Source organism: Microtus pennsylvanicus, chromosome 13 (assembly GCF_037038515.1).
Source record: "Microtus pennsylvanicus isolate mMicPen1 chromosome 13, mMicPen1.hap1, whole genome shotgun sequence".
NCBI lineage: Eukaryota > Metazoa > Chordata > Mammalia > Rodentia > Cricetidae > Microtus > Microtus pennsylvanicus.
In genome coordinates, this window is record NC_134591.1 from 61513531 (window position 1) to 61584494 (window position 70964).

The 70964-nt window shown below is 44.0% G+C and overlaps 1 protein-coding gene and 1 long non-coding RNA gene across 4 annotated transcripts; one reads left to right on the plus strand and one right to left on the minus strand.

Moving 5' to 3' along the window:
• Positions 1-9641: 9641 nt before the first annotated feature.
• Ptp4a2 (protein tyrosine phosphatase 4A2) lies at positions 9642-42719 on the plus strand. 3 transcript variants are annotated; one of them, XM_075945980.1, is made up of 7 exons: positions 9646-9784; positions 22416-22505; positions 26453-27149; positions 29561-29653; positions 36639-36769; positions 38228-38302; positions 40423-42719. In XM_075945980.1, exons 3-7 carry the CDS (start codon positions 27054-27056, stop codon positions 40529-40531), a joined length of 504 nt encoding a protein of 167 aa, XP_075802095.1. In that variant the 5' UTR covers positions 9646-9784; positions 22416-22505; positions 26453-27053; the 3' UTR covers positions 40532-42719. The 3 variants fall into 3 exon arrangements, with proteins under 3 accessions (XP_075802094.1, XP_075802095.1, XP_075802096.1); XM_075945979.1 differs by lacking the exon at positions 22416-22505 and having other exon boundaries at positions 9642-9784; XM_075945981.1 differs by lacking the exons at positions 9646-9784; positions 22416-22505 and adding an exon at positions 9911-9973.
• An 8517-nt stretch (positions 42720-51236) lies between these two features.
• Positions 51237-54884, minus strand: LOC142833578 (uncharacterized). The gene is made up of 3 exons (XR_012907425.1): positions 54836-54884; positions 54203-54267; positions 51237-51273 (listed from the first exon to the last, which is right to left on the minus strand). It is a non-coding gene; the product is annotated as an uncharacterized LOC142833578 (long non-coding RNA).
• Between the last annotated feature and the right edge of the window lie 16080 nt (positions 54885-70964).

Below are 70964 nucleotides of genomic sequence, written 5' to 3' on the forward strand. Positions count from 1 at the left end.
AACTGCTTTTGAATTTTTGGCTCAGGTATCATATAGCTCAGGCTAGCCTCAAACTCACTGTAGTGATAATTCATTTGCATTTTAATAAATAAAGCTTGCCTGAAGTTTAGAGAGTAAAACAGCCACACTGATCAGTCTTACAGATCAGGCAGTGGAGGCTCACACCTTTAATCCCAACAGCCACACTAGTTTGCCATAGAAACCGGGTGGCAGTGGTATACACCTTTAATCCCAGCACTAGAGTGGATTATAAAATGGAAGGAAACAGCTCTCACACACAGACTCATTCTGAGATTCCTGGAGGCAACATTGCCATTTTGGACTGAGATTGAGGTAAGAGCCAGTAGCTTGCTCTTTTGCTTTTTTGACCTTAAGGTTGAATGCCATTTTTTTTTTTTCGAGACAGGGTTTCTCTGTGGCTTTGGAGCCTGTCCTGGAACTAGCTCTTATAGACCAGGCTGGTCTCAAACTCACAGAGATCTGCCTGTCTCTGCCTCCCGAGTGCTGGGATTAAAGGTATGTGCCACCACCGCCCGGTTTAGAACCCCAATTTTTGTCACTAGGCTTTTATTAATCATGCTACAACCCACTTTGTAGTTCCTAATTCTGCCTCTACCTCCAGAGTGTTAGATCCAGGTGTGTTCCTCCACACCCATTTTCAGGTGGTGCTGGAGATCAAACCCAGGGCTTTGTGGACGTGGACGTCACATAAGTCTCTATCAATGGTGTTAGACCCTCATCACGTGAAATAGCTTCCTTATGATTTACTTTCAGTAAGTATTTAATGGGTGTGTCTATTTTATGCTTATTTTGTTTTGTTTGTTTCTTGAGACAGGGTTTCCCTGTGTCGACCAAATTGGCCTCGAACTCAGATTTGGTCTGCCTCTGTCTCCTAAGGATGGCGATTAAAGGCATGTGCCACCGTACCCTGTTGCTGTTCCATACACCTGTGTACCTAGCTATGGTTGTGTGGGAAATTCTAGGCAAAGGGGAGTCACCAGTGGAAACTTAAGAAACGCTGCTGGGTGCTATGTGTGCTTACGTGATTTTGACAAGGACTGGCTTCCAGGGCCAGAAGAAGATGAAAATGATTGTGGATGAAATATTTTATTCGAAAAGGATGTTTCTCTGGGTAGTTTCAAGATGTTTGTGCAAAAATGTGTAGCATTACTGCTAGTGATAGCAAAAAATTGGCACTAACCCCAATACCAATCAATAGGGAACCTGTTCACAGCAGTTCAGTCATGTTCCGTAGACAGCCTCTACAAAGAACAAAGTAGACCTGGATGCACTGGTGTGGAAAACTGCTAGAGACACGCTGTTAAGGAAAACGGTTCTATTTCTGTTCTGTACACACAGAGAAAGGGGAAGGGGGCGGGGAGAAATGTGCAGAAAATCCGGAAGGGTAATATAACCCGAATTGTTGATAGTGGCTCTTTCTCTGGAACAGAGCAGAGTTTCAGGGATCTTTCCCATTTTGAAGCATTCATCTTTCAGTCACGATGCTAGTAATTAAAAAAAAAATGAAGCCCAGCAGTGGTGGCGCATGCCTTTGATCCCATCTCTTGGGAGGCAGAGGCAGGCAGATCTCTGTGAGTTCGAGGCCAGCCTGGTCTACAGAGCAAGTTCCAGGACAGGGTTCAAAGCTACAGAGAAACCTTGTCGAGAGAGAGAGAGAGAGAGAGAGAGAGAGAGAGAGAGAGAGAGAGAGAGAAGAGAGAGAGAGAGAGAGAATGGCTGAGGAGACCCAGATTTTCTCTCTAGTGGTGTTTGCATTGGAAGGAAAGCTAGCTTCCAGCTTTGGTTTTAAACCAAAGAAAGACTCCTACTAGTGTGCAGTTTCTATGCATGTAAGCTGAGGACAGGGTAAGGGACACATTGTGGGGGACAGAGGGAGGGGTGCACTGACAGTTTCTACAGCATCTTTGGAAACGCAACAGGAGATAAGTGATCTCTGATGTGGGTAGCAATGGGTGCTGGAGATTAAAGCCGAGCACTGTGGGGAAGGGATAGATCGTCTCAGTTTCGAAGGCTGACCTTGATTGCCTTGCTTAACCTGGCGCTTTGAGTTCTCAGGGTGTAAGAACAAGAACATGATCTGGAGGGGTGCACATATTAAAGATTTACACAAGCACCGATAATCTTGTTGCTCCAGGGAGGAGGTTTAGCCATTTAAAGTTGCAGTCCAGAGCACAGGGAGAGGCTCACTACGGCGGCCAACATGTGGGCCTGTGGAAAAGTATACACTGTGCTTGACTTCCCTGGGAAAATACTTGTGGAGTTCAAATCCTCCTGTCCCTATCATGTATTAGTTGATTAAAATGTAAGAATGGGGGGACCCCAAGACTGCTCAGTAATGATGGCACTTAGGGCCAAGCCTGGTGACCTGTGTTTGATGCCAGGGTCCTGCAGGTTGGAAGGAGAGAATGACTCCCGATGGTATCTACTGACCTCCAATGCCCTCTGTAGCACTCCACCCAGCTCTCCTAACAAAATAAATAAATGTTCAGTTTTGAAAGGTAAGAATAAGATAATGGGCTGGAGACAATTAGTGGTTAAGAGTACCCACTGTTCTTCCAGAAGATCTGAGTTAAATTCCTAGCACCCATGATCAGGAGGCTCACAATAGCCTCTAACTCCAACTCCAGGGGCATCTGAGCCAGGGGTTTTCTAGAACACCTACGCATTCAAAAATAAAAACAAATCTTTAAAAAAAGAATAGGAGGCTGGGCGGTGGGGGTGCACGCCTTTAATCCCAGCACTCGGGAAGCAGAGGCAGGCGAATCTCTGTGAGTTCGAGGTCAGCCTGGTCTACAAGAGCTAGTTCCAGGACAGGCTCCAAAACCACAGAGAAACCATGTCTTGAAAAACAAACAAACAAACAAATAAACAAAAAAAGAATAGGAGGAGCTGGAGAGATGGCTAAGGGATAAGAACACTGACTGTGACCAGGCACACCTTTAATACCAGCACTGGGGAGGCAGAGAGGCAGGCGGATCTACGTGAGTTCCAGGCCAGCCTGTTGTACAAGAGGTAGTTCCAGGGCAGGCTCCAAAGTTACAGAAAAACCCTGTTTTGAAAAAACAAAAAAGAAAAAAGATAAAAAAGAACAATGACTGCTCTTCCAGAGGACCTGGGTTAAATTCCCAGCACCCACATGGCAGCTCACAACTGTCTGTAACTCCAGTTCCAGGGGATCTGATACCTAAGGCAAAACACAAATGCACATAATATAAAAAGTAAATAAAGAAAGAATAGGAATAATAGTGCAAAATGATAACACTACCCATTCTCTGGGGTTACTAAAATTAAAATATCTAGCTGGGCGGTGATAGTGCCCACCTTTAATCCCAGCACTTGGGAGTCAGAGGCAGGAGGATCTCCAAGTTCGAGGCCATCCTGGTCTACAAGCCTTAGGACAGCTAAGACTGTTACACAGAAAACCCTGTCTTGAAAAACAAAACAATCAAAAAGAAAGAAAGAAAAAAGCCAAACCAAGCTGGGCACAGTGGTGCTCTCCTTTAATACCCGTATCTGGGGGCAGAAGAAGGCAAACTCTGTAGGTTCGAGTCCAGTCTGGTTCACATAGTGAATTCCAGGACAGCCAGAGCTACATGGTGAGACCCTGTCTCAAAACAAACAAAAGCCCCCAAATTAATGCTTATGTAAAATGTTTAGACTTACAGGGTCTTGGCACTTAGGAAGTACTTAATAAGGGTTAGCGCGAACTACTATTTCCGAATCCCTTGTGGGTGTAGGGAGACTTGCTGAGCCTAACAGTTTTAGCTTCAGTTATTAATAAATCTTTGACATTTTCCTGTTGCCAAACAGGGAAAGCGAGTCGCGAAGCATAAGGGAATGCTGTGAGTTGAACCCGAGGGGGCAGATACCAGCGCAGGGTCTATGTTTGGTTCTCAGGACCTTCTTGGGTAGATAGACACCCTCTAAGCCTCAGTTGCTCCATCTGGAAGACAAAACGATGCCCGAGCCTCATTTCTCAAGTTTCCCTCTCTTCTGACAGTTCTTAAAGCCGTTTTTTCCTTCTATACCGGAAATCCAGTTTCACCTGACTCGAAGACGGGCACCTGGATTGCTGACTACTCAGGGAAAGAAGCTCGCCTTGTGACTGCCCATTGGGTGCAAAGTAGGCTCTAGCCGAAGCTTTCCTGTTCCAACTGGCACCAACACCACGAACTCTGTCTTCCAGAATCCACAGCTCCTTCCACTCCCCTCTAGGCTCCCCCAAACCCGAGCGCGCTGGGGAGGATGCTGCGAGCACGCCACCGGGTGTGCGTCTGACACCCCGGCCCCCGGGCTTCCTGTACCCGAGGACCTGCGGGCGCGGGTGGGGGAGAGATGGTTCCGCTGAGGACTGGAACCAGCACCCTGTCCCCTCCACTTCACCCCAGTGAAAGAGAGCAGTAAAATTCCGGAAGAGAGATTAGAGGCAGGGGATGGGTGGGGCGGTGAATCAGTACATTCCTTCCTCCCCCTGCCTCCTCCTCTAGGGTTATCACTCTTGGGAGGGTTGGGCAGCTTCTCACAGCTTTCCCTCTTGCTTCACTGGCAGGATCCGGACAAACTGAGCAATGCTAGGCGGGGATTTCCCATGTTCATCTGAACTTTGTAGAGCCTGGTTGACTTAATTTGCAGCTCATGACCCATTTGGTTTCGGGCCGAAGGGTTTTAGCTGGGACTTCTAACTTGGCCCTGTGTGCGCATTCATCAGGAGCCCCTAGCACGGTGTCAATTGCTCTTAAGAGCTTATAAACTTATATTTAGTATCAGAGGCAGGGAAATCTGGGCTCAGAAAGGCTAGGTAACTTCCGCCTGGTCACACAGTGGCTGAGCCTTGAACAGCTTCAGTTTTGTTAGTTGTCTGTATTTCTCACCACACCCAATTACTTCCTTTACTTGAGGTCATTGAAAGGCAAGGCTTATTTGTAAAAGGGGCAGGGAAGTAAAAAGGATGGACCACTGCCACTGTGCCAGATACTTTAAAATATGGTGTCCTTAATTTCTAGGTTACCACAGCTAGGATGAAAAAGATGTGACCACCATGTTCTGGTCTAGATGAGGAAGCTTTAGCAGTCAAGAATTTTGAGTTTCAAGAGCTAAAATCTCTGTATGTAGAGTTATAGTATGAAGTCTCTGCTCTTTTAGAAGCCATAGGGGTAAGACAGAGACTCATGCTATTGCCCAGGCTGCCCTGAAACTCACTATTAGCCTAGGCTGGCTTCAAACTTGTGGCAATCTTTTAAAATATTTTTTAACCTTTTCTCTATGTTGCTGGAAGCTGAACTCAGGGCCTTGTGCATGCTAGGCAATTGCTCTACTACTAAGCTATATCCCCAACCCTGCTTTTTTTTTTTTAAGGATTTTTTAAAATTTAAAATTTATTTATTTGTATTTTTTTGTACGTTGATGTTTTGGCTGCTTGTATGTCTGTGTGAGGGTGTCAGATTCCCTGGAACAGGAGTTATGTATGAACAGTTGTGAGCTGCCATGTGGGTGCTGGGAACTGAATCCGGGCCCTCTGGAAGAGCAGCCAGTGCTCTTAATCACTGAGCTATCTCTCTAGGCCACCTCCCATTCCTGCTTAATTTTTTTAGTGATGGCATGTCACTTAATGAAAAAGTTAATCTTTTTATTTATGTGTGCTGGTGAGCATGGAGGCCAGAAGGCAACCCTGGGTGTCCTTTTGTAGGAGCCACCTACCTTGTCTTTTTTGTGGGGGAAGGAGTATACAAGACAGGGTCTCACTATGTAGCTCTGGCAGTCTTAGAACTCACTATGTAGAACAGACTGCCCTCAAACTCAGAGACCTCCCTCCATGCTTCTGCCTCCCAAGTGCTGGCATTAAAGGTGTGCACCACTATGCCTGGCCATATTGTCTTTTATGAGGCAGGGTCTCTCACGGGCCTGGTACTCTCTAATAGGCTAGGCAGGCTAGTCAGTGAGCCCCAGGGATACAGCTGTCTCCACTTCCTCAGTGCTGGGGTTTCAAGTGCTTATCACCACTTGAATCACCGGTTTTTTTTTTTTTTTCCCTGTGAGTTCTGGGGCTTGAACACAGGTCCTCAAGCTTGAGACAAGTACTTTACTAAGACTTGCTTCTTAGCCCTACCCCTTCATTTTACAGAAGGGGAAACGGAGACTTTGAAACGTGAAATAAGGCTCTAAGAGGTCTTAGTTTGCCTGCTAGTGCTGCGATAAACACCATGATCAAAAGAAGGCTGGGAGCAAAGGGTTTATTTCACCTCACAGTTCACAGCCCATCTTGAAGGGAAGTCAGGGCAGGAACTCAAGCAGGCATGGAGGAGTGCTACTCACTGACTTGTTCTTCACAGTTTGCTCAGCTTCTATCTTATATATACCCTAGGACCTTCTGTCCAGGGATTGGCATCACCCACAGTGGGCCAGGCCCTCCCACATCGATCATTAATAAGAAAATACTACAGACTTGCCCATGGGCCATTCCAATGTGACATTTTCTCAACGGAAGTTTTCTCTTCCTGAATGACTCTGGCTTGTCCCAAGTTGTCACAAACAAACCAACCAACAAACCAACACCTAATCAGGACCCGAGGTTACATAGCAACTTTGTGACCACGTAAGGATGCCAGGTGAAAGGGTATAGACCCACAGAATGGGAACCAGGTACCTGGGCTGTCTCCCAACCTCAGCACCTCAGTTTCTCTGCCATACCCTCCTTACTTCTTTGGTACTGTGTGTATGACAGGCCCACACACAGCTTCTGCCTCCAAAGAGATCATGAGCCAGGAATACCGCCAGCTTAACTTCACAGGGGTGCTGGGAGGATTAATAAGGTAATGGCACTTGGACCTGCTTCAGCAATGGCCCTGGATAAATTCGGAGTACTTATGTGTGAAACTCGCTGCCAAGGGTGGTGTTTAATAAGGCACCTGCAGCCTGGTTTCCAGTCTGTTTATGGCAAGGAGGCAGTAAAGCCGCGTTACAACCTTCTCTGGGAATACATCTAGATTGGAGAGACTAGCACACCTCCTTGCTGGCCTGTGGGTGAGGGTAAAGTTTTGATGACCCCGTGGTCTCTTAAGAGGCAGGTCTCCGAAGACTTGAAAGCTTTCCAGCTTAATCCAAGGGACACCAATTATTGACGGAAGTCAGAAACTAACACGATCATTTGAACCCCTGAGGCAGACAAACCTGGGCCAAGTCCTGCTTCTGTCATTTCGTTTCTCCAAGCCTCTGTACTCCTTTAAAATGAGTTAATAATACCTTCCTCATAAGGTTATTTAGAAGCATAAATTTGGTAATTTATTTAAAAGCACCTTGCCCAGAGCATGGAGTAGAGTAAATGCTTTAAAAATGGCTATTAGTGTAGCTATTATTGTTATCCTCATGTTGTTACGTTACTTATTTTTATTTTAGGGCCAGGCTGACAGCCAGATGGAGGGAAGATTGTTCGCTTGGCTATCTACTAGTTTGCCCTAAGTAGACCCGCCAAGCAGAGGAGAATCATGGACGCAGGCATTTCTAGTATGTTGTACTTGCTATGATAGAGTGTGCATAATAAGGTGTTTTGAGACCATAAAGGGAGCATCAGTAACCAGGAAATGCAGCAAACGTTCTGCAGGGGAGTTAGCTCTTCCTTTGCATGCTGTCCTTTGAGAAAACACTGCCTGACTGAGGCTGGTAGAATAATGCAGCTAGCCTCTGAGCTTCCTTCCACACCGCCAACCAGGGGCCTTGATTCTAATCTGCAGTCTCTCGTGCTCCTCAAGGCCTTTTAACTCCTACGCAGCAAGGACGGCCAGTATTGCCCTAAAATACCCCAACCCGGGCCACCTGCTGGCGGTAAACAAGCTGAGTTCTGTGCTGTGGCTCCATGAGGCGGTCTTTAAGACCTTCCCTTTTACCCCCCCCCCCCAAAATAAAATCTTTCCTTTCCTTTTAAATCTAAGTTGTGATGGAAGGCTCTGGTCTGCCTTGTGGGGAGGGCTACTGGACACCAACCACGACTTTGCCTCACAGTGCAAGGGCAGGGTTGCTGTGCTGGGGATAGACAGCCCAAGCGGCATTTATTTTTATTTATTTTTGTTTCGGAGACAGGGTTTCTCTGTAGCTTTGGAGCCTGTCCTGGAACTTGCTCTGTAGACCAGGCTGGTCTCGAACTCACATAGATAGACCCACCTGCCTCTGCCTCCCAAGTGAAAGTGTAGGCCACCACCGCTGGGCTTCAAGGGGCATTTTCATTTTCTTGTAAATAGGTGTCAATTCTGGCCAGGTTAGACTTCCCAGGATGGATAGTAAGCAATGACTTTTCTCCTCCCTCCCATCTCTCTGGGGGAAGTCTTCCCACTTCTCAAACCAGCCTCTAGGGCCTTTTGCTGCTCCATCTGGCAACAGCCCAAACCAGTCTCCCAACTCACAGGGAACTACATTTTCCTATCCAGAACTCAGGACACATGAACTGGCAAAGAATTTCTGGCCAGGTTCCAAATGCAAAAGGCAAAAATGTTCCCGATGGAGAATCTCTAAAATTATCTTCAACTTGTTAAAAGGGGCATGGATTAGATCGGCAATCTTGACACCCAACCCAACTTTCCCTTTTTTTTCTTGAGGGGCCAAGAGTCAATTTAGGGAGCTATAGAACCATTTCCACAGGTTTTTTTCTTTTTTTCCCACAGTTTTTTAAATCACGCTTATTCTTCATAATTTATATTGGTACTGAAGAGCATCTGTGAAGATGGGATTATTTCCGTTTAATACTTGAGAATACTTAGGAAAAAACTTGTTCCTTAAGACTGTATTTCCGTCTGCCAAGGAAGAGGTCTGTGTTTTGCTAGCGGGGGAGTGGGCTGGAGAGGCGGACAGAAAGAGCCTTTGCGAAGTACACGCCATTCGAGGCCTCCAGGAAGGGCAGCCAAGTACTGAGCTACTCGGTTCCGCACTTCTGAGCAGGAAATCCCCACGCTCAGGCCTCAGTCGCCGCCCAGCCCCAGTCCCAGCGGGATCTGGCCCGAGGACGCGTCGCCCGGGAACAGGAATCCGCCTGCGACCTTGCGGGTCACTGGGCGGCCAGAGGCTCTAACTTACACCAAGGTGTGGATGAGGCGGTCGCGGCGTAGGCGGGCGCTTCCCTCGGCCACGTTTGTCACCCCGCTCCCCCCACCCCGCGCCGGTCACATGGACGCCTCTTCCGTCGCCCCCAGTGTCGAGCGGAGCAAACCACGAAGAGGCGGAGCGCGGCAGGCGCCCAGGGCAGTGGGTCAGCGCCCCGTAGGCAGGGTGGGCAGGGCCAACCGCCGCGAGCCGCCGGTAGCCAATCACCGGTCCAGGGGCGTGGCCATGGCCGCGCGCACCGCGCCCCGCAGCGCCCCCTGAGGGGCGGCGGCGGGAGCTGGTCCGGCTGCGCGCGCAGCGGTGGTGGCGGCGGCGCGATCGGCCAGGCTGTAACCGTCGTCCGTCCGGGAGCGGCTGGAGCGGCAGCGGCGGCCGGGAACGGCGCGAGGCGACGCCAGCAGGCAGCGGCGGTAGCGGGGGCAGCGGCGGCAGCGGGGGACGCAGCGGCAGCAGCGGCAGCAGCAGCAGCAGCAGCAAGACGGACTCGTGGACACGCGCCGCCGCCGCCGCCGCCGCCGGGCCGGGCCGGGTGTCGCGCGCCGAGGCTGGGGGGGAGTCGTCGCCGCCGCCGCCGCCGCTCCCGCCGCCGCCGCCGCCGCCGAGGTGACTGAGGAGAGAGGCGCCTCCTCGCTCCTGCCTCCGCCGGCCTTCAATGCCCAGTCCCCAGCTCGCCAGCGTGAGTGCGCCCCTCCCGGGCGGCCCCGCGCGGCGCCCGGGCCTCGGGCAGGGGAGGGCGGGAGGCGCCGCTGCCATTAGAGCAGGCCCGAGACACGTCCCCGGAAGGAGGGCCGGGCCGGGCAAGGGGCGGGGAGCGCGGCTCGAGGTGGGGGAGCGAGCGGGCGAGCGTGAAAGAATGCGGGAGAAGGTGCGTGTGCGGGCAGCATGTGTCCTTGTGGGGGCGAAGGTGTGGCGAGAGCGAGCCGGGGTGAGGAGGGAGCGTGGCGGGCGAGGAGGTGTGCAGGGGTGCGCCTGCGTTTGTCCGGCGCGTGAGCACAGGCATCCTGGAGGCCCCTTGGTCTTTGTGTTGCTAGTGAACCTCCGTGTCCAGGGTCTAACTCGCTCAGAAGCGTGGGATCCGTGAGTTGCGGTCAAGTAAGAGAAAAGGGTTTGAGTCTCCCATGACGCTGATCTTTGGCGCTTTTTTCCCTCCTTTCGTAAAAATGTATGTAAATTTCTGAATTTCTAGAGATGTCTTTGCCATCTCCCCACCCCCAATTTCCCAGCGCTCACTAATCGAGCTTGACTCCTGCCCAGGATCCCGAGTTTTTGCCGGTAGCGTATTGGGAAGCGTAAACTTTTTTTTTGGTAGGTAAATGCTTAGTGTCCAGGTCAAAGATATTTAGTGAGGTAAACTGCAGTGCCTTTGAGGCTGTGACTCTTACGCTTCTGCAGGAAAGCGCCTAAGAAACAGTCGTAGTATACAATGTCGATAAGTGCCATAGTCGAGTTTCTGTCTCTGGATTTGTCACGAAATATAAAGTGACTAATGTAGTGTCATTGTAGGCATTTAGCAAATGCGTCGCTACAGCTGGATTAGTATATATATTTACTTGTTTCCGCGCTCTGTGTTCCCGAGCAGTTTCAGACAGGAAGTGAGAGAAGTTAAGCCTTGTTAGGGTGCAAACGGAAACTAAGGCTATAGAAGAACACATTATCAGGGCTTTGTTTTCTGATCCGGACATTTTTAGTTTCGGATTGAATGATCCGACTTTATTGTTATTGGATTTTTCTCTGTTTGCGCTTGAAGAAGGAATTACTTCGTTTCATTTGTTTTATTTTACTACTTTTAGATATTCCAAATAGGATCCTTCTTGTAGTTCAGTATGGTCTCAAAGTCTTTGTAACACAGTTTGGCTTTGAACTCTGATCTTGGTCTTCCAAATATTAAGATTATAGGTGTATAAGTAGACTGAATTGGGTATTGGAGATGAAGAATTGTTGAATTTTATACCTTAATGATGTAATCATAGATAGTAATTGGAAATATGTAAGCAAAGTTGAAGTGAAGTTGGTGCTATAGCTCTGTAATCTCCCCTACTTTGGGGTCAGAGGTCAGAGGATGGCCGAATCAAGGGCAGTTTGTGAAACTTTGAGAGCTTATCTGAAAATAGTAAAAGGGAGTCTGGGGAAATAGCTCAGTGGTAAAGCACTTTCCTTGATAGAGAAATCCTAGGTTTAATTCCCAGTGTTACTACTACCAAAAAATATTGGGAATAAGGAAAGTTTAAAAAAGGTGGTTCTTTTTGATAATGAGTATAGACTTACAGACAAAAATCAGTATATTACTTGAAGTTAGAAATTTTACGTGTTTGTAATATCTGCTAAAATATTTTTAAGAGTGAAAAGTTTGCTTCTGTAGCCTGATCTGAAACTTATTCTGCAGCTCATGCTTGGCCTGGCATTTGTGGTAGTGCTCTTGAAGCTTCCCCTGTGCTGGGATGGCAGGCATTACCCATCAAGCTTAGGGAGAAATTAATGGTTTTCTTAGTGTCCCTTTTCTTATACTGAGCTTGAGAAGTGGTTTTGTCATTCCCTGGAAGATGGGGGTGATTAGTAGTAATAAGTGCCATTGTGCTACAGGTGTTTTTAATACTCATTCCCTGCTCATAGCCACAATAAAGTTGGAGGATATCCTCATTGGATACCTTGGCACATTTGTGAGATGCTTGTTTGCCGGTCGCTAGGGAATTGGTGACGTGCCCCCTGGACTGTATAGTGATGGCATGAAATATATGAGGAGCAGTTACTTCAGTAACTCAAGAACTGGATTAAAAATTAAGATCATCTAAAGCCCCTGATTTTTTTCCAGGACACCAAACCATTCTCTCAGCATCGTGTCTGACTTTGAAATTTCTCGTTGTTAAGAGTCATTCAGCCGCTTGCACACACAGGAGCTGTGGAAGCTAAAGGAGAAGACTAAGTGTCTTTGAGGCAAGAGAATCATTGTAGGAGATGCTGACTTGAGGCTTTTGGGGGCCTAAGCTAGGCTTTCATGTGGGAGGAGATTCTGCCTTGAAGCTGTCTTGGGGCCCCAGGGTGTGTGCTTTGAGACAGTTTTTATGAGGCACCTGGGGTATGTCTGGAAGAAAGTCTGATTAAAGAAATGTAGCAGACTTTCTGTTTGTTGATTTTGTGTGTTGTATGGGTGTGTTTATTGGAGCTGAGGAGTCCACTGAAGTTGCCACTTTGAAAGTTTGTCTCTTGGGATGTGCAAATAATTAAGAGATTGCAAATCAGTTGTAAGAGAATAAATACACTTGAAAGTACTCTGTTAATTATAAGTTGGACTCCAGATGCAGAGTATTACTAAGACAACAGCTTGTTACATTTAGCATCTACAAAAACTGGCCTTTCAGAACACCTTCACCAGTGAAAAATAGTTCAGAACTGCTGAACTGGGTATTTTCTGACTCAGAACAGAAGTCAGACCACTCCCTCTATGAGTCAGTCAAGTAATATTTAATTTGATTGAACCAAGTTTATAGGCAGAAACCATTTACAACATCACTGAACTTTGGTGGCATTAGGGAAGGAAGAGTAAATGAATTATTTTGCTGTTTGTTTCTTTGTTTTTGTTTTTGTTTTTTGTTTTCAAAACAGGGTTTCTTTAGGTAAGAGCTCTGGCTGTCTGTCCTGGAGTTCTCCCCCGTAGTCCTGGAGTTCTCCCCCGTAGACTAGGCTGACCTTGAACTCCTGGAGATCCGCCTGCTGGGATTAAAGGGCGTGCTACCTTTGCCCAGCCTGTGTGTTTTTTAAAGTCAAAGTTTCATATGTGTATTTATATACTTGCTGAAAATTGTGAGCAGAGTAAATTGTAATTCTTTTTCTTGAGTTAGCCCCCCGTTACACCTAGGGCCTATACTCAACTGCACTTTCAACCCTCTAAGTGAACTTTTTCTGTCCTTCACAGATAGTTTTCCATTATGTAGTAATTGCAGACTACAGTTTTGACACAAAGTTGAAATTCAGTAGGGATTTACATTACAGTTCTACCGTTTATTGGAATTTGTGGTTGGATATCAGTAAAGCCTCGGGAGAAAGCATTGATAGAACGCTCTGACACACAGCTTTCAGACTTTGTCTCTGGAGATGGAAATTCAGTTAGAGCCAAACCTAAGTAATGCATAGGTAGAAGTTGGGGATCATTAAATAAAATTTTGAGTAGAAGTCAGGACTCCGTTTAATGTGGTAGAGCAAATAAACTGTAAGGAGGATAGTGGTAGAATGTGGTTTAGATGCTTGTAAAGTCCATTAACCTTCAGTGCTCTGGGTTCCAGCAGTCCCGTCTTTAGAGGCCTTTTTATGTCTGATCACAAACCATCACCTTTATGTCCACCCAGGTGACGGTTCATCAGGTAAGGGTGCTTGTTGCCAACTGACAACCTGAGCTTCCTCCTTAGAGCTCACATGATAGGAGAGACAAACTGCAGGCTATTCTTTGACCTCCACACATATGCCGTGGCCCTCACAAACACACAATGGGCAAAATAAATGTAAAAAAATCATAAGTCATCACATTCTAAATTTATTAATCTTTATAGTGCTAGTCTTTCATCTTTACTAGTGAGGAGATTGGTTTATAGAGTAAATGTTGGATTCCAAATTGGTTTATAGAGTAGATGTTGGATACCTAGTTTTGGAATCTAAGCTAACAGAACAAGGTGGTGAGTAAAAAATTGTTTTCCTTTTGGAATTAAAGCTCTTACACTCCTGCTGAAGCAGTGGATGCTACTAATTTACTTTGGGAAATGGCCATTTGAATTTAATTTGTTGGATAAAGAAAGAGTTTTCCCCCTTTTTTCAACTTCAAAACTATTATACACAGAAGTGTCTGGTATCTTCCTGAACTGCTTTGGGCCTTGATGCCTTATCCAAAGGATTGTCTGGTGTAGAGCTGAAGTGGGTGTTGTATATAAAGCTCCTGCTCTTGGAGTTGTAGAGGTCTGGGCCATTGTTAAAATAGCCATTTGCCTGCACCTCCATGAAGAAAAACTGCTTACAGCTGTAGGCTCTCTGTCTTCTTCCCACAGTCCTCAGGAAGTGGCCAGAACTTGGTGAGAAAAATAACCTTTCTGTACATTCTACACCTTTTGATGGCATTTTCCCTCTACCTTATTCTCTTTCTCTCCTCTCCCACCACCTCTTTTACCCCCTCCTTCCTGCCTCCTCCTTTCATTTTCTTTCTGAGACAGGGTCTCTCTAACTATCTGGCTGTCCTGGAATTCACTATGTAGTCCAGGCTGGTCTGGAACTCTTAGAGATCACCTGCCACTACCTCCTAGTGCTGGAATTGAAAGTGTTTACTATCACATCTGGGGACTCTTATACTATGTTTTCAATTATTGTAGATTTTTAAAGCATCAAAATCTTTCCAAGAAAAATTATTTTGAAAAGTTGACCAGTTACACCTTAGTTTTTGTTATTTGATTGCATGTTCTTGTTTGTATGCACCAGTTTTTATACTTAGGTTCAGCCTAGAAACTTAATTTTTATTTATGTAATTTATTTTTGTTTTTTCAAGACAGGGTTTCTCTGTGTAGCCCTGACTGTCCTGGAACTCATTCTGTAGACGAGGCTGGCCTCAAACTCACAGAGATCTGCCTGAGTGCTAGGATTAAAGGCATGCACAGGAACTTAATTTTTAATTTTTTTTTTTAAAGAAACATTTTTAATCTAGAGGCTGAGGATTTAAGGGAGCTTCGAGGTCACTCTGGGCTACTATGAGGCTATGTCTCAAAATGTTCTTTTTTTTAACTCTAAATCTATCAGGTATTTAAAGATGAGGCTTTACTGTGCTCTTTTCTTTGCTAGTTGAGCCTGGTCTGAAATAACACACTTTGACCATTAGAGCAATATCTTTTAGAGAAATGATGTTTAATTCCTTTCATAGTACTTTTGGATTGAAATTTCATTCCTCTCAGAATATTAATTATTTTGGCATAAAATGCACCTATGATATATTTGCTTTAGCAGTTCTGATAAATTATATTTTTATTTCTGCAGTGGTAAAAATGTTAGCTTTAAGTAATGTATCATTTGCCAGCTCAAAATCAGATCTGCTTTCTTCTAGTTGTCTTACAGCTTTAGGTAAAATTTGAACATCTTCCCCTATTGTTTTACAGGAGGTACTGTATCCTCACTTATTTGTGTGTTTAACCTATATGAATGTTTGGTGTTTATGGTTGTTAGTAGCAGGATGAGTTGATGTGTTTTCTACCTTGCATTACAGTGAAAAGCTTATCATAAGGGAACAGAGTGGCTGGTTAGTACAGAAGGATATGAGTCATCAGCAGGGTTTGTCAGCAAATTGAGAAGGATGTGATAGAGGAACAATAGATTCTAGTGACATGATTCTCCACTTCACATGTGTGGTTACAAACAAGTTTTCATCTGATTGTTAGTTTAAATTATGTAAATATGATAAGTACTTCAAACATGAGTCACATATGTACATATACATGTGGTGTGTGTTCTGTGATCGATGGGAAGCTAACACAGAGCCTTTGGTATGCTAGTTAAGGTATATCCTCATTCCTGACTGTTTTGACAGAATCTTGCTATGTGACCCCGGACCCAAACTGTCAGTACTCCTGTGACAGTTTCTGAGACCTGGATGGAATTCATCATGTTCCACCATACCCAGCTAAGCTATGTTTTGTTTTGCATTTCTAGTGAGATGAGATCTTTAGTTAAATTCTGTTTCTGGGAGAAGAAAAAAAAATCAGTGATCAAGTGTGGTTAATGAGTATAGAAGTTGTGGGGGGTGGTGTTTTGAGACAGGTTTTCTCAGTAAATAGCTTTGGGGCCTGTCCTGGAACTAGCTCTTGTAGACCAGGCTGGCCCCAAACTCACAGAGATCCGCCTGCCTCTGCCTCCTGAGATTAAAGACATGCGCCACCACCACCTGGCTGAGGATATTTTTATTGTGAAGTTTTGTCTCTGTGTGTGTGTGTACGCGCATCTGTGTGTCTGTCTGAGGAGGCAATCCCACTCTGACAGTATTTGCTCATTTTTTTTTCTAAGTATTTTTTTAAATATTTATTTTTTTATTATGCATACAATATTCTGTCTGTGTGTATGCCTGAAGGCCAGAAGAGGGCACCAGACCTCATTCCAGATGGTTGTGAGCCACCATGTGGTTGCTGGGAATTGAATTCAGGACCTTTGGAAGAGCAGGCAATGCTCTTAACCACTGAGCCATCTCTCCAGCCCATTTGCTCAGTTCTTATGATCACTATTCCACTTTGGAATTTTTAAGGATCTTAAGTGCAGTTTGAACTGACCTGAAATTCTCTTGTATGGTCAAGGTCGCCTGCAGTGTTAATCTGGTTAACCAAAGGCTAATCTTTTCTCAGGTCACAGCATGTCTTTCACTGTGCTTACTTTTTCACTGTTCATACTTTTCTTTAGGAGTCTTTGCTTTCTATTAGGTGTGTGTCTCTGTGCATGTGTGTGTACATTTGCGTGTGACAGAGGACAATTTAATGGGAGTTGTTTCTCTCCTTGGACCCAGTGGACTCCCACTTTTATGCTTGACAGTAGGTACCTTTACAGACTGAGCCAATTTGCTGGTTCTCTTGAAATCTTGATCTTCTTGATCCCTTTTCATTTTTTTCCTAACCTTTGTAATGTTAACATGAAAACTTCATGTTGATCTTGCAGGAAGGGGCTTGATCCTGAGTAGGGTGTGTGTGGTGTACACAGCCATACAGATGCCTGGTCACAGATTTTGGTATCATTCAGGACTGGTGGGGTCTTACAAATGGAGGAAGCATTTAGAAGAAGAGGACAAGAAAGATTTGATTTTATGTTCTTAAATTAGAGCCCATGTTAAACTAAGTGGCAATAAAGATTCTTGGCAAGACATCGGTGATTTCACCAGTTTTACTTCACACTCATACATAACATACACCATTTATTTTCATTGTGAGTTTTTTAAAATTGGAAATATTTCTATGTTTAGTGAAAATAAACATGCCATTATTGGACAACTAGTGATTAGATAACATATTAAAGAGACCTACAGACACATATGACTATGAAATGGGATTCATAAAAACAAGCATAGAGGAAGTGAGGTGTAACTTAACCAGTTTTCACCGAAATGTAGACAAAAATGCCCTAACAGCAGAATGTTCTGTGGGGCTCAAAACAAAGGACTTTATGCTGACAAATGGGTTTTTGGAATGTCTTATTTGGTATCCTGAACATAGAGAATCTCTTCCCCCTTTCTGGGGTGGATACTGGACAAACTGTGGTTTTTGTCAATGTATTTGTCAAACTGAGAATGGAAAGTTCTGATGACCTATGCATAGCTGGGAAGTTCTGCAAGACTGTACTATAGATGCTTAAAAGGGCCATTGGGTTTTTGCTTTGCATGCTGCTCCTGTGTGGTGGGTTATTTTGAAAGGTGATTCATATAACCTTTTCCAAATGTCTGTTTTGCAACCTCAGGGAACTTGCAGCTGCTCAGTCATTTCAACTGTCCTGATGGCAGCGTAGGAAACATTTCGAAGTGGTGTTGACAGGCAGAAGCCAGGTGTCTTGGGATTTTGCTTCTGAATTTGCTTTATTAAAAACTATTAACAGTTGAAAGTCAGGATTTGGGTGGGTTTGTTGGTTTGGTTTAGAATTTTGATTTTGGAGATTGAGCACACTAGGCAAGTGCTTCTACTACCTAATAATACCCTAAGCTCTCAAGTGTATCTGTTAATGAAATAATTCAGTAAACAGGTTTTGAATTAATGTGTATGGTGAAGTTGAAAGCTGAATTAAAATGATTAAGATTTAAATTGTTTCCTAGGGAAACTAGTCTAGTGAGATTAAAGAAATAAAGATAGAAAGAACAAGAAAAACAAATATTATGTTTATTTTGTGGCAGAGGAACTAATTGGAGGTAGTTCTTACTGTGTGAGAAGGTTACCACAGTTGTTTAGAAAACGAATGAGCATAACTTTACAATAAAAGGGGCTTGGGTGTCCTGAAATGCAAATAACTAGTCTTTAAACATAAAGCCCATAGAAAGGATGGCCTTGATACTTTCCTTTACAAATGACAGTATGGATGAGTAGAATCAATATAGCAGGAGTTTAGTTTATTTTGGGTTTTTGTTTTGAGACAGGGTTTCTCTGTGTAGCCCTGGCTGTCCTGGAACTCACTCTGGAGACTAGACTGGCCTTGAACTCGTTGATTCACCTGCCTCTGCCTCTTGAGTGCATCATCACCATCTGGCCCAGCTGTTTTAATTTTTAAAAGATTAGCTGAAAACAATTAGATGAGCACCCAATGTTAGGACTGGATTATACCATTAGTTTTTTTCATATTATTAACCAGTATAATTTTTAAAAAGAAAAACATAGAAATTAACCCTAATACTGTGAATTTGCATTGCATGTATTTTTTTTTGTTTTTTGTGCGTTTCAAAAAAAAAGATGATTGTTATTTTAAATTGTGTGTGTGCATGCACATGAGTGCAGGTGGCTGTAGAGGCCACAGTTGTTGGTTTCTCTGAAGTTGGAGTCACAGGTGGCTGTGAACTGCTCTGCGTGGGTACTGGAAACTGTAGTTGGGCCTTTTGCAAGAACAGTAAAAACTCTTAAACCTCAGCCAACTCTCCAGCCCATTTTGTGTTTTGAAAGCCTCATTCTGTAGTTCAGGTTGGCCGGGAACTCACTGTAACCCAGGTTGACTTTCTAGTTTATGGTGGTTCTATTGCTTTTGCCTCCCGAGTGCTGGTATTACAGGCATGTGCCACCAGGCCCAGATGAATTTTATTTATGGAAGGAAAAATGACATCTTAGGACAAGATATTTATCTGGAGAAATGCTAATTTTTAGAGGAAAAATACACCATGCTGTTGAAAAGTACATTTTCAAATGTGGCTTGAAAAATGCTACAGCACTTGTCTTAAAACTTTGTAGAGGAATATATCACTAAAAAAGGGATTTTTCTAATCACCAGGGTACAAATTTGGAAACCATTCCTCTTCATTTGGGTGGAAACAGGGCCCACTGGATGTGAGTGAGCAGCTGTCAGTGTGTTCTCGGAAGCAGGTGGTTGTTGGTTAATTGCTTTCCTTTCCATTTTGAGTGGCAGGCCATGTGTCTTTGCTGGTTCTGAAATGTGAAGACATTTCCTACCATCAAGGTCATAGCTTCTTTTTATAGAATGGATTATTGATTTCTGTACTGGAACTTCGTTCTCAAGTTCCCTTCTTAAAGGAGGAAGTGCAGGAGTGGGAATAAGCAAGGAGTGCCTCTGAAACTCTTGAGAGCTGTTCTCTTTGACCAGTTAAAGATGCTACCCTGCTATTTTTATCTTATTTACAGATATTTTGGTTCCTGCTTTGTAAAAAACACAGCAGATACTTTATTGTCTGGGATCAGAGTCAGTGGAAGGAGGGAAATAATATGAATCTTGTAAGTTTCAAGAAGCTGTGCCCCTAGTTTTTGTTTGACAGATTGTAGCTTTAGAGGTGACCCGTGCTGGAGAAAGCAGTTGTTTCAGCAGTGTTCAAGTTGGAGTAAGTCAGGAAAACGAGCAATTTTAGTTTGAGACTAGTTAACCAAATGAGAAGTGTTCAATTGGTAAACATGAGTTCTCTTCAGAAGTTTTCTCAAATAATCAAAACAGTACAGTATATTTTTTCAACAGTCTCCCTATTTTTGATGGTCAAGATGATTTCGGTCTCTAGTCTGAGTAGTGCCCATGAGTTTTACAGTTACTCAGGACTTTGAATTTTACCTTCAGTATTTAGTGTGTGGACACAGCTTTCTAGGTTCTGCTTCAGAATGTATCTGAAGACTGACTTAAGTTATCCTCTGGGTTGTTACTGTGTTCTAAGCTGCCTTATTTCCTAGATTGTAGCAACAGGCCCCCCTCATCCATCTTTGTGCTTCTACCCATATCATTTTCCAATCTGTTTTTATAAAGCAGCTGGAATGATCTCTTACTTAAAACAAATTGTCATTTTTGAAAGAAACTGTTAATTGGCTTCATTTGAGGGTCATTGTTTTCTGAATGAAAGCCAAAACCTTATGGTGCCTATAAGGTTCTTACTTCTGACTCTGCATTTCTTTGTCCTCTTTTCCAGTAGCACTGGCCCTCCTGTTTTTCCTGGAACACCCAAGGCATGTCATTTATGATTGTAACTACAGCTTATCTGCTTGTCTAAAATGCTCTTGAGTATTTTTTTGGATCACACCCTCTAGGCTTGGTTAAAATGTCACTCTTCTAGCAAGTTCTTTTTAAAAAATTGGAATCCCTGTTTCTTCTGGAACTACAGATTGTTTTGCTTTGCATTTTTCTCTAAGGAGTGGTATTATATTTATCTTTTTCCCACTAAAATACAAAATTTATTCCAATAGAGGAATTTTTTGTTTTTGTTACTTTTTGCCTTAAGAGTATATGACATAGTATAAATCCAGTAAATATTTAAATTAATATAATCTTATCTAGACACAAATTTTAGGTCATCTGGATAAATTCAGATTAGGTCATTTGTGTTTATTTTAATGGGAGATACAGATACTTTTGTTCATGAAGGTTGGATTTCTTTTAGGGAAAGTGCAAGGTTTTGGCGGAGCATACAGTGTACATTTGGCTTTAAATTGCCTGACCATAGAGACTAATCAGACTCATTTGCATGACTTCCTGTTAAAAAAATAACAGTATGTAAACTTGTGTTTTAGACTTTGGGGTTCAGGTTCTATTTCCTTCTGTCCAGAATTCTTTTATTGTGCATTTATATTCTAATGTGCTGTTTTAATTTGGTGAATACTGGCATAGGTCATCACATTAGAGGCTTATATGACTTGAAGCTGAAAGAGGTGGAAAGTTTGATGGGAGTTGATTGAAGTTATTAAGATCGGATCAAATTAAATAGGGCTGATCTCTCATGCATTTGAAATGTTGTATTCAGAGTTGAACAGGACTGTAGTTGCTAAGGCATGACTTGAAATTTGCTGAGTCTTTAACAAATATGAAAACTTCTCAGAACTGTAGTAGTTACAGACTTGCCTGGGACAGAGGGACTAGCCCTCTGGAAGTATTTTCTAACCCTGTGATTATTATAGCATTGTTTGGAACATAAATTTAAGTCATTAGAGATTCTTTATCGCCCTAGAATTTTTTTTTTTTAAAGATACGTAGTGTTACGGGGAAAAGCTAAATTCACCCAAAAGGTGTATGTTAAGATAAGCAAATTATGCTTCTGTCCTTCAGCTACTCCCCACCCTTTCTCTGCCTCCAGGAAACCTTACCCCCTTGTCTTTTTAACCTTTCAGATAGTCCATGGGTATGGAAGTGCATAAAACAAAGAGATAAATCCTGGGGTCAGTATTCCACTGCTTTTCTAAAAGCATACCATTTACCATTTACTCTGCCCTGCATCTTTAAATTAGTGTCTTTCATCTATCTTTACATATTTGTTTATTGTATAGATATAGTTTACTACCTTTGCCTAGTTCTCCATTTTAAGAATATACCCTGCTGCTGGGCGGTGGAGGCACATCCCTTTAATCCCAGTACTTGGGAGGAAGAAGCGGTGGAATCCTGAGTTCAAGTCCAGCCTGGTCTACAGAGTGAGTTCCAGGACAGCCGGGGCTGCACAGAGAAACCTTATTTTGAAAAAGAAAAACCATACATACATATACTCCAGTTTCATACAAGTTGGCTGTAGATTCTCATTTAGATACAAGCAGTAGAATACTGACCCCAGGATTTATCTCTTTGTTTTATACCCTCAGAGTTTTAAGTAGTTTCCATACTGTCTCAGCTAGTTAGGACTCTGCTTGCTTGCCTATTCTTCTAAACCCCTACATCCTTCCCCTCTACTCTCTATCCCTTCTTTCTAGCCCTCCGCTTAGATCAAAGAAATTAAAGGGATTTCTTTTCAATTCTTCTGTGACAGTATATTCTTTTGCTGAAATTTAAATATTACATAAAAATGGAATTGTATCAAATATAACTTTCTTTTTAGCCGTGTATATGTCTATGGAGGTATATACCAGTGTGAGAGTGCTATTGGAGGCCAGCTTTATTGTGAGCTGCCTGACATGGGTGCTGGGAACAGTGTTGGATTCTGCACTATTTGAGTGGTAGATTATGGTGGAGATTTTGTTTTAAAAACAGGTTGTTTGCTTTGCATTGAGTGTCAACTGCAGTTAACATTAGTTCATCTGAAATGATAGGTGCAAAGCTTGTACTGTTTGGTGTGTAATGGAACTCCTGGGAGAATGGGTGGGACAGAAACTTGCTTTTATTATGTGTCTGTGAATTTTGATAGAACATACTGTTTCTTTTGGCAGAAATTCTGTTGTTGGAGCTCTTCAGTATTAAGAATTGAAAATCTAATAAAAAGCTATCATTGTCCCTGGAAATGGCTCTTCCAAAATGAAGTAAGAGGAAGAAGATGGGATAAAGCTTGTTTTGTTTGCTCAGCAGGCAAACACCAGAGACTAGGTAGAGAATTTGATGCTAGGACTGTTAGCTTTTAAGTCTGACTGCCGTTACAATGCAAGCCTTTTAGTGCCTCAGCTCAGCTGGTACACATTAGCTGTGATAACACTGAACCAAAAGATTCAAATGTAGGTTAGAATTTCCTTGTGTTTTGCTGCGCAGTGTATGCAAACCATTGTTTTTGAGTAGTTTCTTGTAATCTTTTCCTCACAGAAGGCAGCAGTTACAGATACTAGAAGAAAAGTTAGACTTGCATGCAGAAAGAATGGGTCTTGAAGAATATGTGAGTGCATCCAAAATGGAAGGAAAAAAATAAGTCAGGAGATCTAGGCTCTTGTCTTGATTTGTTCCTAATTAATAGTGTTGGTCTTAAAACATTTAACCTATTTGAACAAGATCTTTGAATTTTTAAAAGGTCAGACTAGTTTATATCTCCATTTCTCCCAGCTTTGCTCTAAAACTCCTTGGCTGCACAAGAGGAGTGTTCTGTAAAATGTCTTGTGTAAGCCTGTAATTGAGATTGCAACTAGAATTGAGAATTATAAGACTAGTCATAGACAGTTTTGCTTTTCTTTTCTTTCCTTTTTTTTTTTTTTTTTTGAGGCAGGGTCTCTCTATGTAGCCCTGGTTGTCCTGGAACTTTGCTATGTAGAGCTGGCTGGACTTACAGAGATCTGTAGTTAGTCTGGTCAAAAATTTCTGTGTACCAAGAGTGACCTTGAATTTGCTCCCCCCCTTCTTATCCTGAGATAGTTTTACTGTATAGTCATAGTTGTTCTATAACTTACTCTGTACACCAGGCTGACTTCCAACTCAAGAGATCCTCCTGCCTCTGCCTCCTAAGTGCTGGAAATTAAAGGCGTGAACCACCACTGCACAGCTCTCTTTCCTTTTTTAAGACAGGGTCTCAACTCTGTAGCCCTGACTGGCTAGGAATTTGCTGTATAGAGCAGGCTGACATTCGGTTGCCTCTGCCTCCTGTGTGCTGGTTTAAAGATACACACCACAAGGCTGGACCATATTTTAGGAATGTTTTAGTTTTGTATCCATGGTGATATCACAAATAATGCCATTTATAAAATGAGAATGTAAGAAAGATGTGAGAATAGAAAATGTTTGTCAGCCCAGGTTCTCTGTATTTCACTTTCTTCACTAAGTGACTTGCACCTATATATCTTTCATATTCTTTTCTATCTGGACATATACAGCCTTTATTTTTATTTTCTGTGCTGGGGATAGAACCTGAGGCCTTGTGCATGCTGGATAAGCCCTCTGTCACTGAAATGTACCCAGCACAAATATATTTATTGTTACAAATTTAATATATTTTTTGAGACAAAGTCTAAAAATGTAGCCCTGACTGGCCTGGAACTTGATGATCCTTCTGCTTCTCAAGTACTGGAATTTACAGACCTATGCCACTATGCCCAGCTTTTAAAATTATTATTACACTAAGTTTTGCAGTGCTGGGATATCAAACCCAGGGTTTTATGCCTGTTGGGCAGTCATGCTACCTCTGGACTATACTTTCAGCCTTAAAACATCAAATAAGCATTTAGTTATTGGTGATTTATAGATGAGGCAAGAAAAAGAACTTCTTAGACCATGTCCCTGTTTCCAGAGGAACCTACCATCTGACTGAGCCTGTTTGTAATGAAAATCTTAAACTCTTTCAAAGCAGCAGGCCTAAAATAAAATTAGGATTCTGCTACTGCTCTGACTTACCTTGTGTTTTAGTAATATTTGGAGAGAAGAATGCTGTGGGATCACTGACCTTCAGATAGCTTATATTTTTTTGTTTTTTTAAAATGTATGTGGGTGTTTTGCTTGTATGTGTAGCTGCTCCTAACATGAATGCAAGAGCCTTCAGAGGCTAGAAGAGGGTGTCAGGTTGCCTGGAACTGGAGCCACAGACAGTTGTCAGCTGCAGTGGATGCTGGAAACCAAACCCGGGTCCTCTGAAAAACCAAGAAGTACTCTTAACTACGGATTTCACATCCCTTTTTTCCTTTTAAAATTGTTTTTTTTTTTAAGGCCTGGAGAGATAATGGCTCAATGCTTGTTCCAGAGAGCCCAGATCCCCAGCACCCACTAGGTGTCTCACAACTATCTATAACTCCAGTTCTAGGCCCTCTTCTGGCCTCCATAGACATTACATGTACATGATGTAAAGATATACAGGCAAAACACAGAAAAAATAATAAATCCTAAAGGGTTTTTTTTGTTTTATTTGTTTATTTTTTTAAGTTTTTCTAGATGGTTTTTCTGTGGAGCCTTGGCTGTCCTGGAACTAGCTATGTAAACCAGGCTAGCCTTGAACTCATAGAGATTGGTTTGCCTCTGCCTTCTGAGTGCTGAGATTAAAGGTGTGCTCCACCACACCCAGCTCCATAATTATTTTTTGAAAGATTTATTAATACTTCTAACCTTATTTGTGTATGTGTGCTGGGTATGCACATATGAATGAATGTAGGTGCCCTTGGAGGCCAGAGGTTTTGGATCTCTCTGGAGCTGGAATCACAGGGTATTGGGAGCTGCCCAGTGTGATACTGAAATTTGAAGTTGGGTTCTTTTTTTGCAGTATACTCTCTCAACCAGTGAACCATCTCTCCAGCCCTAGAAAGGGTCTTACTGTGTAGCCCTGGCTGTCCTGTAATAACTCATTTTGTAGACCAGGCAGGCCTCATAACAGAAATTCATCTTTCTTTACTTCCCAAGTGCTGGGATTAAAGGCATGTTTCTCCAACTCCATTTTTTTTTTTAAAAAAAATTTCCTACGTTATTTTTGATACAGGGTCTCACTATGTAGCTATGTAACCAAGGAGGGCCTAAAAATTCACATTCCAGTCTCAACCTCCTGAGAGCTGAAATTACAGGTGCACTGTACCATGCCTGCTGATTCTGTAATCTTGAGGTGGTGATGATGTGAAAAATAGTAGTGAGGGTAAAGTGGGCTGGAAATAAGAGGTTGAGTTTGTACATGAGTGGTCAGCAGACAATGGTGGTAGATCACAAAAACCTCAGGGCTAATAGAAGACTTTAGATTGAGACCCAATTAATTCAGGTGACTTGAGACAAGTCCTTTTACTTCTTTTCACATAAATAAACAAACAAACAAACAAGCAAGCAAGCTGCAGGGGTGGGGGAGCCCAGACTTGCCCTCTTCTTTTTTTCCCATTTATTTGTTTGTTTGTTTATTCAGGCATGCCTTCTTGAACTTGCTGTGCAGCCAAGAATTATCTTCCTGTTTCTACCTTTCAGGTGCTAGATTACTGGACATATGCCACTGTACCCAGTTTATGAGGTGCTGGTGATCATACTAGGCTTGTGGATGCTAGGCAAGCACTCTACCAGCTAAGTTACAGCTCCAGCCCTAAAATAAAATATTTGACATGCTTAATGGATTAGTATTATAATTGCTGAGGAGGGCGATGTGTACAATTTAATAAGATCAGATCTTTGAAGTAGGATTTTGTTAAATGTCCTCAGCCTATTTATAGATAGATACCGTATTTTAAACAAAGAATACATGTGAAAGGTATATCAAAAGCAGGAAAATATAGTATTTTTGTGATCTGAACAGCTAAAAGTTGTTCAATGAAAGTTTTTAAGTAATTTAGGATTTGAATGAATTTTTAAGATCTAGACATTGAAAAATGAGTTAGAAATAAGTTATTCTCCCATTATCTGTATTGAATCAGTTTTGAAAAAAGACGTAAGACTGGTGTTTAAGACTCTGTGTGTGCACCCTTCTAATCTTTACAGGTGGCGGTCATTGGTCTCCTCTGACCTATCTTGGGCTCTTAGAGAATGCATTCTTATTTAAGACTTCATGTTTACTTTGTTCTTAGTCTCACTTCCTTTTCCGTATGCTTCTCTTCTCCAGGTTTTTCGTTGGAATATACGTTGCACATTTATGGCGATTCTGAGTGTGAGGGCAGACTTCTGCCAGGCTCAGCACAGCATTTTCGCTGACAAGTGAGCTTGGGGGATATATGTGCCATAATTAACATTGCCTTGAAGACTCTGGACACCGAGACTGGCCTCAGAAGTAGTAGGCTTTTTTTTCTTTTTAATTGCAAGCATATTTCTTTTAATGACTCCAGTAAAATTAAGCATCAAGTAAACAAAAGTGGAAAAGAACCTACACTTTTAACTTGTCTCACTAGTGCCTAAATGTAGTTTAAAGGCTGCTTAAATTTTGTATGTAGTTGGATTTTTTGGAGGCTGAAGGTATCCATCTGCAGACATTGAGGCCCAAGTTGAATTTGGATTGAAGTGGATTCTGAATACTTCTGCCTGTGTTGAAGAGAGAAACTTTATAAGGAGTAAACAAGTTGAATAGAGAAAATAGTGATCAATAATAGGCATTTTAGTGGTCTTTTTAATGTTTTCTGCTGAGGAACATTTCAAGATTTATTGAAGCCCCCCAACCCATTTTCCCTGTTACACTCACACACGCACGCTCACACTTTTTATTTGCCATAATGAACCGTCCAGCCCCTGTGGAGATCTCTTACGAGAACATGCGTTTTCTGATAACTCACAACCCCACCAACGCTACTCTCAACAAGTTCACAGAGGTAAGATTGTAGCGTAGTCTATTTTTGGGATTGATTTGTAGTTAAAATCCTATTAAAATTAACATTAAATTGTGTGATCTAACTATAAATGGTTTATCCTATCGTAGTTTATATTGGGTTGAATTGTTACTATAGAGTTTTTTGAAAGAATACTTAGGAAATTTGGGGATACTATGATTAGTACTTTAAATCTTATGTTCTTTCTCCATTTATTGGCAGTACTTTCTGTCATTTTCAGTAATAAAACACATTTGTTGAGCACAGTATATACTCAACATTGTAGTAAGCACTGAGCGCTGTTTCTGTCTAGGTACAAAAATTTGATATGACACAGGCACTCTTGTTCCCTTCCTCTTACAGATAGTACCACTCATTTTCAAAGCCATTTATTTAGTTTGCCCAGTGGCTCGTTGTATTTGGTAGAACTGACACTGAAGTCAGTCATACTGACACTCAGGTTAAGGGGTGGATGAGATGGGTAAAGGAGCCAGCTGTCAGGTAGGACAACCTGAATTTTATCCTTGGGATTATGACAACCCATTCCCCCAAGTTGTTCTCTGACTTCCACACACATGCTACAACAAATTACATTAAATTAAATTTAATGTACATTAAATTAAAATGTAATAATTAAAGAAATAAACTTATGTTATACTTAAAATCTCAGTGAAAAGATACTCCAAACTACTTAGTAACAGTAGTTAGCACAATATAGGAACCCAGAAACTTGGGGAAGGAAGTGGTCATGGGTAGTAGAACAGATTCTCATTCCCCTCCCGCCACCTTTTATAATGAAGAAACTCTACTCTTAAGCAAATATTTGAATGTAAAATTTTTAATCTTTTATAGATTATATCGTCAAATGCGAATTCTGTTGATGTGTAGGTAGAGCAGCTGGGACTCTCATTTTATTGAGGGAAAAGCTGATGTCAAATAGATTTTTTTTTTTGAGACAGGATTTCTCTGTAATAGCCCTGGCTGTCCTGAAACTCACTCTGTAGACCAGGCTGGCCTTGAACTCACAGAGATCCACCTGCCTCTGCCTCCGAAGTACTGGGGTTAAAGTTATGTGCTATCACTGCCCAGCTGAAATTAATTTTTAAAATTCCTAGCTGGGAGCTGGTGAGATGGTTCAGTGTGTAAAGGTACTTAACCACCAAACCTAATGGCCATTAACCCATATGGAAGGAGAGAACTGAAATTTGAAAATTGTCTTAGAATCTCCATGTGTGCATTGCGGTATGTTCATAAGCATAGGCACAAAAATGAATAAATGTAAATAAATTTTTTTAAAGTCAGGGTCTCACTATATGGCCCTGTCTGTTCTTGAACTCTAGAGATCTGCCTGATATTGCCTCTGGAGAGCCATTCCTGGCTGTATTTTCTGTTTAAAAGAGCAAGGCATTTGTCTATAATTTTAAATCACTTTTTCTTCCTAATTTCAAAATTAAACTTTTGTGCTTTAGAAAATCAATAAATGCTTATTACACAAATACCAAAACATACAGAAAAGCAAAATAAGAGCCAGGCTTGGTGTTGAATACCCTTAATCCAGCAATCAGAAGACAGAGGCAGGCCCGGATCTTGAGTTTGAGGCCAGACTGGTCTACAAAGGCAACTAGGGTTATTATACAGAAAAACCTTGTCTTGAAAAGCAGTCAAGAACAAAATCCAGGTAAACAAAAGCAAAATAATATAAACCAAAAACCAAATTGACTAGGAGTGGCAGAGCAAACCTTTAATCCCAGCACTGGGAGGCAGAGGTAGGCAGATCTTTGAGTTCAAGGTTAGTCTGGTCTGCAGAATAAGTTTCAGGACAGCTAGGACAGTTACACAAAGAAACCCTGTCTCAAAAAAATAAAAATAAAACAACAAAAAATAATGAATTGCTAAATAACTTGGCTTCTAGATTTTTCCCCCCTTCATGTTATGTATGCTTATAAGTACACATATGTAAGATCATACCACATATTTAAAACTCTCCCCAGTCTCTTCAGTATTACTTTTATAGCTGTCATAATATTTGTATGGGTGTACCATCCCTCAGCCATTTCCTTTCTTGGGGAACATTAATAAACATTTCTAGTGTTTAGCATTTTGTTCTACTTATGATGAAGATGCTGTGTAAGCTGTTCTGTCTTAGTTACCTCTTTACAGTGAAATCCCAAGATTAGAATTTCTAGGTCAGTGTGTGTATGAACTGTAAAGTTTTGTGCTGTGCTACTACTGCCCTTTTAGAAAGATGAATCTTCCCACGAGGAGTGTGTCTGTTACGTGTTGCTGCAGTGAGATCAGTTTTGAACTTTGCCTAAGAATGACACCACATAGTTTCTGTTAATAATAGTACATTTCTAAAAAATCAGGTTTCAGAGCTTCCAAAAAGTTCCCTGATCCCTTTTTTTTTTTTAAAGGAACTTAAGAAGTATGGAGTGACAACTTTGGTTCGAGTTTGTGATGCTACATATGACAAAGCTCCAGTTGAAAAAGAAGGAATCCACGTTCTAGTGAGTATATAACGTGTAATGATTGTTGTGTCTTATACCTGTTTAAGGTATTGGCAGAACAAAGAACAAAGTTAAATTAAGGGAAAAAAAATATAGGACCAGGGAATTGAGGAGGATGTATCTGACCTGTTTAAAGTGGATCCTTTAATTCGGCTCTCTGGAACTCACAAGAATTCTTTGGGTTTGTGAAAACAGAAGTTTTAGACACATACATTATATAATGACTGTGACATTTTTTTTTTTTTTTTTTTTTTTTGGTTTTTCGAGACAGGGTTTCTCTGTGGCTTTGGAGCCTGTCCTGGAACTAGCTCTGTAGACCAGGCTGGTCTCGAACTCACAGAGATCCGCCTGCCTCTGCCTCCCGAGTGCTGGGATTAAAGGCGTGTGCCACCATCGCCCGGCATGTGACATATTTTTGTACAATGAAAAAAGTATCTTTAAGACTATGGAAGGCAGCATGAGAGAGAAATTTGATCTGAAATTTGTTTGGTGAGGTTTTTTTTTAAACTGGCAAAACCTCTCAGCTATCAAACAGTATCAGAGATCTTTGAGAAGGATAAGATTTTACTTTAGTTACTGATTAAAAAATGACAGAGGACTTACTTGGTTGGCACCCAGAGCTACTCTTTAGGGTTCTCCATAGTCGCTGAAGGTTGCATTTGCCTTTTGCTGTTTAGTGCAGGGCCTGCCAGGCTCCAGAAGATCCTGTGGTCTAAGAAATCTGTAGGAAGACAAGCCTACCTTGACCTGAGCAGCTAGGCTGTTGATTCCAGCGATTCTGTCCACGTCTGGAGATCTTTAGTTTAGATGAAAGGCAGTTTTGCCCAATGGCAATGGTCAGCACTTGGCAGTCGAAGCCAACTGCGGACAGATTTGTCTTCTGTCTTCTTTGGAGGAAGTAGTGTGCTGCTACTAGGAGCCAACCTGTCTCTTTTTGTTATGAAAAGTTTTTTATTAATTAAATATTTAAATATCACATTCCCCAGATCTCTTAGCAGTTGAGGGCTGTATATTAGGTATAACTACCATATAGAATCTGCTTGAAGAGCTGGGTCTGAGCTTGACTGTACTGGCTCTTACCAGGTAAGATTACACTCGTAAAAAGGCAGAAAGAAGAAACTCCGTGCAATAGAAGGTTAATGGCAGAACTGACAATAGTAGAGAATAGCTTAATATATTTTAAATGAGAGTTGTATTAAATATAAAGTATTCTTGTAAGAGACTTAAAAGTACATACCAGTTTGAAACATGAGACTTACTGTTTTTGTAGTCTGAAATGAGGTGTAATGAACAATTATAACATTAATAAGCATAGGTATATTTAAGTTACATGTATGATCACATATAGAATGAACAGGAATTGGGTGAAGTGGATGCTCTTGCTGGTCACGGCACCAAAATGTAATGGAAAAACTAAAAATGCTGCAGGATCCCCGGCGGCAGTAGGCAGCAGAAATGCTGTAGGTCCCCAAACGGTGGTAGCGGGCCATGTGGCGTAGGCAGCTGGGCAGGGGGCCCTGGGAGCAGCCAGTCCCAGGCAGAGAGATATGTGGAGGGCGGGCAAGAGACAGAGACATGGATAGGCACGACATGCAGAGTGAGGTTGAATTCAGGGGGGTATGGAGGGGAAGGAAAAGGGGAGAAGAGGAGAGAGAGACAGAGAAGGGAGGGGAAGCCGAGAAATGGGGAGCGAGGCAGGAACTCAGGCCAAAAGCTGAAGATCAGCCTGCCTCAGCCGATGGGGGATGGAGTAGGCATGACTTGTCTCTTAAAGAGACACAACAATCATTACATTATGTCTTTGTTTGTTCCTACAAATATATACTGACATTCTCAAACACTGATATTTATGAACCTTGTTACTCAGGTGCCAAGTTAATAGGCAGTTTTGATAGCAATCTTTGAATTTCTTTGGATTAGTACATGAGCAGCATTATTCATAGTGTCTTTGGAGTCTACAACTGCAATGTATTTTTAACAAATGTAAAGCAAAATTGAGTATACATTTATTTCTAAAACATGGAATTTGGGGACTGGGGAATATCTCAGAGGATGAAGTGCTTTTGTCAAAGCATGTGAACTTGAGATTGACCCTCAGAATCTAAACTAAAAGACCATGTCTCAGAAATTTTAGGGAAAAAAAAGAGGGTGGGTATGGCAGCTCCTGTCTTTATTTAATTCCAGCATTTAGGAGGCAGAAGCAGGAGGCTCTCTCTGGTTTCAAAATCATCTTGGTTCACATAGTTTCAGGCCAGCCAAAGCTACCACAGGGAGACCCTGTCTCAAGACTCCCCACGTGTTCACACACACAATAAAAACTGTCATTCTTGTATTTTGGAGATTAATGCAGTATTTAGCTTTTGTTTCTAGGCTACTGATTTGAATATCCTCTTCCATTTTGTAAGTACTAGATTAGTGACTTAATATTTTGTGGATAATTTGTAGAGAACAAAAAGACAGGCAAAAATCATGTAAAGATTGGGAGAAGGCATCTTAGTATAGAATAACGCTTCAGTAGGTTTCTTTAGGAGCTCTAGTAGGGTTAGAGTTAGTTCAGTTTGAATACAAAGCAAGTTTGCCAACTGCAATTTTTTTTACAGACAATAAGAGACTCGATTAGTTTTTTTTTAAAAAAGAAAAAAAAGCTCTGCCATTTCCCCTGAATAATTGGCTCACAAGAGTTAACTCTTAGGCATGAAATGACTTTACAGTCTTCAGTGCTGTGAGGTCTTATGTGCCTTTGTAAGAGCAGTGTAGGAAGAAGAGAGCTGAGGCTTTGTAAGTAACTGGGAAAAAAAGCAATAAGGAGAGGTAGATAGTTCTGTGTGATCCCAGGTACCGCCCTGGGCAGAGGCTTGGAAGGCAGTTGATACAGATAGGTAGTCAGTCATTTCATGTCTGTGATCCATTCTTTTCTGACTTTTGCTTTGGTAAAAACATTAAAACTACTGCCACATTGTGTTTTAAAAAAATTGTTTCACTGCAGGGCTGGAGAAATGATTCAGTGGTTAAGGTCACTGACTGCTCTTCCAGAGGACCTGGGGTCAGTTTCCAGCAGCCACATGATGATGGCTCATAACTGTTTGTAACTCCTTTTGCAGGGATTCTGACACCCTCACACAGACCATACATGCAGGCAAACACCAATGCACATAAAGTACAAATAAATAATTTTAAAACAATTTGAATGGCATTGAAACAATTGGCTTGTATTTCTATTCTAAAAGACTCCAGTCCCTGGGCTGGAACTGCTGTCAGTAAGAATACATGTGTACAGTGCAGCCCTGTGATTTTTATCTTTTGAGGCAGCCTCATGTTGTAGGTAGGCCTCAGACTCACTGTGAAGTTGATTCTCCTTCTTTTACCTCCCAATGCTGGGGTTTACGGGTATGTGCTGGTGCATTTGATTTATGTACTTTTGGGGCATGAACCCAGTACTTCATAGATGCTAGGCAAACGCTCTGCCAACTGAGCTATGTCCCCAGCCTAGTTCTGTTTGTTGTTATTGTTTTTTTTAAATATTTATTTATTTATTATGTATACAATATTCTGTCTGTATGCCTGAAGGCCAGAAGAGGGTGCCAGACCTCTTTACAGATGGTTGTGAGCCACCATGTGGTTGCTGGGAATTGAACTCAGGACCTTTGGAAGAGCAGGCAATGCTCTTAACCACTGAGCCATCTCTCCAACCCCTTGCTTGTTATTGTTTTTTAATTTTAATTGTGTGCATATTGTGTGTTCATGTTCTGATCTGCTAAAGCTACAAGTGATTGTGAGCCATCTGATAAGGGTTCTGATATTGAACCTGGGTCCTTGGAAGAACAGTAAGTGCTCTTAAACACTGAGCCATCTTGCTACCTTGTTTTAAACTTCTATGAATAAGATTTTCTTTCATTATTGTGTTCATGTGTAGAACCATCTAGCTCTCCCTCCCCCAGCCCTGTGTATATTAAGGAAAGATTTTAGAATATTGAATTGTGGTGCATCTCTGACCCAGCACTTGGGAAGCTACGCAGGAAAATTACAAGTTCAGGACTAGATTGGTTACAATGACGGAAGGTCAAGGCCAACCAGAGCTTCATAATAAAACCCTGTTTCAAAAAACAGAAGATTCAGATTCTGAAATTAAGCTGAATGTGAGTTAATTTTTCCCTCTTCTGTGTTCTTTAGTGGGTACATGAGAAATCACCTTGTTTTGATAATGAGCAGCATGAAAAGACTTTGGATTTACCATACTCTTCGCATCAGTAATGTTGGCAAACACCTTTATAAAACAGAATGAACTACCAACCCTAAATTAGTTTGTAGAAGATAATGTTAGGTCTGGGATTTATTCCAATCCTTTAAGTTTGGCTTTCTGTTTTGTTTTAAATAGATTTGCCCAGATAAAATTAAAGGTCTAACTTAAACTTGAAGAAAATAAGGAAGTTACCTTTTCCTACACAGGTTTATTTATATTTTCCCAGGAAAAAGGTTTTGGAAAGAGTCCTCTAGAAGGGTAGTCTATTAAGCACAATTCCTTAAGTGCTCTTGCCAGGTACATTGAGATAAGCTAGCTAGTGGTGATGTCAGTATCGTTAGTGTATAGGTTCTGATGTCTCTAAATTATAATAATGCTTTTTTAAAAAGGACTATTGTTAAGTCAGTCTGTTAATCTCAGCACTTGGGAGGCAGAGGCAGGCGGATATCTGAGTTTGAGGCCAGCCTGGTCTACAAGAGCTAGTTCCAGGACAGGCTCCAAAGCTACAGCAAAACCCTGTACAGAAAAAACAAACAAACAAACAACAAACAAAAAGTGACTGCTGTTGTGTTGACTATGCTTGGAATCCCAGCACTTGGGAACTGAGGCAGGAGGTGGGGGAAGCCAATTTGAATTACATTGAACAAGTAAAAGAGCTAATGGTGGTATACTTGGGAGGAAGAGGCAGGTGAATATATGTGCAATCAAAACCAACCTGGGTCTACATAAGTTCCAGACCAGCCAAGGCTGTATACTGAGATGACCCTGTCTAAAAATGTAAAAACCCAAACAAAAAACCACAGAAAGAAACTGCTTTTCAGTAAAGGCCGCATGTTCTGCACATTGTTCCTTATCCAGGTGTGCTGTAAAGGAAGTGTTAGAGGAAGTCAGCTCTCCGCTAGGGTGCTTGTTTACAGTTGAAGTGTAGTGGCAACTGTTAGTAATACTGTGGTGGCCCTTTATAGAGGACATCAGTGACAATTCAAACATGATTTGCTGTTGTGACTAGTGGACTACTCAGAATGTTCCAATAGTGCCGATAATGGTTGCTGAATCGGTTTAGTGCTTGTTGATTTTCTAGGGTTCGTAGTTTCAGTACAGTAGTCTCAAGAGCTTTAAAACAATTCCCCATTTCATTTTTGTCCTTTAGGAGGGAGGAAAGAGTGCACAAAATGTGATGACTCCTGTCCATTTCTATTGGAGTTATTAGGAACTCGTTTGGTTTTTTGAGACAGGGTTTCTCTGTGTAGCTTTGGAGCCTGTTTTCCTGTTTGGAACCAGTTCTGTAGACCAGGCTAGCTTCAGACTCACCGAGATCTGCCTATCAACTGCTGGGATTAAAGGTGTGCGCCACCACCACTTGGCTAGGAGCTCTTGCCTAGTATCAAGGAAGATTTGACAAGCAGGTGTGCTGTTAGGGAAGTGCACAGACTGCAGGACAGTTCAGATCGATGCTGGGCGGAGGAGCTGGATGTGCTCATGTTGGCACACACCTTTAGTCCCAGCAATGGGGGACAGAGGGCTCTGAGAAGTTCAAGGCCTGGCAGGGCTATCTAGAGACCCTGTCTCTTCACTAAAAAAGTGGGGGGAGGGTATTTCAGCACATGTCTGTAATCCTAGAATTTGGGAGGTGGAAGGATTCTCAAGTTCAAGACCAGCTTAGACTACAGGGGACCATAAAGAGAATGTTTAAGAAAACAGTCTCAGGAGCCTATCATTGACATTGTCCTTACTAACTGACATTTGTATAATTTGGGTAGTTTAATCTCTCCCCACCTAAAACTAATTTTATTCACACAAATAAAGTAGTATCTCAGAAAGAAATGATAAAGGTGATTTCAGGAAACCTTTTTCTAAGGAAAGATATTTTAGCCAAGGGGAATAATTCTCAGAAGCACTTGTGAATAAATCAGTGGGATTCCATCTAGCACACATGACCAGGTGTACCTACATCACGTTAGCAATGTTTGGTCTTAGCTTCAGTAGTTTTTTTTCTATCATGTCTACCTGCTACTCTGACCATACAACATCTGAATTTGTGACAGAGATTTTGGTTAAGACAGTGCTTGCTGGGGATGGGGATGTGGGGAGGTTGGAGAGATGACTCAGAATTTAAAATCATTGACTCCTCTTCAATTCGCAGCAACCACATGGTGGCTCACCGCCATCCATTAATGAGATCTGGAGCCCTCTTCTGTTGTGCCGACAGACATGTAGACAGAGTACTGTATATATAATAAATAAAATAAATCTTAAAAATAAGAAAGATAGTGCTCGGTGTTGTGGTAAGAATGCTTGCCTAGTATCAATAAGCCCCTAGGTTCAGTTTGCAGTATATTATGTGTATATTTGTCTGTCTTTAGGTGTGTATGACATTGATTATATTTCATTTGAGGAGACTTACTTGGCAGATTCAAATTTTGGTCTTGGATAGTTTTTCAGCAGTGATCAAATTGTGTTGGGAATAGGTGTACAGAGCTGGGTGGTGGTGGTACATCCCAGCACTTGGGAGGCAGAGGCAGGCAGATATCTCTCTATGAGTTCGAGGCCATCCTGAGCTACAAAGCCAGTTCTAAGACAGCTAAGGCCACACAAAGAAACGCTGTCTCAGAAACAAACAAACAAAAGAATAGGCTTAAGTGATCTAGTTAATTCAGTTAAGCCTGCCTGCCCTGACTACTAATTTCAGTTCATTTGTATTAGGGTGTTAGTCCCAATTTAATATACGAAGTCATTTCTTTTCAGGATTGGCCATTTGATGATGGAGCTCCACCCCCTAATCAAATAGTAGATGATTGGCTAAATCTGTTAAAAACCAAATTTCGTGAAGAGCCAGGTTGCTGTGTTGCAGTGCATTGTGTGGCAGGATTGGGAAGGTAAAAACTCTACTTTTTTTTTCTAAAGTCGTTGTATCTAAGTAAACCAATTGAAAATTTCACCTTGGTAGAATTTGCATTTAGTAACTAAATGATGCTAAATTACTGGAAAGAAAATGAGCAAATGCCAGTGTAATAAGCTCTCTTAAGAGCCAGTTGTGGGCCTGGCGATGGTGGCGCATGCCTTTAATCCCAGCACTCGGGAGGCAGAGACAGGCGGATCTCTGTGAGTTCGAGATCAGCCTGGTCTACAGAGCTAGTTCCAGGACAGGCTCCAAAGCCACAGAGAAACCCTGTCTCGAAAAAAACAACAAAACAAAACAAACAAACAAACAAAAAAGAGCCAGTTGTGTTGGGCCTGGATCTGATTCTAATGTTATATTGCCTGTAATGAGGATCCCTACCCCATTTCAACAAAATAGACATATTTAGGTCATTAAGTGGGCAACAAATTAAAATTAAAATAATTTTAGAGGTTAAACTATATGTACATAGTTGAGTTTGGATTGAGATGAAAGGGAAGTTGACAGTTTAAACTCTTGAACAGTGATGTATGGACAATCTGAATTGACTGATTTTAGAACCTTTCTTTTTCTTTTTTGGCTAAGTATTGTTTGAGATAGTGTTTCAACACTTTGATCAACAGAAGGCTAAATGCCAATTTATGGTGTGCCCTGTGACTCAGAATATTACTGTGAGGTGCCATTGCCTCAAGGTGATGGTGACTTGGGCCATTAGCGCTGTTTACTGCTTGTCTCAAGTATTCAGAGATGGTGTCCTATTAATGGGCTTTCCAAGACACTTTTCTTTGGGTGGGGGTGGGGTGTAGGGAAGCTGAGTATAGTGGTGCTGGGAGGGAAAGACAAGTAAGTATAAGTGAATGTGAGCCCAGCCTGGTCTACATCGTGAGACCTTGTCTCAGAATAAAAGAAAACATTATATTACTGAGTTAAAGAGGAAAATCTTTAGTTATTTTTTTTCTTTATCTTCTCTCTCTCCCCCTCCCTCTCCTATTTTTTTTTAAATATTTATTTATTTATTATGTATACACGTTCTGTGTGTATCCCTGCAGGCCAGGAGAGGGCACCAGACCCCACCACAGATGGTTGTGAGCCACCATGTGGTTGCTGGGAATTGAACTCAGGACCTTTGGAAGAGCAGGCAATGCTCTTAACCGCTGAGCCATCTCTCCAGCCCTTCCTCTCCTATTTTTAAACTTTTTTGGAGACAAGATCTCTCCATTTTATAATCCTGTCCAGAGCTCACTCTGTAGACCAGGCTATCCTTGAACTCACAGAGATCTTCCAAATGCTGGGATTATTTAAGGCGTGTGCCACCACACCCAGCACAAAGCTCAAATTGGTAATGTATAAGCATTCAGTTCAAAAAACAAAAACAAAAATCCCTTTACATTCTAAAGACTTGTGGATACTTATGATGATGATCTCCTCTCTGCAGGGCTCCTGTGCTAGTGGCACTTGCATTGATTGAATGTGGAATGAAGTATGAAGATGCTGTTCAGTTTATAAGACAGTGAGTATGAAGTTGTATGTTCAGAAATCCCAAGTGGGAGCTATGCATGAGGAAGAGGTTATAGAAAACAGTCATTTGGAATATGTAAGAAGTGGCTGGTTTGGGCTTAAAATACTATTTGAAAATAGAGGAAAAGATAAAGGCAAGTGACAAAGACTACCAGGAGTTTATAAGATTGTTCTTCTAATTTAGATGTCAAATTTGGGCATAATAGTATATGGTTGGATGTCTAGGAATCTTGACAGTGAGTAGATTGGTCAGTGTATTCCATAATAGCACCCAGTGCAATTTCATATGACCAGCAGGCAAAAGGAGTACATGGAAAAACAGATTAGTCACTTGGTACTTTTTTAAAAAACTTTATCTTTTTAATTTTATGTGCATTGGTGTGACGAAGTTTCTGTTCCACTTGGTCCTGCAGACATTCAGTCCCAAAGAAACACACAGAGGCTTTTAACAACTATAAACTATTTGGCCTATTAGCTTAGGCTTATTATTAACTAGCTCTTACAACTTAAATTAACCCATAATTCTTGTCTTTTATTGGTGAGGCATTCTCATCTTGCTTCCTCTGTGTCTAGCTGGTGACTGCAGACTGAGCCTTTCCTCTTCCCAGAATTCTCCTAATCTGGTTGCCCTGCCTATACTTCTTGTCTGGCTACTGACCAGTCAGTGTTTTTTTTTTTTTAAACCAGTATGAATGACAGATCTTCACAACACATTGGTGTTGTGCCTGCATATATGTGTGAGGATATCAGATACCCTGGAACTGGAGTTACAAGTAGTTTGAGCTGCCATGTGGGTCTTGGGAATTGAAACCAGGTCCTCTGGAAGAGCTCTTAAAGAGTGAGCCATCTCTCCAGCCCCCACTTGTACTTTTTTGTTGTTGTTGTTGTTGTTGTTTGTTTTGTTTTGTTTTTCGAGACAGAGTTTCTCTGTAGCTTTGCAGCCTGTCCTAGAACTAGCTCTTGTAGACCAGGCTGGCCTCGAACTCAGAGAGATCCTCCTGCCTCTGCCTCCTGAGTGCTGGCATTAAAGGTGCGTGCCACCACCACCCAGCCACTTAGTACTTTTTAACGACCTGTTGTCATACAAAATTAAAATGCTAATAACCTGGCATTCCTGACATTGGTCTGAAATAGATCATGCTGTTCCTTACTTTAACAAAGGAAACAGAAGACTGACAGGAAACATGAAATGTATGGTTCTCAGCTCTGTGACAGTGGTGTCCACTGTCTGCCACCTCAGTCTGTCCTGAACCTGCAGCTTTGTCTTAGTATAATCTAGTTTTAGTTTTTAAGAGTGCACTAAATACTTGTTTCTCATTCTGATCTGAAGAATCTGTTCATCTGGGCTGGCGAGATGGCTCAGTGGTTAAGATCTTTGCCTGCTTTTCCATAGGTCCTGAGTTCAATTCCCAGAAACTACATGGTGGCTCACAACCATCTGTAATGAGATCTGGTGCCCTCTTCTAGTGTGCAGGTGTACATGGAAGGAATGTTGTATACATAATAAATCTTTTTTTAAAAAGATATATTTTTAAAAAAAGAATCTGTTCATCTAATTGGATAAACCAATAAGCCTTGCTGATCTTTGTTTAAATAAACTACTGTTACAGGTAAAGAATGGCATCCTACTCAGCCAGGTGGTGGTAATACATGCCTGTAATCTAACCAAACTTAGTGGCAGAGGCAGGTGGGTCTCCGAATTGAGGCCAGTCTACAGAGTGAGTTCCAGGACAGGGCTACACAGAGAAACCCTGTCGAACGGGGGAGGTGGGAGATGGGGAGGGGGAGAGGTAGGTAGTGGCAGACACCTTTAATCCCAATACTTAGGAGGCAGAGGCAGACTGATCTTCATGAGTTTGAGGACAGCCTGGTTATAAAGCAAGTTCCAGGACAGTCAGGGTTATACAGGGAAACCTTATCTCACACACATACCCCCCCCCCCCCCAAAAAAAACCTTCATGGTCTCACTTTTTAAAATGATGTGGTATGGGGAATATGCAGGTTTTCATCTGGGGAGAGCTAGCTAGAGGACATTATACTATAAATAGTACATTTCAGTAAGCCATGCAGCTCTGGCTACATGATAATAGTGTATTGTTCTTGTATTTTCAGAAAAAGAAGGGGAGCATTCAATTCCAAACAGCTGCTTTACTTGGAGAAATATCGACCTAAGATGCGATTACGCTTCAGAGATACCAATGGGCATTGCTGTGTTCAGTAGAAGTAGAGGAAGGCTTACTGGATCGTGGCATTAGAGGGAACTCTTGGTACCTGGAAATGTGAATCTGGAATCTTACCTGTGTCATCAAAGTAGTGATGGATTCAGTACTCCTCAACTCCTAATGATTGAGAAGAAAGCAAACGATAAATCCCTCTATAACACGAATAAAATGTTTAAGAAAAGAAAAAAGAAAGGAAAGGGGATTAATTTAGTGAAAGATGATTTTGCTCCTAGTTTTGGAGTTTTGATTTCTGCCAGGATTGAATTATTTCAGAATCTCCTGTGTTTTTTAAACTTTTTTCAAAATAGATGTCTGAGGAAAACCAGCAGAATATTAACTAGTGTGGAGCCAGTTGTTGGGGAGCACACACTTCCATTATGCTTGGCACATAGGTCTCCTTGTGGGATTTGGGGAGGTGGATTTTCCCTATCTTCTCTCTTCCTTCCTGCCCCCTACCCCTTCTTCCACCTCCTGATACATGTAGATGGAATAGAAAGAAGCCTTGTTGCTGTAGATGTGTGTCTGGCAGCCTTAAGCCCACCTGGGCACTTTTAGGAAAATTAAAAAAACAAAAAAAACACCCCCCCCCCAAAAAAAAGCAAAGAAAAAGCAGTACAAATATTTTATACCATCTAAGAGTTTTTGGTGGGGAGGTCATCTTAGTTTCTTTTTCTCACGACCCTGACCTGACATTAGGTATGAAAGTTAGCCAGGAGCCTTTTTTGGTAAATGGTGTAGAAATGACATCTTAAAGAAGAGTCTGTCTCCTGGAACTTAGCTGAGAGTAGAGTCCTTTTTCCCAACAGTGGAAGGAGTGGGCATCTCAGAAACTTTATTGAAGAGTCAACTCTAGGTCATCGATAGCATGTCCAGGAGAGTTAGGATGCTTCTAACTGTAGAGCCGTAGGCTGTGGATTTGCTCTCCGACAGTGTCATGGGAAAGCAATAGTAAAACTTTAGAGCTGATTTCAGAAAAGAGGAGCTACAGAACATTTACAGTATTTTGGTCTTGAGGAATGTCTGGTGGTGGTTTTCCAAATTATTCTCTGTAGGTATAGTTAGTGTAACCACCTATTACCTTGTTACTGATAGATTCTTCTGAGATTAAAGGGGAAAAAAATCACTGTCAAAGCCAGTAATGCCTAGAGAGTGTGTGTCCACAGGCTGTAGCAGGCAGTGGGACTGCGCTATGGCATCAGGGGGTAGCGTTTTTCGTGTTCTCTGTTAAGTGGCCTGACACAGAAAAGCTGCTTTTCCCTGTTTGCAGAAGACAGTTGGCCAGGCTGCAGTGACAACGCAAGTGGAGGGGCATCTCCAGGGACTCTGGACCTCTTCCCCTAAACATTTCTTACTTGACAGTGCCCTGCTGCCCAAGCCCTGAGTGCAGGCCTAGCATCATCATCTTGTCCCATTGGGAATTTATTATGCAGAGCCATAAACTTCCCGTTTTGTTAGTATCGGCTAGGCCAGTAGGATGAAAGGCATCTCATTTGGTCCCTCAGATGCTGGCAGCTTTGTGCGCTGCCTCTTTACTGTTGCTGGAATTGTTCTGCTTTTAACTCAATTTAGATCTGTGGAATCCTTCCTGCCTTCCAGAAAATGAAAAATAATGCTTTTTTTTTGACATTGTTTCTAGAATTTAAAGTAGAAAATGATGATACAATCCAAAATTTTCTTATTTCAGAAAATGACAATAGATTGCTTTAACATAGACTCAAGATCAGAATATGTTGCCCTCTACGTTTAGATTGACTGTTGACTCCAGGGGTTTTGATCAAAACCAGCAAAGCTTTTTCCACTAGACATGCTCAGAACTTTGCTGTGTGCATTTGTGCATGAGCATGTGTGCTCCTATGAGGGTGTGTGCATGTAGGTGTCCATCAGTATCAGTTCTTGCCTGGGACAGAATTACATTCATGGTTCTGTGTGAGGAGAAGGGTGTATAAAACATCACAAAACAGCCCTCATTTTGCTTTAAATAAGACTAATGTTAATTGTTCTCAGAACTGGACTTTTTTTTTTCCTCAAAATTAAAACTTTTTTATTTTTCTTTTGGATTTAATGAAGTATTGCTAGCGAAAGCCAGTTTGGCATGGTGAGAAATGTCAGACTTTTGAAAGGTGTGCAGCCTGATTTAAAACCAAACCCTGAACCCTTTTAAAGAACAATAAAACATATTTTACATGCTCTTTGTGCATTTTTTCCCCCACCTCCAAATTGACTTTGTTTGCTCTCCTGTCTCTGGTATTCCCAAGGCCCGAGTTATGTCCTGATCATGTGCTTCCAGAGGTGAAGTGAGAGGTGTTCGGTAGGATGTTCCTGACTGCAGTTCGGATACAACTAGTACAGTTCTGGTTCAACTCTTGGGTGCAACATAGTAATTCCAGCATCTCCGTTTAAAGAATTTGTTTACATCATAGGTTTGGATAAGGCATTACAATTTTTCTTAAAACTCTTAAAAGTGGAGAATTAGCTGCTTTATGTATCATATAATTTCTCTTTAATCACTGGCAAACTAGATAAGTGCTGAGGTACAAAGAAAAGATGAATGCTACTTTAGAGGACCTCAGTTGTAAGGAAACAAAGTTATAGTGGGTAGAAGCTGGGTGTGGGGTTATCTGTAATCTAAGCACTCTGGCTAGGGGCATGAAGGTTCGATCAGGGCATTCAAGGCTACCCTGGGCTACATGACAAGAGCTTGTCTTGGCTGTGGATGGCTTTGTGCCATGTCAGCTACAAGCTGTTTGTCCCACATTTTAGTGTTAACCTTGTCCTCTGTATTAGCCCCCTTGTATTCTGTGGCTGGTTGTGATAATTGCTCTTAGCTCTACAGGAAATTGTTACACCTTGTCATTCTGCCTATACTATGTGTGGTTAAGCCAAGTACTCCACCATCTCTGAAATTGTGCAGCTAAATATGCTGATGAGTCTAAAGTCTTGTGGCCTCGTGCCATTGCCTCTCAGACCTGCCACATCTGTCTGATTTACTCTTTATTCTTGGAGGGTCCCAATATCTTTAATGCCTTTTTCCCACCCTCTTTTTAGCTGATTGGTTTTTAAACCTAGAAACAAAGGGCCAGAAAGACTGCTCAGCAGGAAAAAGGCTGAGTTCATCCCTGGAGCCGCTTAAAGAGCTGGATATTTATAATCCAGCCCTTCTGTGGAGAGATGGAAGGCAGAGGCAGAACAGTCTGGAAGTCCTAGGTTAGCACTGATAGTGCTGCATAGTCTCAACCGTGATGCTTTGAAACAACTACAAGCAAACACTGCCTTGGCTAGTGTGCCAACACTGAACCAAAGCTCTAAAAACCTTCACAGCTCTCTGACACACATAGATGGGTGCATCTATGGTGGACACTTAAATTGTTAATACCAACACATTGGACCCCTGTTTAAAGGGTCTGTTCTGTAAGCACTACTTTTAGGATTTAAAAAGTGTGCATAGCCGGGCAGTGGTGGCGCACGCCTTTAATCCCAGCACTTGGGAGGCAGAGGCAGGCGGATCTCTGTGAGTTCGAGACCAGCCTGGTCTACAAGAGCTAGTTCCAGGACAGGCTCCAAAACCACAGAGAAACCCTGTCTCGAAAAACCAAAAAAAAAAAAAGTGTGCATATGTGTGCCTGCTTCAGTTTGTGTGTACCACATGTATGCTGGGGTCCAAGGAAGCTGAAAATCTGATCTCCTGGAACTGGTGCTTCCAGAATCTATGTCCTATGCTGGGCGGTGGTGGCGCACGCCTTTAATCCCAGCACTCGGGAGGCAGAGGCAGGCGGATCTCTGTGAGTTCGAGGCCAGCCTGGTCTACAAGAGCTAGTTCCAGGACAGGAACCAAAAAGCTATGGAGAAACCCTGTCTCGAAAATCCAAAAAAAAAAAAAAAAAAACACAACCAACCAGAATCCGTGTCCTCTGCAGAACCAGCAAAGCACTTAACCAAGTTATCTGCCCAGCCCTCTCACTCAGGTTTTGTTTTTGTTTTTTAAGCTTAAGACAAGCATTTTCATCTATTTGACTTCATCCCTTATTTGAATAAAGGGTTCAGATTTAAATTCCTTTCTCTGATGCCCTTTTCATTTTCTTTCTAGATCATTCCCACCAACCTATAAACATGCTATTTTTTGCATACAAAAAAATCAGCTGGACCTGGTTGCTCATTCCTTAATTTCAGCTTCTGGTGACAGGCGGATCCCTGTGAGTTCAAGACCTCCTTGGTCAGTTCCAGGATAATCAGGGATATGTAGAGAGACCCTATCATTGAAAAAAACAAACAAAAAAAAAACTGCCAGGGGGTGTTGGTTCATGTCTTCTGGAGGCAGAGGCAGGCGAGTTTGAGTTTGAGGCCAGTCTGGTCTACAGAGCTAGTCGCTGGACAGCCAAGCCTACACAAATCCTGTCTTGAAAAACTGAAAAAGAGAAACATCTTTTTGAGGAACTCAAGCAAGATGGCTCAGCAAGTTACAGGCAAGTGCTACCAAGCCTGACAGTTTTGATTCTTGGAGCCCATGCTATGCTACCTGTGTACAGCTGTACACATGTAAAAAGATAGAAACCTGGTTGATTCCATGCCTACCTTCTCCTCCACCCTTGCCCTCCATCCCTTTTACTGGGAATTAGATTTAAGATTTTTAGCATGCTAGGCAAACACTACTATCAAGCTTCCTTAACTGCAGTAAAACCAAACTTGTATTCTCTTGAATCTGTTCAGCAAAGATTTTCTTTTGTGATTTTTTTTTTTTTTTTTTAGTCTAAGCTGGTCTAAAATTTATTTAGACTAGGCTAGTTTCGTCTTGGGGTTTTTTTTCATCCTGCCCCTTTTTATTTAGACTGGGCTAGTCTCATCTTGGGGTTTTATCATCCTGCCCCTTTTAAGTGCTGGGAGTTAGGAATTCATTATACTTCCTGGTGCCCAGTGAAGATTTTGACCTCCCTGGATTTGTCCTCTTTTTTTTTTTTTTGGCTGGTGAGGGGTGTTGTGGTTGAGACAGGATTTCTCTAACATTTCTGGCTGTCCTGGAGCTTGCTCTGTAGACCATGTTGTCCTCCAACTCTCAGAGATCTGCCTGCCTCTGCCTTTTGAGTGCTGGGATTAAAGGCGTGTATCACCACCGCCTGGTGGGATTGCCAGAAGCTCTGTTGTACCTAGTTCAATGATAGATTCTCCAAGCTTTGGGCATGTCTACATGATGGAATTAGTGACATTTTGACCTAATGGTCCCTCAAAGTTGCACACACCGTAAGTCCCTGGGCCCTATGAATATGAACCTGAGGGTGAGGTGAGTTGGTGAATGTGATTGTGTCGTTAAATAGGCACCTCCTAGGTGACCTGGCTGATCAGGACAATTGCTGGCTTTGAAGATGGATGAAGGCCACAAGCCAGCATTACTAGCAGTACCTAGGGCCCAAAGAAAGCAAGGGACGATCCAAGGAGGAGCTGCAGCACCTGGGCTTTGTTTCCACTGGGATCTACAGAACTATAGCATGAGAACTTCCACTCTTTGTTTTATAGAAAGGTTTCACTCTGGTCAGACTGGCCTGGAGCGTCCACCCTGGTGATAGTGCTCAGAGACAGGTGTGTGCCGTCATACTTCACTGTAAACCTTCATTTTTTATCCCTGTCCAAACTGGAGTCTCACTATGTAGCTAGCTCTGGTTGTCCTGGAGCTCACTTGGTAGACAAGGCTGACATTGAATGCCTTCTGCCTCCCAAGTACTGGGATTAAAGGTGTGTGCCAGTACACCTGACTTTGAAACTTAATTTAAGAAATTACATTTGTGTGTGTGTGTGTGTGCGCGCGCACACGTGCACACACACGTATGTGCATGTGTACTCTACAGCATTTGTGTGGAAGTCAGAGGACAACTTGCAAGAGTTGGTTCTCCCACCATGTGAGTCCTAGGAATTGAATTGGGGTTGTCAGGGCATGATGCCAACCACTTTTACCTTCTGAGCCATCTTGCCAGCTCTTTATTTTTATTTTTTTTGTTTTGGGCCATATAACCCAGGTTTACCTAGAACTCCCAGTGGCTTTTCTTCTTCTACATGTTACTGGGGTTTCCTAATAACCAAGGGGCTCATTGTGGTGGCATACACATAATTTCAGCCTTTGGAAGGTGGAGGCCTTGAGTTTGGTCTAACCTGGGCTACATAGCTCCTGTCATGTTTCGAGATTAAACAGCTTGTTGAGTGCTGACACTGAACCTCCTCTGAGAAGGAAAATGATGCCCCACCACCCGTTTACCCCCGTTGTAGGCACTGAAAATATGGAGGGGAGCATGACAAACTGATCAGTTCTGGATAAGTTTTCAGGTTGTGATGAGTGCTGGGAAAACAGGAGGAAAAGCAGAGAGCATAGTAAGCGGTGACTACAGTGACGTTAGGTGGATGGCCAGGGACTGCAGAAAGAGCCCGTGTTTCAGTGACTACAGTGAAGTTAGGTGGGATGGTTAGGGGACTGCAGAAAGAGCCTGTGTTTCAGTGACTACAGTAACGTTAGGTGGATGGCCAGGGACTGCAGAAAGAGCCCGTGTTTCAGTGACTACAGTGAAGTTAGGTGGGATGGTTAGGGGACTGCAGAAAGAGCCCGTGTTTCAGTGACTACAGTAACGTTAGGTGGATGGCCAGGGATTGCAGAAAGAGCCTGTGTTTCAGTGACTACAGTGACGTTAGGTGGGATGGTTAGGGGACTGCAGAAAGAGCCCGTGTTTCAGTGACTACAGTGAAGTTAGGTGGATGGCCAGGGACTGCAGAAAGAGCCTGTGTTTCAGTGACTACAGTGACGTTAGGTGGATGGCCAGGGACTGCAGAAAGAGCCTGTGTTTCAGTGACTACAGTGAAGTTAGGTGGGATGGCTAGGGGACTGCAGAAAGAGCCTGTGTTTCAGTGACTACAGTGAAGTTAGGTGGGATGGTTAGGGACTGCAGAAAGAGCCTGTGTTTCAGTGACTACAGTGAAGTTAGGTGGATGGCCAGGGACTGCAGAAAGAGCCTGTGTTTCAGTGACTACAGTGACGTTAGGTGGGATGGTTAGGGGACTGCAGAAAGAGCCCGTGTTTCAGTGACTACAGTGAAGTTAGGTGGGATGGTTAGGGGACTGCAGAAAGAGCCTGTGTTTCAGTGACTACAGTAACGTTAGGTGGATGGCCAGGGACTGCAGAAAGAGCCCGTGTTTCAGTGACTACAGTGAAGTTAGGTGGGATGGTTAGGGGACTGCAGAAAGAGCCTGTGTTTCAGTGACTACAGTGAAGTTAGGTGGGATGGTTAGGGGACTGCAGAAAGAGCCTGTGTTTCAGTGACTACAGTAACGTTAGGTGGATGGCCAGGGACTGCAGAAAGAGCCCGTGTTTCAGTGACTACAGTGAAGTTAGGTGGGATGGTTAGGGGACTGCAGAAAGAGCCTGTGTTTCAGTGACTACAGTGACGTTAGGTGGGATGGTTAGGGGACTGCAGAAAGAGCCCGTGTTTCAGTGACTACAGTAACGTTAGGTGGATGGCCAGGGACTGCAGAAAGAGCCTGTGTTTCAGTGACTACAGTGAAGTTAGGTGGATGGCCAGGGACTGCAGAAAGAGCCTGTGTTTCAGTGACTACAGTGAAGTTAGGTGGATGGCCAGGGACTGCAGAAAGAGCCTGTGTTTCAGTGACTACAGTGAAGTTAGGTGGATGGCCAGGGACTGCAGAAAGAGCCCGTGTTTCAGTGACTACAGTGAAGTTAGGTGGGATGGTTAGGGACTGCAGAAAGAGCCCGTGTTTCAGTGACTACAGTGAAGTTAGGTGGATGGCCAGGGACTGCAGAAAGAGCCTGTGTTTCAGTGACTACAGTGACGTTAGGTGGGATGGTTAGGGGACTGCAGAAAGAGCCTGTGTTTCAGTGACTACAGTGACGTTAGGTGGGATGGTTAGGGGACTGCAGAAAGAGCCTGTGTTTCAGTGACTACAGTGAAGTTAGGTGGATGGCCAGGGACTGCAGAAAGAGCCTGTGTTTCAGTGACTACAGTGAAGTTAGGTGGATGGCCAGGGACTGCAGAAAGAGCCTGTGTTTCAGTGACTACAGTGAAGTTAGGTGGATGGCCAGGGACTGCAGAAAGAGCCTGTGTTTCAGTGACTACAGTGACGTTAGGTGGATGGCCAGGGACTGCAGAAAGAGCCTGTGTTTCAGTGACTACAGTGACGTTAGGTGGATGGCCAGGGACTGCAGAAAGAGCCTGTGTTTCAGTGACTACAGTGACGTTAGGTGGGATGGTTAGGGGACTGCAGAAAGAGCCTGTGTTTCAGTGACTACAGTGACGTTAGGTGGGATGGTTAGGGGACTGCAGAAAGAGCCCGTGTTTCAGTGACTACAGTGAAGTTAGGTGGATGGCCAGGGACTGCAGAAAGAGCCTGTGTTTCAGTGACTACAGTGAAGTTAGGTGGATGGCCAGGGACTGCAGAAAGAGCCTGTGTTTCAGTGACTACAGTGACGTTAGGTGGGATGGTTAGGGACTGCAGAAAGAGCCTGTGTTTCAGTGACTACAGTGACGTTAGGTGGATGGCCAGGGACTGCAGAAAGAGCCCGTGTTTCAGTGACTACAGTGAAGTTAGGTGGATGGCCAGGGACTGCAGAAAGAGCCCGTGTTTCAGTGACTACAGTGAAGTTAGGTGGATGGCCAGGGACTGCAGAAAGAGCCCGTGTTTCAGTGACTACAGTGAAGTTAGGTGGGATGGTTAGGGGACTGCAGAAAGAGCCTGTGTTTCAGTGACTACAGTGAAGTTAGGTGGATGGCCAGGGACTGCAGAAAGAGCCTGTGTTTCAGTGACTACAGTGACGTTAGGTGGGATGGTTAGGGGACTGCAGAAAGAGCCTGTGTTTCAGTGACTACAGTGACGTTAGGTGGGATGGTTAGGGGACTGCAGAAAGAGCCCGTGTTTCAGTGACTACAGTGAAGTTAGGTGGATGGCCAGGGACTGCAGAAAGAGCCTGTGTTTCAGTGACTACAGTGACGTTAGGTGGGATGGCCAGGGACTGCAGAAAGAGCCCGTGTTTCAGTGACTACAGTGACGTTAGGTGGGATGGTTAGGGGACTGCAGAAAGAGCCTGTGTTTCAGTGACTACAGTGACGTTAGGTGGATGGCCAGGGACTGCAGAAAGAGCCTGTGTTTCAGTGACTACAGTGAAGTTAGGTGGGATGGTTAGGGGACTGCAGAAAGAGCCCGTGTTTCAGTGACTACAGTGAAGTTAGGTGGGATGGTTAGGGGACTGCAGAAAGAGCCCGTGTTTCAGTGACTACAGTGAAGTTAGGTGGGATGGCTAGGGGACTGCAGAAAGAGCCCGTGTTTCAGTGACTACAGTGAAGTTAGGTGGGATGGTTAGGGGACTGCAGAAAGAGCCCGTGTTTCAGTGACTACAGTGACGTTAGGTGGGATGGTTAGGGGACTGCAGAAAGAGCCCGTGTTTCAGGCAGTTTGTGTGGGCACAGCAGTGCAGACCCAATGAGTATATTTGCGTAGGTGGTTTGTGATGTGATTTACGGCAGACATCTCAGTAAATGGGTAGTGTATTTCTTGAGGGGATAGGCTTAGTCATGTGTTATATTAAAAATATTCATGTCTAAAGCCGGGCGGTGGTGGCGCACGCCTTTAATCCCAGCACTCGGGAGGCAGAGGCAGGCGGATCTCTGAGTTCGAGGCCAGCCTGGTCTACAAGAGCTAGTTCCAGGACAGGCTCCAAAACCACAAAGAAACCCTGTCTTAAAAAACCAAAAAAAAAAAAATCATGTCTAGATATCATTGATATCATTTGGAAGTTTTTTTTTCTGTTTTGGGTTTTTTTTTCTTTTGATGTTTTTAGACAGGGTCTTATATCACCCAGGCTGGCCGTGAATGGGCTGTGAATGGTGGAGAATGCGTTGAATTCCTAACCTTACGGCCTCCGCCTCCTGAGTGTTGGTGTCAGAAGTCTGTACTACTAGTTTTGTTTTTGAGACAAGATTATGGCTAGTTTAGGCTGGAATTTCCAATCCTCCTGTCTCAGCGTCCAAGGGGCTGGGATCACGGGATCGGAATGACATCCAGCACACTCACCAGCTGCATAGGAGCTTCTTCCTGCAGAGTGTTGCTGGTTGCAGAGCAGAGCCACTGAAGGTCAGCAGTCCCAACAGTTACAAGGTCAGATCTCTGTACAGAAAAGGTTATGTAAGAATCTCCTTGAGTTAGAGGCTATATTTGTAAGGTGTGACTGATCTGTACTGTGCATATGGTATGTGTCAGCCAACTAAATAAGAATGAACTGGAGAGGCTAGAAGCTGAGGGATCCTAATGGCTAGTGACCGGCTGCCGTGGTCCAGGACAAGTTTCGAGCCTTAACGAGGGAGCAAGAGAGGCCTAGGATAGAAAAATTCACTTCTCACCAACACTGTAGATCTGTGTGAAAGGCAAGCAGTATATTCTCAGTTAACAGTCCAAGGAGTTAACTGGTGGCCATAGAAAGGTGTAGTTAACCTTTCCCACGCCCACCTGTCTCCACTCTCCACAGATGACATAGACAGAAAGCAATTAGAATACTTCAGGCTTGCAGCTCTGCCATCTGCCCTGCGAGAGGCCACTGTGGCACTGGTGTCTCCTTGTTTTAAAGGTAGGGAGTTAGAAATAGGGAAAAGCAGGGGACTAACACTACCAGTATCTGTCTAGTTCTACTGTTCTTGGGGTTTGTCATACCTGTTGGAATTAGTCTTCATAGGCCTCACCGCCGGTCCCATTTATAAGCGAGAGACTACAAAGTAAAGAAAGAGTGAGCAGGTCCTGGCAGGGTCAGGATACTAATCCTGGAACTGACTAAACTGGGCCCTTTGCTGCCCAGCTGGACCGCTTTGTAGACTGGGAAGCGATCTGCTGGGGATTTCTTGGGCATAGAACATTGCAAAGGAGCTCTTGTTAACTGAGCTGCATCCTTATATTCAGTGCGGGGGCTGGAGAGGATTGGCATGCTTGTGCATATGCGTGTGTTAGCAATTCTGACTTGTCAGTGGCTTCAACTTGTGCAAACTGTGTGTAATGGGCCTTGCCAGTAACAAACCAGGACATTTGAGCCGAGTGGTTTATAGTTTATAATTGGCTTCTTATTACTGTTGGCTGCCTTTCCTGCACATAGAGTATTACCCCAGGATTGGTATTTGATTTAGGAAATTTTCAAATTGATTTTATCTTCAGTGCATTAATGCGTGGCCTCAATTCCTGCAGAGGCATCAGATAAAACCAGCCTGGATGTGTTTTAGGAATCGTAACTGGATCTGAGCTGCCAGTGGCCCAGCTTTCAGTCAGCATAGATAAATCACTTTTCTGAAAAAAACATTTCCTACCTAAGTCCATCGACTTCTTAGAATATCTCAAGTTCAGGCCCCATGCAACTGGAAAATGCCTTCCATATAATGCTAAAACTTATAAATGGGAATTTGTTAACATGGGTTGATTGAATCACTCTCTTCTTCTGGAACCCAACACATAAATATTCAAGGAATTATTATGGAAATCAGCCTGATTTTCAAGGGTGCCCAATTGTGATGCCTTGTCCAAATCTGGAGTGTGGGGTGTGACCTCAGTAATGAAAACACTGTTAGCCTAGTTGAGTGCATGGAAAACTGGAGGGTGTTCTTTCTGCAATTTCATGAGGATTAGCATAGGTAAATGTTTTTAGTTGTTCTTTTTTTCATCTCTAGAAGTGCAGATTAGATTGCAGCTGTGTGGAAATACCTATTAATCATCTTCTAATGCTTTTATGTAAATGCTTATATTTGACTTTCATTTAGAGTTGCTATTAACACCTAGAACTCTAAGATGGATAATAGGTAAAACTTTAATGAATACATAAATATTTGAGTCATGTTTAGGTTAATTTATAGCCTCTTTGTTCCTTCCTCGTGTCCTCCTGACATCGAAAACTCACGGGGTAAGACAGGAAGTAGGTGAGGAGAGAGCTTTGAGCTTGGCATCTGTTCTCGTTAAGATGTATTTGTTTTTATGTGTATGCATGTTTTACCTGCGGTGTGTATGTGCGCCGTGTGCACCTGCTGCCTGAGACGCTAGAGGAGGACATCGGGTCCACCAGCATAGGAGTTACAGATGACTCTGGCCCCCATCTGGGTGCTGGGAATGAAGCCCTAAGCTTCTGGACAGCGGGTGCTCTTGGCCTCTGAGCCATCCCTCTATCCCCCCCATCCTTTTTGGCAGAGACAGAATTTTACTGTTGCCCTGGCTGGCCTACAACTTATATGTAGATCAGGCTGGACTTAAACCTACTACAAAATCCACTTGCCTCTGCCTCCATTCCTCCATTCTTTGCAAATAATTAGACTATGTCAAATATATGTGTAGCAAGAAGACGTTTTGTTCCGTGTTCTAAGAATATAGATCCTTTTTATATTATTATATTGGTCTTGGGGATTTTTTTGTATTTGTTTTTGTTTTGAGTCAGAGTCTTGGCTTTACAAGCCTGACTGCCTTCAAATTCACTGTGTAGAACAGCCATACTGCTGGTCTTTAACACTTAATCCTGCCCTGCCTCCCAAGTGTCCAGATACAGATATGTGCCATCACATGTGGGGTTTCAAATACAAAATAAAATTATTTATGTATGTGTCTGTGCATGTATGAATAAGCCCTAGGGGGCAGAGGTAGGTGTTGGAGCCAATTTGTGCTGGGAACCGGACCCAGGTCCTCTACAAGAGATGCCAGTGCTCTTCACAAATGAGCCCTGGACTATCTCCAGTCCATACCTGGCTTTTTTTATGTCTTCTAAATGACATTTTTTTTCCATCCTATAAATCTTTAAAGTTTTTTGGATTTTCAGGACTGGAGAGATGGCTCAGTGGTTAAGACATTGACTGCTCTTACAGAGGGCTGGGGTTCATTCCCAGAAACCACATGGCAGCTAACAACTCTCTATAACTCCAAGATCTGACACCCTGACACAGACATACACACAGGCAAAACACCAAAGCAAATAAAATCATTTTTTAAAAAGTTTTTGGTTTTTCTTTTTCTTTCGGCTTATTTTTTTTTCTTTCTCTCTCTTTTTTTTTTCTGGCAAGGTCTCAGAAGCCTAAAACATACACTATAGTTCAGACTGATCTTAAATTTACCACAGTCCTCCTGCCTCAGCCTCCCTGATGCTAGAGGTGTAGGAATGAGACACTATACTGAGCTTAAAGATATTTTCAGGGTGAAAATTCAAATGAGTTTATTGTAGAAAATTTGAGTATTGTATTAAAAACTCCATCCTAGCTGGGCGTGGTGGCTCAAGCTTTTAGTCACAGCTCTCGAGAAGCAGAAGCAGGCAGATCTCTGAGTTCAAGGGCCAGCCTGGTCTACACCAACCAGGACTGCATACTAAGACCCCGTCTCAAAAACAAACAAACAAAGAAGCAAACGAAAACAGAAAAATTGTCCTGCCACCCAGTAACCACCATTACTAGTGAGAAGGGTTCCTTTATCCCTCATGAATAATTGTGATTGTATAATTATGTGCCCTGTTTTTTTCACTTAAGTATTTAATGCGTATGCTGTTATCTGAAGGTCCTCGCTGTGCTCAAAGATTTAGTCCAGTATCTTTTGAGCAGGCGGTGATAGTTTCCAGGAAAGCTCAGACTGAGTGGTGACTTGCCTGCTGTCATATGTCTAGAAAGTGGCAGAGCCGTAATTCTTACCTGTCTAGTTCAGAAACATTGATTGAGCGGGGTGGTACAAGTCTGCGGTCTCATTACTCAGGAAGCTGAGGCAGAAAGACCGTGAGTTCCAGGCCAGCCTGAGCTACATAGTGAAACCTGGTCTCAAACAAACAAAAACCAAAACAGAAATATTGACTGTGCCACCCGATGTACCCACTTTCCTCTCACTCAGTGAGAACCATGGTGCATTAAAACCAGATTGTTTCTTGAACACACAACTTTCTCTGTAACCTAAAAGACGGAGGCTACTCATTCTCCCATGTGGGAACTGATGGGTCAGCTCACCATGTTTATGTTCAGACTTTCTTTTTCCCCATCTTGAATAAAACAGTTTTGACTGTGTGCCCTACAGGTTGTCATTCCCACCCCACGGTCTCTGGTCCCTGCTGCTCTCCCCATCACACAGCAGAGTTCCTTGATCCCACCTCAAACAATTGATTTAGCCTGTGAATTCAGTCACTTGTAGCCCCTCACTACTGAAAGCCTTAACACCTTCTGATGGTGGATGTGAAACCACTGTGCCTCTTAGGGAGTCAGGAAACTTGCCAACGTCTAAGGGAAAGCAGTTTTGTGAATAAATACACAGGTCCACACATGTGCATGTATACTCACACGAGAACACTGTCTACAGCAATAGCACGTGAAGTATTCATCATGGAATTTCTACTTGACTCCACAGAATCCTCGTGTTCTAGCCAGTATGTGGTTGTGACTGGCAAAGCCAAGACGAATGTTGACTTTTCTCTTCTCTTGAAGGCCCAGAAGTAAAACAGTGAAGACAATATTAAAATCTCATTCATTGGGGCTGGAAAGATGGCTCAGTGGTTAAGAGTCCTGGCGACTGTTCCAGAGGTCCTTAGTTCAATTCCCAGCACCCACACAGTGACTCACAATCGTCTAAAATGGACTCTGATGCTCTCTCCTGTCAATGCAGGCATATACACAAAAGAGCGTTTATGCATAAATAAATAAATCTTTTTACAATTTTTTTTTTTTTGGTTTTTCGAGACAGGGTTTCTCTGTGGCTTTGGAGCCTGTCCTGGAACTAGCTCTGTAGACCAGGCTGGTCTCGAACTCACAGAGATCCACCTGCCTCTGCCTCCCGAGTGCTGGGATTAAAGGCGTGCGCCACCATCGCCCGGCTTAAATAAATCTTTTTAAAAATGTTCTTCAGCTTCAAAATTCTGGGAAAAAAAAGAAAAAAATGTCCATTGGAGGTGTGTGAGGTTTCCGTGGGTCTAGATGACAGTCTTTTAAATAAATGCTTTGGTTTTGGTGCATTATTTTGTGTCCTTAAAACATCATTATTGAGGACGTGGTGCGCTTCTAAATTTAACCTGCAGCCGGGCGGTGGTGGCGCACGCCTTTAATCCCAAGCACTCGGGAGGCAGAGGCATGCGGATCTCTGTGAGTTCGAGACCAGCCTGGTCTATAAGAGCTAGTTCCAGGACAGGCTCCAAAACCACAGAGAAACCCTGTCTCGAAACCCCCCCCCAGAAAAAAAAATAAAAATAAATTTAACCTGTACCACTACGATTTCTCTTACTTTATTAAGTCTAGGTAATCAGGAGGATGAGCCCCTGTTTGTTGCACGTGCCAGCTTGAGTACTCCAGTTGATGTCACTGAAGGTAGAGTTGGGGGAAATGAGCAAATTATTGTATTGTTTCCATCATACATACATACCTCATACATACATACATACAGTGAAGAAAGTATAAACACAGGTGAGGGCTGGAGAGATGGCTCAGTGAGCAAAGGTGCCTGCCACCAAGCCTGGCTCCCTGATCCCTGGGAGCCGCGTAGTCAAAGAAGAGAACTGAACGCCCCAAGTTGTCCTCTGACTGTCACACATGGCACGCATGGCGATGTGATGGTAGACATGGTGCTGGAGGAGTAGCTGAGACTCCTACATCATGTGGGCAACAGGAAGCCAACTGAGACACTGGGCAGTTTCCTGAGCATAGACAACCTTAAAGCCCGCCCCCACAGTGACACACTTCCTTCAACAAAGCCACACCTTCTAATAATGTTACTCCTTATGAGCTTATGGGGACCAATTACATTCAAACTACCACCCCCTCACACACACAATAAATGTTAAAAAAAAATAGAACACAGTTGTATGGCTGGGTGTGGTGGTACATACTTTTAATCCCAATACTTGGGAGAAAGAGGCAGGTGGATCTCTTTGAGTTCTAGGCCAGCCTGGTCTACAGAGTGAGTTTCAGGACAGCCAAGGCTACACAATGGAGAAATCCTTTCTTAAGTAAAGAAAGAACATAGAGTAGTAAAATAATTAGAAACATGAATTTCAAGAACTTACAAATTTTTTAGTTTCTACATTTTTTTTGTTTTGGTTTTTTAAGACAGGGTTTCTTTGTAACTTTGGAGCCTGTCCTGGAACTAGCTCTTGTAGACCAGGCTGGTCTCGAACTCACAGAGATCCGCCTGCCTCTGCCTCCCAAGTGCTGGGATTAAAGGCGTGCGCCACCACCTCCTGGCTCTACAACATTTTTTTTAGGACGGTATCAACCGTGTTAACCCTGACTTTCCTGAAACTCACTCTGTAGATCAGGCTGGCCTCGAACTCGAGATCTGCTTTTGCCTCCTGGATGTTGGAATTAAAGGTGTGTACCACCATATCCAGCCATACAACTTAATTTTTAATATTGGCTTTATCTAACCAGGTTGAACTTTTTCTGAAATTGGGTAAACAGTGGTGGACGCTGGTTCCATGATCCCCTTATTTCATTATCTCTGCAGCTCTCTGGCCACACCCCATCATTCCCCCCACTCCCCCCCCCCAGCTGTAGCAGCATGCCTATCCCTTGGCTAGTCTTCTGTTCACCCCTTAACCCACCATGACCTGACTTTTGTACGTCCATGTCAGAATGTGGTAGAACCAAAAGGCCCTTTCCTCCACTAATCCCCAGCATCCAGGGTTTCCTGGGACTCATTTTAGAAGTCTGTATTTCTCCTCCTATGCACTCTGCTCCCGTGACAGCATCCTAACCCCTGCAGCTAGGTGTATTGATGGCCCCACAGCCCTCTAATGTCCCAGACCCATTTGTCCAACAGTCTGTTCAGCAATTCGCTGCCTCATCTGTTCAAAAGACATTACAGTAGGTTCATGGCTCCTCTCTGAGTCAGCTGACCAGACACCTCGCAGTCATCCTGGCCTCCTCTCTGCTTCATCGCTCTCACTTTCTGAGCCCAGACTGACAGACACATCCACTCATGTATCCTCTGAACTTTTCAGAATATCTATATAGCAGTTGCGCAGTGTATTGGGTAGGCGTATTAGAGCTTGAAGGCAAACCTGCACACAAAATTTTTATCTCTGTCATTTAGCCAGCTTTGTAAGCTTGGGGAACTTGCTCAACCATTCTGTTTCAGTTTTCCTAAATACAGGGTAGGGATTACAAAATCCCCCTTATAGGCAATCTCAAGGAATATCGAATGGGCCCAAACACTGAACACAGCTTGCCACAGAGCGACCCTCAAACCGGAGCCATTGGTGTTGCTGCAGTGCTCTTTATGCATCACCCACAAGCAGCGGTGTATTGGTTTCCTATGGCTGCTGTTGCAATCAGAGGACAGACTTATCTCTGACAGTTCTGGAGGCTAGAAGCCAGAAATCAAGCTGTCAGCAGGGCTGCGCTCCCACTGAAAAACCTCCCGCGAATCTCCCCTGACCTCTCCCTAGCTTCTGGTTGTTTACCGAAACTCTTGGCTCCTTCAGTGTAATTCCAGTCCCCGACTTTGTCATAACAAGTGTTCTCGCTGTGTGCTTCTGTCCTCACATGCCTGGTGGAAAAAGGCCACAGTGGCATTGGCTTAGGTTCTGCCCTCCCGCAGAGTGACCTCGGGAATTACATCTGTAGCAACCTCGTTTCTAAGTAAGGTCATATTCGAGGGCATTGAAGCTTAGGACTTCAGCATAGGAGTTCTGAGGGGTCACAACCTACTGTAGTTGAAATGTTTACGCCCTTCCAGACTTCCTGTGTTGAAATCTTAGCGCCCCTCTAGCTCACATTAACAAGGGGGGGGGGGGCTTTGGTACTAAGGCACTGGGATTAGTGCCTTTATTAAGGAGTTCTCTAGACACTGTGAGGACACAGGACAGTGGCAATGGAATAGGGAAATGAAATAGTCTGACACCGCACCTGCCTGGTCTGACACTGCACCTGCCTTTCTGACACTGCACCTGCCTATCTGACACTGCACCTGCCTTTCTGACACTGCACCTGCCTTTCTGACACTGCACCTGCCTTTCTGACACTGCACCTGCCTTTCTGACACTGCACCTGCCTTTCTGACACTGCACCTGCCTTTCTGACACTGCACCTGCCTTTCTGACACTGCACCTGCCTATCTGACACTGCACCTGCCTTTCTGACACTGCACCTGCCTATCTGACACTGCACCTGCCTTTCTGACACTGCACCTGCCTTTCTGACACTGCACCTGCCTTTCTGACACTGCACCTGCCTTTCTGACACTGCACCTGCCTATCTGACACTGCACCTGCCTATCTGACACTGCACCTGCCTATCTGACACTGCACCTGCCTTTCTGACACTGCACCTGCCTATCTGACACTGCACATGCCTATCTGACACTGCACCTGCCTATCTGACACTGCACCTGCCTTTCTGACACTGCACCTGCCTTTCTGACACTGCACCTGCCTATCTGACACTGTATGTTACAGTGTCTTGATCATGGACTTTTGCAGTCTCTAAAACTGTGCAGTGAACTTCTGTCGTCTATCAGCAACCTAGTTTATGGTATCTCATTGTGTACTCAAATGGTCTGAGATACAATCTAACCCAGAACAAGCAGGGTTAGAGCCCAGAGGGCTCTATATAATATATAATATAGGAATCATGTCTGATTGTTGACCTTATGCCAATGTTCCACTCCTGTAACATTGAAATATCTTTTTTCAAAAGTCTTTCAAATTAAAGATGATTTAATCACTCAACAACAAAAGACAATTCAATCTGAAAAGGGGCAAAATATGTGAGTAGACATTTATTTAGTGTAGCCATGGCTGGCCTCAGACTCCTTGTGTGAACTAGGTTGGCCTTGAACCCATAAAGATCCATTGTGCCTGTCCCTTGAGTGCAGGTATTAAAGGGACAGATCACTCACTACCTGCCCTTGAATTGATGTTTCACCAAAGAAGCCATATAAAAGCACATGAAAGGCTACACAATGCCATTAGGGAAATGCAAATCAGAGCACAGTAAGGTACCACTCTTAGTGATAAAGGGCTTAGCACCCATGAGGTCCTAGGTTCTAATGCCGGCACTGCAAATAAAGAATTGTGTCTTTTCACAGTAAGATGACCACTTCATTGCTACTAGTTTGTTTATAACAAAAAACAGTAGTATTGATAAGGATGGAGATGAAGATTGGGACACTTCGAGGGGAAGGTAGGATGGTGTTGCTTGGGTGACGTTTTGGGAGTTTTTGTTTTTAAGACAGGGTCTTTTCTGTTATATTCTGTTACATGTTCCAGGACAGGCTCCAAAGCTACACAGAGAAACCCTGTCCTGAAGAACAAAAAGCAAAACAAACAAGAAAACCGTGTGGATAAAGGTTTTCCTGTGTGACTCTCAGGGTCACACAACAGTTCCAGGATGAAGTTTTTCCTTTCTTTCTTTCTTTCTTTCTTTCTTTCTTTCTTTCTTTCTTTCTTTCTTTTTCCCCTTTCCCTTTTTTTTTTCTTATTTTTTTTGGGGGGGGGAGGTAGCAGGAAATGGGTGGGATCAGAAGGTGTGATGTGAAAGACACAAAGAATAAATAAAAAGAAAGTAAAAAAAAATAAGGGCAATAAAAGGAATGCATCAGTAGATGCTGGAATGCAGATGAGCCTTGGAAACGCGCTGAGTTAAGAGAGCCCGGCCTCAGGTCAGGTGTCATTCCAGTTACGTGAACTGCTCAGGAGAGAAACCAGAGGTAGAGCAGGGGTTTGCTGAAGCTGAAGGCAGTGGGGATGAGGAGAGACTGTTCAAGGAATGTGGGATTTCCTTTCGGGCTGATGAAACGTTCTGGAACTAGATAGTAGCTATGGTTATATAACATGATGGCTACGCTAAGCATTGCCTTAAAAGGTTAAAATGATGCCAGGTGGAGGTGGCATTAATCCCAGCAATTAGGAGACAGACAGATCTCTGTGAGTTTGAGGCCAGCCTGGTCTACAGTTCCAGGACAGCCAGGGATACACAGAGAAACCATGTCTTGAAAAACTACACACACACACACACACACACACACACACACACACACACACACGTTAAAATGAGCTGGGCGGTGGTGGTGCACACCTTTAATCCCAGCACTCGGGAGGCAGAGGCAGGTGAATCTCTGTGAGTTCGAGGCCAGTCTGCTCTACAAGAGTTAGTTCCAGGACAGGCCCCAAAGCTACAGAGAAACCCTGTCTCAAAAAAACCAAAAATCAAAACAACAAACAAACAAAGCAAAGGTTAAAATGGCGCTTTATCTCACGTCTATGTCACAATACAAGTATTTCCTTTAGAAAGGTTTCCTGAGATGACAGCAAAGCATGCGGACATTTGGGGTGTGTTGCTGAGTTCATGTTGAGAAGGGGTCACCCCTTCCCTTGCCTTTCTACACTTGGCCCTCACTAGACTCTAGCAGTGTGGCTAAAGACAGAACAAAATAACCTCGCCACTTGGATGTCATCTGCTTCTCCCGAGGGGAGTCTGTGGGCTTCTGAGTTGATATGAACACAAAACGCTCGGAGACCTGGAGAGTATCCGACTGCTGGATGGCACCTTCAGGGTCCACCGATACCCAGGGGTACCTTCTATCCTGCGGAGAGGCTCTCATTCCCATAGAACCTGGGAGTCTTTGTGCGACAGCGTGAATGAATGCTGCCGTGACCTCTTGGGTCTGAGTTCCTGCCACGCTGCCTGTGAGCCTGCCCGATGCCTTTGGCACCGCTCAGTTTCTTTGCCTGTGAAACCAGGTCAGGGACGTTGTCTGCCCAGGATTGTTTGGGGGTTAGGTGAGGGGATGTGTCATAAATTTAGGATTACAAGCCTATGAATTTAAGAGAGAAATAAAAGGAAAATAATTACTAATAAAGTGGTTTCTTGGTCCTTTGTGTCCAGGTGTATGTGCGCACCTGGAGGTCAGAGGTCAGCCTTCCGCATCATCCGTGTGGAGGTCAGAGGTCAGCCTTTGGCATCATCCGTGGCTTTTTGTTTGTTTTTGTTTGTTTTTGAGACAGGGTCTTTCACTGGTCTGGGACTCAGCAAAGAGCTGTCCTCCTGTCTCTGCTTCCCCAGTACTACAATTCCAAGCATGTGCCACCATGCCTGACTTTTCTGTGGCTGCTGGTGATCTAACAAGGTCCTCTTGCTTCTGTGGCAAGCACTTCACCCATTGGGCTTTCTCCCCCACCCCTATTTTTTTTTTTGAGACAGGATCTTGCTATGTGGCCCAGGCTGGCCTTGAGCTTGAGACCCTTTGGTCTCAGCCTCCAAAGTGATTATTAAAAAAGTCCCCCACCAAGTCCAGCAGTAAAGCAAGTGTTCTTAGCTACTGAGTTATCTCTCTTGCTCTGAGGATTTATATACATGGAAACAAATAGGATTCCCCCTTTTTCCCCCTGATTTTTTTCAACTTTGCATAATTTCTTAAAATTACTGATGTGGTCAGTAAGGTGGCTCAGTGGGTAAAAGTTCTCACTGTGCAAGCCTGACCACCTGAGTCTGAGTGTTGGAACCCACTTGTCCACTGTGGACGTGTGCACCCACCCATATGATAATACATAAGGTTAACGAAAGAAAGAAAAAGAGGGGACAGATGACTCAGCAGTCAAGAGCATTGGCCTCTATTCTAGAGGACCAGCGTTTGGTTCCTAACACTCTCACGGTGGCTTACAACTGTCTGTAACTCTAGTTCTATAGGATCCCACATTCTCTTCTGGCCTCTATGGGCCCTGCATGCATGTGCACAGACATACATGCAGGCAACACATTCATACAAGTGCTGGAGAGATGGTCGAGTGCCAGTTAAGGGCAGTTGTTCTCCCAGAGGACCCAGGCTCAATTCCCAGCATCAGCATGGTGGCTCACAGCCCTCCGTAGCATAATCTGATGCCCTCTTCTGACCTCTCCAGGCACCAGGCTTACACACGGTGCACATACATACACACATGAAGGCAAAACACTTAAACGTAGAAAAGAAATTTAAATCCATATATATATATAAAATAAAAACAATAATAAAATACATTAATTAAGAAATAAAAATAAAGTCATCTGTGTGGCTACGTGTATCAATACTTATCCACCTTGAGGGTTATTCCTTTGCGTGGGACTTAGTTTGTTCACCCGCTTGTCTACTGATACATCCTTGAGTTGCTTTTAGTCCGGGATTATTAACAACAGACACAGGCCGTCATGCCCACATCTTTACGCAGACACATACTTCCTTTTTTCTTGTCCAGGAACCTGGGAGCTGGACCATGCATTACTCTTTACACTGTAATAAATGGCAGACATCTGCCGTTTGCTTAAGCCAGTCCCCTGCAGGACTGAGACTCGGTTCCCTCTGCCCTGACGTGCCCCTAGCTGCTCACCCGTTCTGCAGATAGAGCCGGCGCCCTTATCTTCCCGAGCACGTTGCCTGCGAGAAGCAGTGTTGTCTCACAGAAGCACACTGACCTCTTGCTTTCCAAAGTGGAAAATCATGACATCTTTGCAAGTGTGCTCTTGCCGCCTCTGGCCCTGCATGCTAATGTTGGAGGGCTTGTCTGCCTTGACTGTCTGAGAAAAATATGGCCGAGGCCGGACAAGGTCAGGGGCTGACTTGGGGAAGGAACACTTAAGATCGGCAGTTCTCAACCTGTGGGTCGAGACCTCTTGGGGTCGAACGGCCTTTTTCACAGGGGTCACATATCAGATACCCTGCATATCAGACATTTATATTATGATTAATAGCAGTCGCAAAATTACAGTTATAAAGTAGCAACAGAAATAATTTTATTGTTGGGGGTCATGAAGAACTGTATTAAAGGGTCACGGCCTTAGGAAGGTTGAGAACCACTGCTCCAGATGAGGAGCGTGAGGAACGGAGAGCTATGGGGACTTCTGTGGGCATGTGCAGAGATAGAGGCCTGAGCATTCAGCAGCTCCAGGCAGCACCAGGCACGGGCAGCAGCTGGTTTAGAATTCAAATGCAAGGCTAGGTGTACAGTACTGAGAGGAATTCTTCTCTAAATCATTCCTCCAGTCACCTGATGTCCCCAGAGGTCACCCCAGCTCCTCTCACAACAGCTTCTTGAATATTCTTTCAGAGATTTGCATATACAAATACGTGCGTGGCCCAACAGTGGTAGGCCCATGCCTTTAATCCTAGCACCAGGGAGTCAGAGGCAGGCAGATCTCTGTGAGTTAGGGGCCGGCCTGGTCTACAGAGCTAGTTCCAGAGCAGCCAGGTAAACACACAGAGAAACCCTGTCTGGAAAAACCAAAATAAGGGGCTGGAGAGATGGCTCAGAGGTTAAGAGCACTGACTGCTCTTCCAGAGGTCCTGAGTTCAATTCCCAGCAACCACATGGTGGCTTACAGCCATCTATAATGAGACCTGGCGCCCTCTTCTGGCTTGCAGGCACATGTGGAAGGAATGCTATACACATAATATAATAAATAAATAAATATTTAAAAAAAAGAAAAACCAAAATAAATAAAAATAAACAATTATGTTTGTGTATTTTGAAGTGGGCTTTTTTCTTTCGTGACAGTCTCACTATGTAGCCCTGGCTGGCCTGGAACTTGTTATATGGACCAGGCTGGCCTAGAACTCACAGCATAGGTATTAGCAGACTAACCATGTTGCTTAATACTTGTGTTCTTACGGATATATAATTTATTTATGTTTTATATGCTTCTGTGTGGGCATGTGTGCCACTGTGTGCCTGTGGAGGTCAGGGAATGACTTGTGGAAGGCCATTCTCTCCTACCTCGTAATACTGGAAATTGAATTTAGATCCCGCTGCTTGCTTGGTGGCCATCTCTCCAGCTTCTACTTCATGTGTTTTATAGGGTAGTCCACAGCACAGGGAAGACCCTCTTCGTTTATGTTCTGTATCTTTATACTCTTCTGTTTTACTATCCGAGTCGAGGCAGCATCCGAACACTGGTGTTGGTAGGAGCAGGGCCTCCAGGGGTAAAATGAGTGGACAGTAAATAATAGCGAGGTGGCAGGGGACACGTGACAAGCTCACCTGTGATGTATTGTCCACAACAGTGGATGAAAAGACAGGTCACATTTCTGTGGCCTGATAGGATAGGCCTCTGGTGCCCTAGGTGTGGTTCTTAGACTCTAGGGAGTTGTAGTAGGGCCAGGCAGCTGGCCCTCACCTCCCTGCCCAGAAAGTCTTGCTCACTGTAGCCTGAGGTGGTGGGAGCTCATGATTCTAAGACACACGATCCTCTGAGAGTTTTAAAAAGCTTGCTTTGCAGGAAAGCAAGCAAGTAAACAAACACCACCACCACCCAGCTTCCTCTCAGGGAATAGCCAAGTGGGTCATTAATTCAGATGGGGAAATGATTTTATTCCCGGGTTTTCACCGCTGGGGAGATTTAACTTTTCACGAGCAAGTGAATGCCTGTTCCAAGCTGCTGTGGAGGGCAGGCAGCCCCACCTTACCAGCCGGTCCTTTTCCTTTCTGCCTTTTCTCTCTCTCTGGGAATCCTGCCAATTGTCACCTTTGAAGAGACCAGATTCTTCGTCCATCCCATACTGCAGGGAGGGCCCCCCAGTGGAGGACGTGGAGCTTGTCCCCTGTCAGAGGCAGTGTGGTGGGCTAGGGGAGATTTGGGGGTCCCATGTCGGAGGCAGTGTGGTGGGCTAGGGGAGATTTGGGGGTCCCCTGTCGGAGGCAGTGTGGTGGGCTAGGGGAGATTTGGGGGTCCCCTGTCAGAGGCAGTGTGGTGGGCTAGGGGAGATTTGGGGGTCCCATGTCGGAGGCAGTGTGGTGGGCTAGGGGAGATTTGAGGGTCCCCTGTCGGAGGCAGTGTGGTGGGCTAGGGGAGGTTTGGGGGTCCCCTGTCGGAGGCAGTGTGGTGGGCTAGGGGAGGTTTGGGGGTCCCCTGTCGGAGGCAGTGTGGTGGGCTAGGGGAGGTTTGGGGGTCCCCTGTCGGAGGCAGTGTGGTGGGCTAGGGGAGGTTTGGGGGTCCCCTGTCGGAGGCAGTGTGGTGGGCTAGGGGAGATTTGAGGGTCCCCTGTCGGAGGCAGTGTGGTGAGCTAGGGGAGATTTGGGGGTCCCCTGTCAGAGGCAGTGTGGTGGGCTAGGGGAGATTTGGGGGTCCCCTGTCAGAGCAGTGTGGTGGGCTAGGGGAGATTTGGGGGTCCTGTGTCAGGCTACTTGATCCTTGTGATAAATTTGAAAGCCATCTTATAGTAAAGATCCATTTCTATTTATGGTTAAATCTGTTTCTCAAGGATTGGACTATGCCCCATCTGTAATCATAACTACAAATGGTTCTGTGCTGCCTGTTCCAGAAAACACAACTGTGTTGTTGATTCCAGAGGTTGTTTGCTTGGTTTTTGAAGACAGGGTTTCTCAGTAGCTATGGAGCCTGTCCTGGAACTCCCTGGGTTTGGGGTGAAAAGGCAGCAAGGGTTAATTCTTCCAAGGGTCACGACTGACTCACCGGCCCTCTTGCTTCCAGTAGGCTAGTTTTAGTCTTCATAATTTTTTAAAAGAAAATTTAGACTGCTTACATGCTTCACGATGATTGGAGAATTCTTTTTAAATTTAAATTTTGTTTGTGTGTGTGTACGCACAGGTGTGCATGTACGTGTATGCGCGTGTGGTTTTCTCTTTTCATTTTTACATGTTTTGGGCTTAGATCATCAGGCTTTCATGGCAAGCACCCCACACCACCCCTGTACCCTTTCAGAGCTAAGTATCTGGGGTTAGGGTGTCGCTCCAGGAATAGGGTGTGCTTAAGCATTCACAAGGGGCACGGTGGTGGCTGTCCCATGTGTAAGCAGATTGAAACCTAGCTTGCAGACAGCCATCTTATTCTGTCGCAAGCCCAGCCGTGTTCCAGAGAGGCTGGAGTGAAGAGAATTCAGATCTGAGCCTGCTCACCTAGATGACTGTGGCAGGAGGGACAGGGGTGGCCTCTGGGGCTTGAGGTGGCTTGCTCCCACGCCTGTATGTACCTAATGCAGTGTACCTGCAGCTGAACCCTTGGAGCCTGCAAGGCTGGTGTATAAAGTACGCACTGGCTCAGAGGGCTGCCTGCAAGACCCAAACGACACAATGGATTCCAGGTCCTTGGTCTCACTCCTGGGCCTCAGCAACTGCCTGTATTACTTACTTTTCTGGTTGCTGTGACCAAACGCTTGACAAAATCAACTTGAGCCAGGAAAGATTCACCCTGGGTCATGGCTTAAGAGGGTCCAGTTTATCACAGCAGGGAAGACGGAACAGCCGGAGCTGTGATGGTGGCCTGTGTGGGGCTGCTTGCTCCCTTCTTAGGAAGCAGAGCGCTTGGGCTGGAAGCAGTGCCAGGCTACAGTGCTCAAAGCCCTTGACCCTACAGCCAATGTCCCCTGCATCCCGCCATTCTTCTGTCTAGAAGATTCCATAGCCTTCATGAACAGCACCACCAGCTGGAGATTGCGTGTTCACACATATGAACCTGTGGAGGACAAAGTCACTCTGCTTGTTGAATGTTAGTGGGACCTCAGAGCAGGGCGGCTGGGTGTTTGATGAGTATGTTAGTTACTTTTATGCCATGGTATAAGACTACCAGCGCAATTTGAGGGTGGCAGGATTTGCTGGGGGTTCCCATTTCAGGACTTTCCATCCATCATGGCGGGGGGACACGGCTGAGGAACTCAGTTCGTGGATTAGGGGAAATCTGTGGCAGAGGCTGTGCCCGCTGCATTTGAGCAGAAAACAGAGTGAGGCCGAATCCGGGTGCCAGATTCAGCCTTGGAAGGCTCACCCCTCCCTGGCGGCTTGCTGTGGTTAGCTAGACCTCCCCTTCCCGAAGGTCCCAGATCCTCCCAAAGTCGCTCCACCAGATGGAGGATCAGTGCGCAAAAGTGAGCCTGCGGGGGCATTTTAGACTCTCTCTCTCTATGAGAGTGGCCTTCAGTTAAAGCTGGGTGAAACATGAGTGCTCATAACAACACTATTTACAAGAGCCAGAGGGCTGGAAATAATCCCAGTGTCCACTCATCAGTGAACAATGATGCAAATTCTCTCTCTCTCTCTCTCTCTCTCTCTCTCTCTCTCTCTCTCTCTTCCCATCTCCCTCCCCCGCTTCTCTCATGAGGGAATATTAGTTAGCCTTTAAAAAGGAAGAAAAGAGCCGTGGAAGTGGCCCTGTAGGTAAAGCACTTGTCAAGCCTGGCAACCTGAGTTTCATCCCTGGAGCTCACATGGTGAAAGGAGAGCAGTGACTTTCACAGCTTCTCCTCTGAATTCTGCTCACACTTTATGGCACCCCAGCACCCCTAAACACACACACACACGCACATGCAAGCGCACGCACACAAATAAAGAAAAAGGAAGACTATCCTTTTCGTAACTTGGATGAGCCTTGATGACATCGCACTCCCCTAAGGGAATCAAGCCATCTTGAAAAGGCAAATGCCCAGGGCTAGAGAGATGGTGCGCAGGTTGGGAGCGCATGCTGCCTTTGCAAAGGACTTGGGTTCGATCCCCCACACTCACAGAGTGGCTGACAACCATCTGTCGCCCCAGTTCTAGGGAGAGCCAACAGGTACACACGTGGTGCATATTCCTGCGTGCAGGCAGAACATTCATACACATAAAGTAAAAATAAGTCTTAAAATACATTTTGTTTTTTAAAGAAAAGGCAAATGCCACTTTAACAAGGTACCTAGAGAAGCTGGTTCCCCCAAAAGCATCAGAATGGCGCTTGCCAGGAGCTGAGGAAGAGGGAGGGTGGGATTCTGTGCACCGAGGGTGGAGCTACAGTTTGAGGACAAGGAAAGGGTTCAGAGGTGGAGGTGGTGGTGCTCTTGCGATGCCGTCGTTAGCAGCGCTGAACCGCCCACTTAAAAACACTCAAGCGGCGCATTTCTGTTGTTGTTGTTTTTATTTTTCGAGACAGAGTTTGTCTGTGCAGCCCTGGCTGTCCTGGAACTTGCTCTGTAGACCAGGCTGGCCTCGAACTCAGAGACTCGCCTGCCTCTGCCCCCCAAGTGCTGGGATTAAAGGCGTGCACCACCACCGCCAGGTAAAGGGGCACATTTTATACCATATGTATTTCACTCCAATAACAAAAGCCAAGTAAGGCTTCACCTGTTCCAGAAAAGAAATCGCCTCACTTCTTGGTTCTGTTGCAGGGTGCATCAGGAGCTCCTTTTCGACCTGGACCATGGGATTTTATCTTTTCCTTTATGGCTCCATTTTATTACATGGTCATTACTCTAAGGAATTAAAGGACAGTTAAGCATAAGGAGAAAGCTAGCCACGTGCCTGTCCCGCGGCAGCAAGCTTTGCTAGTGCTCAGCGCGCCTCCTTCCAGGCCTTTGCTAGCACTTTGCACGCCATTACACACTCGTCCATAGACATTTCTACTGTCTTGCATTCAGGCAGAAAATCAGGTCGTAGTATAAAAGAGTGATATGTAGCCTACTTTCCCTGCTAAATAATAAATATGCGAGCATCTTCTACATCAGGCATAAGTCCGCATTATTGTTTTTAACAGCTGCTCAGCGTCCCCCTGAGCATGTGGGTGTAATGTCCTTATTTAACCAAGTCTCCAGCCAGAGACTCCAAAAAGTTCCAGGATTTGTTGCTGTAAGCAAGCTGTGATGGATATTATAATACTGGCATCGTTATTGTTTGCTAGGTAGCAGACCCCTCTTTGTATGTAGCAGAGGCTGGCCTCAAATTCAATATGAAGTTCAGAGAGGCCTTGAGCTCATGACAATCCTCTTGCCTCAGCCTCCTGAGTGCTGAGATTGAAGGCTGTGCCACCGGGCCTAACCCCATCTAGTGCTTAAGAAACCAAAATGGTGTCAAAAAGTCCTGGGCTGGTGGCTCCCTCTCAGGCTCCATTGATTAGTGCCGATTAGTGCAATTCTTGACTCTCATCGGAGAAGGGTTTTCACTTCCTCCCGCCCCCCATCAGTGGATAGAGGTCGATAGAGAGAGCCACAGCTAGTCAGAACAGGAGAACGAGTAATTCTGGAGTCCCTGTCCCTAAATGCGATTGTCTGTGCTGCACCCACTCCCACTAAGGCTGGAGAACATCACTGAAGATTGGGTGGAAAGATTCTAAGAACAGAGGGACCAGGAAAACTCCTTCAAATTATTGTCTTCTGGACATGATAGGGAAGCTGCACGCATGGACCCCCCCAACAGCCGTGATGCCTGCACATGGCTGAACCAGTCGCTATTCCACCACAGAGAGGGGGTGGGCTCACTTCTAGTTGAGAAGTTACATGCCCTCCAAAGTTGCTAGAAGAGGGAGACTCAGGTTTTTCTTCAGGGGGTGGCCCCTGGTAGGTGACCCTTACTCCAGTGGATAACCCTGCATATCCGGGCAGCACCTACTGGACTTAGTGAACTTAACACAAAGAGGGCTGGGTGTTGTGGGGAAACCACACACACACACACACACCTTTTTTTTTTTCAGTTTTTTGAGACAGGGTTTCTCTGTGTTGCCTGACTGTTCTGGAACTCACACTGTATACCAGGATGGCCTTGAACTCACAAAGATCCACCCGCCTCTGTGTCCTGAGTGCTGGGATTAAAGGAATGTGCCACCACCTTCCTGCTCCCTTTTGTTTTTTGAGACAGGTTTTTTTCTGTGTAGCCCAAGCTATCCTGGAACTCTGTAGATCAGACTGGCCGTGAACACAGAGATCTGCTTGCCTCTGCCTCCATCATACCTGGCTGTAGCCCGCACCTTTAACCCCAGCGCTCAGGAGGCAGAGGCAGGTGGATCTCTGTGAGTTCGAGGCCAACCTGGTCTACAGAGTGTATTCCAAGACAGGCTCCAAAGCTACAGAGAAACCCTGTCTTAAAAAACAAAACAAAACAAAAGCAAGTTCCTGAACCGACTGGGCATACTCCTCTGCTGGGAGGGAGCGTACCTCTCATAAATGAAGCTCAGAGCTTAATCCCCAGCACTGTATAAAACTGGGTATGGTGGTGCATGCCCACAGTCCCAGCGCTCAGGAAGGAGAAGGTCAAGAGTTCAAAGGCCAGCCTGGGCTACATAAAACCCTGGGGACTGTAGAGATGACTCGGCAGTTATGAGCACCGGCTGCCCTCTTTGAAGAGAACCCGGGTTTAGTTCCCAGTGCGCATTGTTGTTCACAGTGGTCTGTAACTCCGGTACCAAAGGATCTGACACCCTCATCTGGCTTCCATGGCACCAGGAATGCATTCGGAGCAGATACAAACCCACAGGCAAAACAATCATACACAGAAAATATAAATAAATAATTTTTTTTTTGTTTTTCGAGACAGGTTTCTCTGTGGTTTTGGAGCCTGTCCTGGAACTAGCTCTTGTAGACCAGGCTGGTCTCGAACTCACAGAGGTCCGCCTGCCTCTGCCTCCCAAGTGCTGGGATTAAAGGCGTGCGCCACCACCGCCCGGTGATAAATATTTTTTTTTTTAAAAAAAAATGTTTGTGGACTTCTTAACAATGATACCGATTTCTCCCCTGGCCACTGACAGCCTTTGACCTGGG

What these genes read in the sequence shown, in the direction of transcription:
- Ptp4a2 (XM_075945979.1), top strand. Translation starts at nt 27,054, where the DNA reads ATGAACCGTCCAGCCCCTGTGGAGATCTCTTACGAGAACATGCGTTTT. An exon ending in TGTGTGGCAGGATTGGGAAG is followed by an intron (nt 36,770 to 38,227) that starts GTAAAAACTCTA and finishes TCCTCTCTGCAG; the next exon opens with GGCTCCTGTGCTAGTGGCAC. An exon ending in GCTGTTCAGTTTATAAGACA is followed by an intron (nt 38,303 to 40,422) that starts GTGAGTATGAAG and finishes TTGTATTTTCAG; the next exon opens with AAAAAGAAGGGGAGCATTCA.